Genomic DNA, 70,756 nt, shown 5'->3' on the forward strand with positions numbered 1-70,756 from the left:
CTTGGGGATGCACCTCATCAACAAATGTAACTTCTCATAAAGAATCTGGATGATTGAATGGGAAAATAATCATAGACCACTTAAATCAGTGTCTGCCACAGAATAAGTGCTTGCTCAAGAAATACTGTTATTATCATTAGTCACTCCAACACAGTCCAATGACAACAAAACTGACAAAGACTAAGAATTTGTAATAAATTGAGACACAGCTGAATATAGAGGTATTGATACAAAAAAGTCTACCTAATCCCAGCAGCTCAGGAGGCTGAGACAGGAGGATTGTTGTGAGTTCAAAGTCAACCTCAGCAAAAGTGAGGTGCTAAGCAACTCAGTGAGACCCTGTCTCTAAATAAATTCAAAATAGGGCTGGGGATTAGGCTCAGTGGTCAAGTGCCCCTGAGTTCAATCTCTGGTATCCTCTCCCTCAAAAAAAATCTGTCTGAGACATTGTCTTTCCATGTTATATTTGGTATTTTATGAGTATTTAAAAAATACTTGTAGGAGGACAGAGAAATGGGGAAAGGTTGATCAAGGGGACTAAGTTCGGTAGGAGCAAGCAGTTCTGGTGTGTCATTGCAGAGGAGGGTGACTATAGAGAACAATAATGAACAGTACATTTTTAAAAGGTAGAGGACAGTAAAGTGACAGTTTTCACTATAAAGAAATCATAAATATTTGAGGAGATGAATATGTTTAGCCCAATTTAAAGGTGACACAATGTATATATGTATTAAAACATCAAATGTCACCCCATTAATATGTACATATTTTTATGCATTTGTGTATGCTAAAAATTAAATTTCAGAAGATATTTGAATGTGATTTTTAAGAAATATTTTTCATTTTCACATGACTAAAGGTATTATTCACTTTAAAATACTTTGCTACTATTTTTTCCTTTATAATACATTTATTTCCATGATACAAATATCTGGTTTTCTACCATGATTTAATTTTTGTCCTTACTATTACATCTCATTCTATTTTTTCAAAAAATCTTTGTATGAATCAGATTTGATTAAACATTGCCATTATTCAAATTCTGTTCTCTCTTATTTTAGAAAGTGTGTCCAGATGTACTTTTCATTTTATTAGCAAAGTCCCTGACCTCCCCTCAGAACTTTCCTGTAGTACAAGTAAGAAAGTCATTTGTTATAAAATGTTTTTTAAGAAAAATATAGCTCTTTGAGCATCTCCTTTTCCCACCCTTCATGAGAAGAACCAAGATTATTATTTAAAAGTTTTTAATCAGAGATCATGAAGTGCTTTTCCAGAGATTAAAGAAAAAGTTGGTAGCAGCCCTTGGAAGAAATAGAGTCCCCTGGATTTTGAACAGGAAAATATTTGGGGAATTGGGACCCATTTCCCTTTGCATTGCAGCAAACACTACAGGTAATAAGACTGTAGGAAGCAAGGTGAACCTAGGGAGCCTGGACCCAAGTCAGTGAGCCTACAATCCATAGCAAATACTGCACTCACGCATCAGCAGAAATCCAGAAGGGCAGATTGCCTCCATGGCAACACACAAGTACCTCATTGATCACCCCAGGGAAAAGACCCAGAGGACCCTTGAAAAAATTTATAGACATCATTAGATTCCCAGGACCTTTGCACAACCATGGCATGGGATAAATAGGCCCAGTGAAGATTAGTACTGAGTTTCCTATCATTTGTAACAGGATTGGGGCTCAGAGCAGAGCCTGAGCTCTTAAGAAATATGAAGAACTATTTGTATTTGCAAATTAACATTCACCACACATTACAATTTTTACTGAGTAACAACTAGGAAAAAGGTTTCACATTCAGATTTATAAATAATTTTTGATGCTACTGGCTTTGTGACAAGCAGTTTTGACACATTCAACTTCTGGACAGATCTTCACAGTATTCGTTCAGTTATTCACTTACTCCAAAAGTATACTGAGTTCCTTCTATGTTCTAGGAACTATCTAGGAGCTTTGATGTAGGTCCTGTAGTTTGAAGAATAAAAAAAACCTGCAGTTTTGTTCAAAAGCAGGAAAATATGGGCATTTCCAGTTACAGAAGAAGAGAAAGAGAGAGAGAAAGGGAATTTGTCTTTTCTCTTCATTTTTGGTCCTGAGTCCTCAACTGATTGGACAGTTCCTAGCTATGCTGACTGGGTGAAGATGGATTTTCTTATCAATCCATTGATTTTAATGCCAATTTTCAGTTTCTTCTGGAAACATCCTCACAGATCTACTCAAAAATAATGTTTTGCCAGCTTAGTTGAGTATTTCTTAATCCAGTCAAGTTGGCACTTAAAATGAACTATCACAATTTGTCAAACTCATATAAAGGCCAAGAAACTCAAGAAATTTGAGAATATACATAACATACACTGTGCTATACTCAAAATCATCTCATTAGATTCCCAGGACCTATGCTCAACCTTGGTGTGGGATAAATAGGCCCAACGATCTATGATTAATACTGAGGTTCTTACCATTCTGAGAGATTAGGAGCTCTGAGCAGAAATATAACAAGAGAAATGAAGAGCTATTACTATTTGCAAGTTAACATTGACCACACATTACAACTTGTATAGGATAACAGGTGACTCTGTCTTTGCCATTAGAACCCAGGCATCTGACTCCTCTTGCCCTTTATCTATCAGGAGCCACTTCATTCCTACTATAAGTAGATTTCTGCCATCTCACTTGTCCTCCAGATATGCCTTGTCATGTCTGGGCTCCAATAGTGCACTCAGCTGCAGATCACACTGGCACCTTAACTACACACTAAATCAGTTCAAATCTGAACTACTATTTCTTTGAACAAATTAGCAATAGACTTTTCTTCTTTCCTTGTGATTTTAAGACAAGTGTGTTCAGCATCTTATCACATCTGTAGAAAATTCAATCTTGTAAGTCATGAAGGATCTGATTAATTGGTTCCTTTGGAGGGCCTTTAATTTTAAGAAGTTCTTGATTTGAAAAAGTTCCTCTGAAAAATCTCTGTAACAAGTTTTTCCAATGTGACTGAAATTTTAAATTGTTTCTAGACTTTGCTTTGTCTTCTTTTAATAAGTCATACCCTAATAATATTGAAAGGCCAAAACAAGGAGAAAAGTTTCAAAGTTGGTAGATCCTTTTCTGTTATACCATGCAAAAACTGACTAGCAAAGCTAACAGCATAGAATAGCTTAATGAATAATGTAAAATAGTTGTGGCATACCAGCCTCCTGAATGGCTTAAGCAAACTGCTGAAATCTTCTCTTTTATATTTCCATTATAGGTGCTCCATTTTTGATGTTTACTCAGCTTTTCCAGGTTTATAACAGACTTCTCAAATTCTTTACTAGCAAATAATTTAACTCATCCTAGATTTTGTGTGCCTGCGTATCAAGTTTTATTGTGTTTTGTCTTTGTATTAAATAGATTATTAACAATTATTAGGCATAATTCTAAGGTATCTTCTCTATATTCATAATACCCTGAAAATCAACCATAATTCTTCATAGATAGCAACTGAGTTAACTATGGCTGAAAAATAACTTTACTCAATTGTCTAAGGTCCAACCAGAGATTGTAAATTGAGATTTTAAAAAAGTTTTTGGTAAATATCTTATGGTCCCCCAGGTCGGTAATACTTAACACAATAACATGCAATGCTGTTACAACACAACTGTGGTTAGAAGGAAATTCTGTGGTTTAGTTAATGCTCCAGAAAGATGTTTTGAAAACCAACTCCACCCAGTTTCCTGTGTTTGCCTTGCTGATACCGATATTTCCGTTGGTTCACCTTCTTAGCTTGCAGCAGCAATTATTTCCTGGAACAAATAGCTAAGTCATGTTTGATCACAATATTATTTTGCACTGGGATAGGAAAGCATATTGGCTTCTGTCTTCCAACAGTCTGGGAGATGTCATTCTTTAACTCTGATGCCTGTCCTGCCTCCCTCCTAATGTGCATTTGTGGTAGCACTGTGCGGGGACGTCTTCCCCACCCATGTTCCACCTACTCTGAGAACCAACAGTACAAACGGTCCCAGAGTAACAGTGATGCTGTGTACTCCTGATATGCCCTCTCTTCATTCTCCCATGCTGTCCAACTGAGGAGATACCTGTCCTGAACGACCCTATCTCTGGTCAAAGTCTTTTACTCAAGTGTTTCCAACTGTCATTTAAATCACTCCCATGATCCATTCTCTTTTCTTAATCCAAATACATGTAAATTCTTCAGGAGATAGGCTTTCCCATGTAATTTGTTTATTAGTTTTAATTTAACTGGTATATAAACTGAGTATTTTAAAATAATGTCTTCCAATTTGTCTGTATTGGGTATCCCTTTCTTGCTAGATAGTGACTCCTTTAAATGCATTTTGCTTAGGGTCGTTAATCTTTTAGTTCCCCCTTTTTATTTGTTATTTTTAGGCATACATGATTGTAGAGTGTATTTTGACGTATTACACATAAGTGAAGTGTAACTTACTCTAATTAGGATCCCAGTTTTCTGGCTGTACATGATGTTGACATTCACTGTAGTGTATTCACATATGAACATAGGAGAGTTACGTCCAATTCATTCTACTGGCTTTCCTATTCCTATCCCCACTCCCTTTCTTTCATTCCCCTTTGTCTAATCCAATGAGCTTCTATTCTTACCCCCAACCTTGTTGCATGCTAGCATCTGCATATCAGAGAGGACATTCAACCTTTAGTTTTATGGAATTGGCTTATTTCACTTGGCATGATAGTGTCCAGATCCATCCATTTTCCAGCAAATGTCATAGTCATTCTTTTTTTATGATTGAGTTATATATATATATGAATTTATGTATATATACCACATTTCTTTATCCATTCATCTATTGATGGGCATCTAGGTTGGTTCCATAGGTTAGCGATTGGGAATTGAACTGCTATAAACATTGATGTGCCAGCATCACTGTAGTATGCTGATTTTAAGTCCATTGGGAATAAACCAAGGAGTGGGATAGCTGGGTCAAATGGTGGGTCTGTTAATCTTACTGTCCACATACCTTTCCAAATGTACCCTTTCCAGGAAAGGGTATGTGGAGAATTTGATGATGAAAATGAGGATGTAAACTGAGAAAAAGGGAGAAATGGTGTATTCACCAGAGTCATAACTTAAAGAGGTATTACACTGAAACTGGGCTGTTCAGTTGAGTTTGATAGAGGATGGCAGGGTTTGTAGCCAATGGCTAGCAACAGTAGAGAGCTGTCACTACCCTTATTTCCAAAAAATGCAAGATGGAGTAATTATTAGACACTATCACTCCAGGAAAGTCCACCTGAAAGGAAGTTTGACCTATGACTGACAACACAGCCACCTCTCAGGACACAGAGTGGAAGAATAAGTGCCTTAAACTTCCTTTTCTCCAGACTGCCATCTCCAGTCACTGCCCTCATTGACAGAACCCAAGCAGAAACCAGAAAACATTAGTGTCCTGGGCAGAGAGGACAAGCTTGAAAATGGATCTAGAGGGACAAATGGAAAATTTCACATATCTAATATGTGTATTAGCTTCACAACCATAATGAAATACCTGAGACAATTAACTTGTAAAGAGAAAAAATTCATTTTGGCTCATGGTTCTGGAGGCCCTTGTCCAAGACCAAGTGACCCCATCACTTTGGGCTTCTGTTGAGGGGGAGTGCATGGTGGAGCAAACTGTCATCTGATAAATAATGAAACAAAGAGAAATAGAAATGCCAAGGCCCCCCAATCCCTTCAATGGCAACAATCACAGGCCTTCCCATCAGCCACTCCCCTCCAAGGTTTCACCACCTCTTGTGCCATACTGGGACAAGTCCTTAACACATGGGTCTTTTGAGAACACTTACTCAAACCACAGCAACATGGTACCAAGAAAGTGACTCAAACAATAACCAAGAAATGGTTAAGGAAAGGCCCAGGCAGGTCCACTCTAATGTATGCGTGATCTAGGATGAGGTATGTATAAAACCTCCTATCTAAACCTAACTTAATGTCCAGTCTTCATCCAGTGCCGGATATTCTCCTTCACCTTCCTCCAAAACAGTTGTTACCCCTTGATTGTCATTAAGTCTAAACAGTCTGCCCTCACAAAGAGGGACTTGGAAACAAATTACCAGGCCACACACACAAACCTGGGACCCCTGACCAATGAATTTTAAGATACTGCATACATGGAGCATGACCTATAGAGGGACACACAGGATCTGCATAGAATTCTTTCTTTGGGGAGAACCATATAGAAAAGTCAGAGTCTGCAAAGTAGAAGGCAGGGTCCTGGCTTCCCTGGTCTGCTCCTAAAGGAGCACCTGTGCAGGAAGCCTGAAGCACCAGAGCTTATTGAATAGGGAGGCAATGATTGCTGGGAGAGGGGGTTCTCACCATGAAAAAAGAACACAACCATTAGTTTGAGTGACTGAATGTACTGAAAGAAACATATGGTATAGTAAGAAATTTCACCAATGAACTTGGTAATAGGTTTACAGGAAGACAAAGCAAACCAAAAGGGAGAGGCAATTACTAACTCCAAGGGAAACCAAATGATTATAAGAAAAGATAAAACTGCAGTATCCTTTGTGGCTAGGGTAAAAGTTCAAAATATTTTAACCAATATTTATTAGATAATAAAAATGATTTTGTAGTGTTTTGAGAATGGGAGGGAAAGCCTAGTGGTACAAAAAAAATGAAATGTCCCCTAAGTAGGAAGACTGTAGATAATATCTGTTTATTTTTTAAATTAAGATAAAAGAGTGTTAGCATAGAAACATATAACAGCTAAAAGAGTTGAATGTAATCATCTCTGGAGGAATTGTGGATGGGAATAAAATACATGGGCTATAAATTTTTGTCAAAGCCCTATGGATTCTTCCTCCCCCTTTCCCTTTTCTTCTCTTTAAAAATACTTATTAATTATTTAAATTTCCTTTTTCTTGGAGAATCTTGGGCTAGCAAGTCCTATGGAAACTATGTTCAAATATGGAAAGAACAAAACTTAAAATGAATAAATGATGAAATTTAATTGGATGAATTGGTATAAAGTCATTTTTTTAATGCAGAAATAGATGTAGATGCAGGTGTATGCAAGTGTTTATGCCTACACCACACATCTCTCCTTCCTCTGTCTTCTGAGAAGACTAAAAACAATGACACCTCAGGAACAATGAGAACATCTAGTACTTCACTCTTCATTTCTAAATAACTTTATTAATAAAATGATCCAAGTCTCCTTGGGGAAGTGGTTGGTTGAAGGACTGAAGAAGAGAAAGCACAAAATAAGCCTCATACATCTTTTTGTGCCAGAAGGTACTCAAAAATGATTGAAGAAGTCATCACAAGGCACAAGAGCTAGCATGAAGAGACTCCTGCAAGTGAAAGAGAAAAGAATCTATGATTCTACACCCAGATCTTAAAAAATGAGTGAACGAATGATTGCGTAAAGTGAAGATGGGAAATTTGTATGTTAAAATAGGAGAACAATCAATATAAATAGAAAGAATCATAGTGAAAAGAATCAACATTTAGAAACTGACATAGTAATAATTGATTTAGAAATAAATCATCAATGAACATCACATCAAGTGGGTGAAATTTTGTTAAATATCAGTATAAATATATATATATGTATACATACATATATATATACATATACCTCATTCTCCTCATTCTCAAAACTACATATATATATATATATATATACATATACCTACACTCCACACATGAGTGCACACACACACATATCTGTTTATAAATTTTAAAGTAGAGAAACTGAGTCTCATCCTACAAAAGATCAGAATTAACAAGATCAGTAATGGCATAAAATAAATGAGGATACAGGCCTTTTTTATGAAATTTCAACCAAAAGTCATAAGCTGAACATAAATCATGATAAACACCAGACAAGCACACATTGAAAGACATTCTATCAAACAATGAGACTATATACTTTAAAAATATCAATATCATAAAAAAAGACAAAAATTACCAAATTAAATTTGACTAAAGAATCATTTTTAAAAATGTAGTACATACTTTTGAATTAAATCTTGGGCCAGAAGAAAAAAATATTTGCTTAAAAATTAAAAGCATTGTTGGAAGGTAGATCAACTGGTCAATTAGTTCAGGTCAATTAGCCATTTTCAGATGAAAAGTAAGGTGTAAAACTATTTCTATATCAAAAAGACAAAACAATATTTATTTATTTATTTATTTATTTATTTATTTATTTATGCTAGGAGATTGAACCCAGAGCCTCATGTGTGCTAGGCAAGTGCTCTATGACTGAGTTACATCCCCAGTCCCAAAATTATCTTTTATCTACAAAATCCTAAAGAATCCAGCAAGAAAGTATGACTTTCAGTAAGGTTACAGTATACCAGATAAATATAAAAAAAAATCATTTGTAATTCTGTGTAGTCTCAATGAACAATCTGAAAATGAAATTAAGAAAAAAATTCCAATTACAGTAGCACTGAAAGGAATAAAATACTTAGGGGAAAAAGTAACAAAAGATGTGCAAGGTTTGTACACTGAAAACTATAAAACATTTTTGAAAGCAATTAAAGATCACCTAATAAATGGAAAGTGTTGCCGTGTTTATAAGACTTAAGATGGTAATACTCTCCAAATTGATCCACAGATTCAATAACTATCAAGATCACAGTTGGTTACTCATTTTGCAACAATCAACAAACTAATCTTAAAATTCATATGGAAATAAAAGAGACTCACAATGGTCAAAACAATCTTGGAAAAGAACAAAGAAGTTTCACACGTCCCAATTTCAAAACTCACTGTAAAACTGCAGTAATCGAGATGTGTGGTTCTACCATAAAGATAAACATAATGTGTAGATCAATAGAATAAAATTTAGAGTTAAGAAAAAAAAAACCCTTGCATTTATAGTCAATTGATTTTCAACAAAGGTGCAGAGCAAATTAATGAGGGAAAGAATAATCTTTTCAGCACATGGTTCTTGGACAACTAAATATCAACATACCATAGAAGTTAGATTTTTACATCACATAATTAAAAATTAACTCACAGTAGATCAGAGACCTCACTGTAGTAGCTAAACTATAATACTCTTTGAAGGTATCAATCTTATGACTTTAGATAATGTTTCCGGATGCATGACACCTAAAACAAACAAACCAAGGGAAAAAAAAGAGAAATTGAACTTTATCACAATTTTAAAATGTGCTTCAAAGAACACTATTGATACATAAGGAACAGTTGCATATATTAAGACACTATAACTCAAGTACAAAATAACTCAATTTTAAAATGTGCTAAGGCTGTGAGTGCATGTTTCTCCAAAGAAGATATTCAAATTGTCAATAAGAGCATGAACAGAGGCTCGACACCACTACTCATTGGGGACATGCAAATCAAAGCATTCCCCAATGGGATACCACTTTACACACACTAGGAAGGCTACATCAAAAAGAGAGACAATAGTAAGTGTTGGTAAGAATGTGAAAAACCAGGAATCCTCATACATAGCTTGGTGAGGGTGAAAACAATACATCTGCTTTGGAAAACCAATTCACTTCCTTAAACTTTTAAATATAGAATTATCACATGACCTAGAAATTCTACTTCTCTATGTTTACCTTCCCCCAAACAAAATATATATTCACACAAACATGTATAGAATAATAGTCAAAAGGTAGAATAACCCCAAATATCCATTGGTGGACAAATAGGTAAAAAAAAAAAAAATCTAGTGTATCTACACAATGGGTTATGATTTGGACTTAAAAAAAGGACTGAAGTATGGATAGTTGTTACAGAGGGATGAATCTCAAAACATCATATTCAATGAAGGAAACCAGTCACAAAGGGCTACCTAGTGTATGATTCAATATATGTAAAATGCCCAGAATTAATAAACCTATACAGACTGAAAGTTGATGAGTAGATGACTAGGTATACATGGTGAAAAAAGAAAAATAACTGTTGATGGGTATTAAGTTCCTTTCAGGCATAATGGAAGTGATTTAAAATTGGATTAGAGTAATGGTTGTGTAACTCTACAGATACACTAAGGCACATTGAACAGTACATTTTTAATAGGCAAATTTTATAGCATGTGAGTTATATTGCAATAAAGCTGTTAATAAATAATATGTGCACATAGGGAGAACATGATAAGGTAAGGGTAGTACAATGTTAATTGAGGAACCTGGATGAGTATATGGGATGTGTAAGTTCTGCAACTTTTCTGTAAGCTAAATCTATTTCAAAATAAAAAGTAAAAATAAGCTTCATGATGTCCTTTCATTTTTTAAACTACATATATGCATCAGCAATAAAATTGAAAATTTGAAACATTTGTGGGTTTAGAATGAGAAAAGAAATTATACAGTCTAACAAGGACATTTCCAGAACACTTGGGGAATCATTCAATAATAACCTAGTGATCAGGTGTTTTCTACTTATTCTGTACTTTTAAATTAATAAGCAGGGCCTATAATCAAAATGGTCAAAGCTCTAGATTCAGCTGAGTGTTCAAATCCTCATGCAACCTAGCCACATGCCACCAAATCCACACAAAACGAAAATGTGTTACCTAGGAAAGCTATTTATGCTATTAGAAGTAGTAGGCAGAATTCTAAGATCACCTTCAATGAACTAATCTTGCATAGTGCTCTGATCCTCAAAGGTGGGTGTGAACTGGAAATATTAGAGGGTATTCATTTCACTTGGCATAGATGTCTTTAAGAGAAGAAGAACCTGACCTATCTACACAAACCTTTTCAATCTGGATTCAAAAATCAGAGATAAAGAAGTTAGAGATGTGAGACAAGTCCCATTATCTTAATAAAAGATGGAGGGGGCTTCATGGGAAAGGATGTGAGCAGTTTCTAGGAACTAAGGGTGACTCCCCAGATGAAAACTAACAAGGAAACTAATTCTATAGTCTCAAGGAACTAGATTCTACCAATATCCTGAATGAAATAGAAAGTGGATTCTTCCCCAGAGACTCACCTGAAAAGTCAGTCTAGCTGATACCACCCCTTGATTCTAGCACTGTGAGACCTAAGGAGAGAACCAAACCACAGAATTATGCATGGGCTTCTGGTCTACAGAACTGTGGGCTAATAAATGGGGCTAGTTTAATCTGCAAAGTTTGTGGTGCTTTGTTATGAATAAATAGAAAACTCATATATAAAATAAAACTAACTGGCCCTTTAAGACACAAGTCATGCTGCTTTGATCTTACTGGTAGACTCTTGAGCAGAGAGATCTTGACTGCATGGGACACCTATAAGTATAAGCCTGTCCAAGAGAAAGATGGTTTATTGTAACACAATCTGACCTTTGAATGGTTATTCTGGATTATGATACTATTCTAAAGTTGAAGTTAGTCTGTCAGGGGTACAAGACATGAAAGAGATTCTATATGCACAGGCATTTATGCAGTTGCATGATAAAGGGTCTGAACCATCAGGAACTAATTTGAAGATGCCAAAAGGTACTGCCTCTGGTGTGCAAGGATAGCGGGACACCAAAAGAAAGGGTTAAAAAAGACTTAAATCTTTTAAGCCCAGGGCTGGCATTCCCAGCACTCTTTCTCAGCCTGGTTCTAGCAGCTACAGATCATCTCATTGTGGTCAAGGACTCTACCCTAAATTGGAAAAAAACATTTCATAAAAGTTGTCTGGGCTGTAGAAAACTGGCCAAAGAGAACCTGGCTTCTGCCCTGCCTCCTAGCCCTTTTTGCCCCTGGGGAGTGGAGGCTGCTGGCCACAAAGTATGTGACAGTAGGTTCTAGCACTGTCAGTTTATGACCTGGGGACAGGAATAGTCTTCCCTTTTATGATCTGACAGGGCACCCCTTTTGGTCAGGGGATATTCATCACCGGGGCAAAGCAGTTCTTGCTAAAACAGTAACCCATCAAACTAAATGCCTGGGAAGAATGGCAGAATAAACAACTGCACTCAGAAAAGAAAAAGAAACTTAAGCCAATCCATTTTTGGTTGGCAGGCTCTGCAAAGGGATCTTCAAGGAAGTCTGAAGTAAAGAAGGGAAAAGATCTCCTCTTTTGCATATCAATATGCCTACTATAAGAGAAAGGTTACAAAGTAGCCTCTGGATACAATGGACAGTGGGACAATCGCTTAAAGTTGATGACATTATGATTGCGATAATGATTACTGAGACAAGTCAGGCTCAAAGATATCCTGTGCTCCAACCCCTTGAATGCAACCTGGAAGATAAAAGTCTAGGGCACAGTTTTTGTATGTGGCAGATTGTCCAACTCTCCCCTGGGATGAAATTTTTTGTGTAGATTAAATGCACAGATAACATTCATAAGGATTGTTTCAAAATATGAATTTAAGAAAGAGTCTGAAACTAGAAAAGATAAAAGAAATTTGTAAGTATGGAAATATATTTTAGTACAGAAAATTATAAGGTAAAAGAAATGTTTCTGGATGAAAAAGTATTTTGTCTGGTAAAGTAATATTCTTGTGCTAAATTTCAAGATGAAAGAGGACAAAACTAAGGATGTAAAGAAGTTTTGATGTTTAAGTTAGTCACAGAACTTTAGTGGAAGGTAAATCTCAATAAGTTTGTGTTTGTGATTAAAGTGGCTATAATTAGCATAAAGCTATTTGGAAGTTTAATGTACTGATATGAATCAAAGTCTGAAACATTGATCTGCTCTAATCTATCAAGACAATTTTTTTCTATATGTTGGATTATATTACTTAGGGAAACTAGGTCCTAAAGGAATTGAGGTTTATACTAGTTTTAAAGTCTTTTAAATTATTATTTTGTAACTGGTTAAACAACTATTATTTTAGGTTGTAACAATATAGTTGACACTAAGTATATATGAGTAGATATAAGTATACATCTGAGAACTCAGATAGAGCCTTGTGTGTGTGTTATGTAAAAGTTTATGAAATGAACTAGGTACATTCTAGGTTTACTGGCAAGATAACCAATAAATGTTTACTTTTATATATGGTATTTGACATAGAAGGGTCACATTGTCATCTGAAGAACTGTCTTATATCTGTTTATTTTGACTAAGTCTATTTCTGATCATTAACACTGTTTCCTAAATATATAAGAGATTTAAGGCTATCATCTGATTTTTGCTAGTACTGTGAACCTATACTGTGATTATTGTGACCATCTACTGTGGGTTCTAAATTGTACTTTTTTTTTTTTTTTTTTTTTTTTTTTGTGGTGCTGGGGATTGAACCCAGGACCTTGTGCTTACAAGGCAAGCACTCTACCAACTGAGCTATATCCCCAGCCCCTAAATTGTACTTTAAATTTAAACTTAGCTAAATGTAAAGCTGAGGAGAGCACTTTACCAACTTGGTATTCTCCAAACTAAAATTATATGTAACAATAGTCTCAGATTTGTATAGAAATAACAATTTGGTTGATATTTATTCACGTCATTTGATGTTTTATACCTGAATCAAGTACTATATTGTCAATATGTTACATATATACATTTTTCAAGCTCTGAAAGAAAATGGATGCCAACCATCTTATACCCAGCGAAACTTACCTTCAAATCTGATGATGAAATAAGATCCTTCCATGATAAACAAAAGCTAAAAGAATTTACAAAAAGAAAGCCAGCATTACAGAACATTCTCAGCAAAATATTTCATGAGGAAGAGATAAAAAACAAAGAAGCAAATCAGAAAAGGGAGGAATTATCCTAAAGGAACTGTCAAAAAAAGGAGAAACTAAGTCGTGTCAAAAAAATAAATAATAAATAAAATTTTAAAAATGAACCAAATGACCGGGAATACAAATCATATCTCAATAATAACCCTGAATGTTAATGGCCTGAATTCATTCATCAATCAAAAGACATAGACTGGCAGATTGGATTAAAAAGAAAGATCCAACAATATGTTGCCTGCAAGAGACTCACCTCATAGAAAGAGATACCCTCAGACTAAAGGTGAAAGGATGGGGAAAAACATACCATGCACATGGACTCAGCAAAAAAGCTGGAGTATCCATCCTCATTTCAGATAATGTGGACTTCAAGCCAAAGTTAGTCAGAAGGGATAAAGAAGGACATTTCATACTGCTTAAGGGAAGCATAAATCAGCAAGATATAACAATCATAAACATCTATGCCCCAAACAGTGGCTCATCCATGTATGTCAAACAAATCCTTCTCAATTTTAGAAACCAAATAGACCATAACACAATAATACGAGGTGATTTTAACACGCCTCTCTCACTATTGGACAGATCTTCCAAAAAAAAATTGAACAAAGAAACCATAGATCTCAATAACACAATCAATAATTTAGACTTAACAGACATTTATAGAATATACCATCCAACCAAGAGCGAATACACTTTCTTCTCGGCAGCACATGGATCCTTCTCTAAAATAGACCATATATTATGCCACAAAGCTAATGTCAGCAAATACAAGAAGATAGAGACACTACCTTGTATTCTATCAGATCATAATGGATTGAAGTTAGAAATAAATGAAAGAGTAAAAAACAGAAACTATTCCAACACCAGGAGATTAAACAATATGCTATTATATGATGAATGGATAACAAGATATTAGGAAGGAAATTAAAAAATTCTTAGAGGTAAACGAGAACAAAGAAACATATCAAAATCTCTGGGACACTATGAAAGCAGTACTTAGAGGAAGATTTATTTCATGGAGTGCATTTAATAAAAGAAGTAAAACTCAAAAAATAAACGACCTAACACTACAGCTCAAAGCCCTAGAAAAAGAAGAACAGACCAACACCAAAAGTAGTAGAAGACAGGAAATAGTTAAACTCAGGGCTGAAATCAACGAAATTGAAACAAAAGAAACAATACAAAAAATTGACAAATAAATAGTTGGTTCTTCGAAAAAATAACAAAATTGATAAACCTTTAGCCACACTAACAAAGAGAAGACGAGAGAAAACCCAAATCACTAAAATTCGGAATGAACAAGGAAATATCACAACAGACATGAGTGAAATACAAAACATAATTAGAAGCTATTTTGAAAATCTATACTCCAACAAAATAGAAAATTTCGAAGACATCAACAGGTTTCTAGACACATATGAATTGCCTAAACTGAACGAGGAGGACATACACAATTTAAATAGACCAATTTCAAGTAATGAAATAGAAGAAGTCATCAAAAGCCTACCAACAAAGAAAAGTCCAGGACCAGATGGGTTCTCAGCCGAGTTCTACAAAACCTTTAAAGAAGAGCTCATTCCAATACTTCTCAAAGTATTCCATAAAATAGAAGAGGAGGGAACCCTCCCAAACTCATTCAATGAAGCCAATATTACCCTGATACCGAAACCAGACAGAGACACATCGAGGAAAGAAAATTTCAGACCAATATCCTTAATGAACATCGACACAAAAATTCTCAACAAAATTTTAGCAAATCGCATACAAAAATATATTAAAAAGATAGTGCATCATGATCAAGTGGGTTTCATCCCAGGGATGCAAGGTTGGTTCAACATCAGGAAATCAATAAATGTAATTCACCATATCAATAGACTTAAAGTCAAGAATCACATGATTATTTTGATAGATGCAGAAAAAGCATTTGATAAAATACGGCACCCCTTCATGCTAGAAAAAATAGGGATAGTGGGAACATTCCTTAACATTGTAAAGGCCATCTATGCTAAGCCCATGGCTAATATCATTCTAAATGGTGAAAAACTGAAAGCATTCCCTCTAAAAACTGGAACAAGGCAGGGATGCCCTCTTTCACCACTTCTATTCAATATCATCCTTGAAACTCTAGCCAGAGCAATTAGACAGACCAAAGAAATTAAAGGGATACGAATAGGAAAAAAAGAACTCAAACTATCCCTATTTGCTGATGATATGATTATATACTTAGAGGAACCAGGAAATTCCACCAGAAAACTTTTAGATCTCATAAGTGAATTCGGTAAAGTAGCGGGATATAAGATCCATGCACATAAATCTAAGGGATTTTTATACATAAGCGATGAATCTTCAGAAAGAGAAATCAGGAAAACTACCCCATTCATAACAGCTTCGAAAAAAATAAAATACTTGGGAATCAATCTCACAAAAGAGGTGAAAGACCTCTACAATGAGAACTACAGAACACTAAAGAAAGAAATTAAAGAAAACCTTAGAAGATGGAAAGATCTCCCATGTTCTTGGATAGGAAGAATTAATATTGTCAAAATGGCCATACTACCAAAAGTGCTATACAGATTCAATGCAATTCCAATTAAAATCCCAATGATGTACCTTACAGAAATAGAGCAAGCAATTATGAAATTCATCTGGAAGAATAAAAAACCCAGAATAGCTAAAGCAATCCTTGGCAGAAAGAGTGAAGCAGGGGGTATCGCAATACCAGATCTTCAACTCTACTACAAAGCAATAGTAACAAAAACGGCATGATATTGGTACCAAAATAGAAAGGTAGATCAATGGTACAGAATAAAGGACACAGACACAAACCCAAATAAATACAATTTTCTCATACTAGACAAAGGGGCCAAAAATATGCAATGGAGAAAAGATAGCCTCTTCACCAAATGGTGCTGGGAGAATTGGAAATCCATATGCAACAGAATGAAACTAAACCCATATCTCTCACCATGCACAAAACTAAACTCAAAATGGATTAAGGATCTCGGAATCAGACCAGAGACCTTGCATCTTATAGAAGAAAAAGTAGTTCCAGAGCTTCAACATGTCGGCTTAGGACCAGACTTCCTCAACAGGAGTCCCATAGCACAAGAAATAAAAGCAAGAATTAATAACTGGGATAGATTCAAACTAAAAAGCTTTCTCTCAGCAAAGGAACTATCAGCAATGCGAAGAAAGAGCCTACAGAGTGGGAGAAAATCTTTGCCAATCATACTTTAGATAGAGCACTAATCTTCAGAATCTATAAAGAACTCAAAAAACTCAACACCAAGAATGCAAATAATCCAATTGACAAATGGGCTAAGGAAATGAATAGACACTTCACAGAAGAAGATCTACAAGCAATCAACAAACATGAAAAAATGTTCAACATCTCTAGTAATAAGAGAAATGCAAATCAAAACCACCCTAAGATTCCATCTCACCCCAATTAGAATGGCGATTATCAAGAATACAAGCAACAACAGGTGTTGGCGAGGATGTGGGGAGAAAGGTACACTCTTACATTGCTGGTGGGGCTGCAAATTAGTGCAGCCACTCTGGAAAGCAGTGTGGAGACTCTTTAGAAAACTTGGAATGGAACCACCATTTGACCCAGCTATCCCACTCCTTGGCCTATACCCAAAGGACTTAAAATCAGCATATTACAGAGATACAGCCACATCAATGTTCATGGCTGCTCAGTTCACAATAGCCAGATTGTGGAACCAACCTAGATGTCCTTCAATTGATGAATGAATAAAGAAACTGTGGTATATATATACAATGGAATATTACTCAGCCATAAAGAATGATAAAATTATGGCATTTGCAGGCAAATGGATGAAACTGGAGAATATCATGCTAAGTGAGATAAGCCAATCTCAAAAAACCAATGGACGAATGATATCGCTAATAAGTGGGTGATGACACATAATGGGGGGTGGGAGGGGTTAGTGTTAGGGTGAGAGTTAGGGTTAGGGAGGGGGGCAAGAATGTAGGAAGGAAGGAATGTATAGAGGGAAAACAGGGGTGGCAGGGGTGGGGGGGAAGGGGAAAAAATAACAGAATGAATCAAACAACATTACCCTATGTAAATTTATGATTACACAAATGGTATGCCTTTACGCCATGTACAAACAGAGAAACAACATGTATCCCATTTGTTTACAATAATAAAAAAAAGAAAAAAAAAATGTCAAAAAAAAAAAAAAAGAACCCAAAAAACTCTACACCAAGAATGCAAATTATCCAATCAACAAATGGGCTAAGGAAATGAACAGACACTTCACAGAAGAAGATGTACAAGCAATCAACAGATATATGAAAAAATGTTCAACATCTCTAGTAATAAGAGAAATGCAAATCAAAACCACCCTAAGATTCCATCTCACCTCAATTAGAATGGCGATTATCAAGAACACAAACAACAATAGGTTTTGGGGAGGATGTGGGGAAAAAGGTACACTCATACATTGCTGGTGGGGTTGCAAATTAGTGCAGCCACTCTGGAAAGCATATGGAGATTCTTCAGAAAGCTTGGAATGGAACCACCATTTGACCCAGCTATCCCACTCCTTGGCCTATACCCAAAGGACTTAAAATCAGCATACTACAGAGATACAGCCACATCAATGTTCATAGCTGCTCAGTACACAATAGTCAGATTGTGGAACCAACCTAGATGTCCTTCAATTGATGAATGGATAAAGAAAATGTGGTATATATATACAATGGAATATTACTCAGCCATAACGAATGATAAATTTATGGCATTTGCAGGCAAATGAATGAAACTGGAGAATATCATGCTAAGTGAGATAAGTCAATCTCAAAAAACCCAAAGATAAATGAATTTGCTAATAAGTAGATGATGACACATAATGGGGGGTGGGAGGGGTTAGTGTTAAGGTTAGAGTTAGGGTTGGGGGGGGGCAAGAATGTAGGAAGGAAGGACTGTATAGAGGGAAAAGAGGGGTGGCAGGGTGGCAGGGGTTGGGGGGAAGGGGAAAAACAACAGAATGAATCAAACAACATTACCCTATGTAAATCTATGATTACACAAATGGTATGCCTTGACTCCATGTACAGAGAAACAACATGTATCCCATTTGTTTACAATAAAAAATACAATAAATAAATAAATAAATAAATAAATAAAAATAAAATAAAGTTGTGTTCCAAAGATCCATTTTTGTTGTAACGATTACTGTGATATCAAAATAAACAGGGAATATAATACACAACTAATGGAAGATTTAAGATTATAAAAATTTTTTTGTTTTATACCAATTACAAAATCTAAATATGTTTTTGCTCATTCTGTATTTTTCTTACAAACTTTATAACTATTGCCTATTAGTGTTTTGCAGAGGTACTGCTTCTAATAAAAAAAACTTCAGGTATCTTCAGATAATAAGCTATCATCTATAACATAGATTGCATATAATGCTGACTCCCAGTCTTAATACTAACCCTAATTAAATGAAAGGGGTAACTGCAAAATTATAGATATTGAAGTTTTGACCTGTTATTCTCTCTTTAAGACTGGTGAAACTGGTTGTCTGGGTGTTTAAAACCAAAAACTTGGAGACCAAAGTCAAGGAAGTAAATGGCCAAGGAAAAAAGTCAACATTTTGGCCTTTGCCTGAGAAGGTCTGCCACCCAAAGACCTTCTATGGGCCCTGCAAATCAGTGAGTCACCCAATCTGCCAATCAGGAAGATCAAGAGGACCCTAGAGAATAGGAAGCCAAACAGTGCACATTCTCATTAACAAGAGTCCTTGGAGATGGAATGTCCCTGATGCTTCCAAGGAAAGCCATGTTGGTCAGCCAGGCTCTTGCTGACCAAGCCTGGCACATGACACAACTGATAGAAGAAAATTAAAGGAGTCAAGGGGCTTCACACAAATCCTCAAGAGTGATCTCTTAGGAATCTCAGCTGACTTTTTAAGAATAGATAGGAACATGGTCAGTTTTGACCAACTGGGTTTTAAATACCTTTCAGGAGAGTATAGCCTAAGCACAGTCCTACACCAACATGAAAAAGGAAAAATGTACACTTATGTCGGGTCTATCCAAAATAAGTAAAGCTGGAGGGTATAAAGGAAGGGTTCTTGTGTTAGAGTTTCTAATAATAATAATCACAAAGGACTCCAGAGTTGCAAATATGTCCTGAGTTAATTGAGTGTGATCTCATAGACCTACAAATCTTCCTAACTTCCTACATTGATAAACTTGATCTGCTTTTCACCGATAAGATTATGAGTTACTGTTCACGTGGTTTTCACCAACTGGCTAAAATACTAATTGCCTTTGGGCTAATTGTTTACAAAAAATAATGTTTTGCTGTCTTGTTTATTGTTGTCTTAGTATGATCTTTGCCCTATGTGTGCCTTGTTCAGTCACTGCCATCTGTCACTGTGGACCTCTGGATTGCTTGAGGCTGACTGCCCTTAACAGTCTACACTCCATCTGATAGAGAACAAGGACTTTGGGTTGCTTCCTCCAACATCACCCCCTTTTGGCAAGAAGCAATTTGGAGATGTTTTCACCCATTGTTCCATAGATATGGAGTGTAGAAATTGACAGGGGGAAATGTAACAGTGGTCCACTTTATGCTTTGAATATAGCCCTTGCTGCTCTGCCACTACAAGTGACTTTTTAAATAGATGTTACTTTCTCTTACTCTCTCACTGGTCCTCCCTAATTTCTCCCTTTCCCTTTTCTCAGGGAAAAAAGGATTACCTTTCTTTCCCATTTTAGGCAGATTATTCTGTCCTTGAGGACATACCCACCACAGGAATAAAGTAATCCAGACTCTGGGGATGGTACCAGAAAATCTCAGAAATTACTGTCTCCCAAATTAACAACAAAGTACAACTTCAACAGAGAACACATGGAATGCAGCCTTTTGAATCACCTCTATCAAAGCCCCCTATTCCTGCTGATGGGCAGAATAACAGCCTTTTAGACAGGAGTCCCTGTGTTTCTCCTTTGCTAGCAAGCAATAAACCTTTTTCCTTTTTCTCAAAACTGTGTTCTACTTATTGGATTGCCATCAGAGACAAGGACCAAGCTTTAAGCAACAAGATTTCTCTCTCTCTCTCTCTTTCTCTCTCTCTCCCTCTCCCTCTCTCTCTCTCTCTCTGTTCTATCCATCAAATAAAACTTTATGTTCTTGCCTTGGCATATGAAATGTTTAAACTTCAACACGGAGGGGAATGGGACCCAATTCTGATTTTCAAGGCTGGTTTCAGATGTTCAGATGGGAACTCTGCAGGGATCATCTCCAGGGTAAGCTCCTCCACACCCCACTTCTTTCTTAGGTATGCCTTTCTATCTTTCTTTCTGGAGGACAATAATGTCCTCCTGACTAATTAAATGCAGTTAGCACAAGCTGCCCTCTATAAGACTACAGTGCCAGAATTCATGGCCTAGGTGGCTCCTAATCACCTGTGCTGCAGATCAGGAATGTTGGCTTTTGCCAAAGACATCTCTCACTATCCTATCCAACCTCAGCATGTCCGGCATGAGCACACAGTGTCTCTAATCCCATTCTGCCTTTGGATGTGTGGAGTTGGACAAAATGTTGGAACTACTGCAAGATTCTGGTTGGGACCACTCCCCAGTGAACCTCAAATGTTTTTCCTGACTCCTTTCCTGACCACCTTTAGGGGGTATCCTGTGGTAACTGTCCAATGCAAAGGTGCTCTATGAAAGCCCCAGTGACACATACCTTCAGATGAACTGAACTGCACTCCCCCACACTCATGCCTCCTGAGCATTCCCCTCCTCTTGCTGATTAGATGCCAGCCATTGAAAGAGGGATATTTTACATGGAGTAGTTCCTAAAAAAAAAAAAAAAAAAAAGACTAGGTTCTCTGTGTTTGCATATGAAGTTTTTACAAGCCTGTTGGGCTTCTAGCAATTGTTGTTTCTGTGCTCCAAGAGTTCCTTTGGCTGAAAAAGGGAAGCATTTTCAATTGATGCCCTTCTTAAACTCCTTTGGGAAAGGGGCATTAAGCATATAAAGACGATTAGATGTCCTCCTTCCCCTCCGGAGATTCCCTTTAACCCACAGAGTAGAGAAACACCCCATATAGTTCATTTTTTTACCCATGGGAAAAAGTTTGTATTGGCAGGAGAGGTCAGTCATGCCTCTACTTCTGAACTCTACGGGGTCTTTTGCATGAGGCGAAACAAAAACCCTTGTTCATTCTGCCAATGATGCCAGCAATATATTTAAAAGAACCATGTGTTGAGAGAAGGGTTTGCTGGCCATCAGAAGTTCATAGGAAGACATTCCTAAATAAAAACATGGAGTTTGCTGTGGTGCAGGTACCTGAGTGCTGTTTTCTTGTACTTAGAATGGGAGCTTTGTTCTCAATAGTTATGTCAGATTCACCAATAACCTGTGTACTGAAAAAAAATGGAATTTTCATATTGTCCAGAAGGGAGCCTGGTCCTCAAAAAGGATGGGTGGAAACTGCTGGCTGCTAGAGGTTCTGCGAACTAGATGTTCAAAAAATGCCTCATTTTCTTCTGCTGTCAGACCTGGGAAATGAATCAATCACAGTTGGAAAAAGGAGATGTCTCATCATTTTCTGCATCCAATCTGACCTGATTACCACCTGGGGAAAGGAAACTGATCTCCAGAGGAAACATAAACTATAGGGCCACACCTTAAGAGACTGATTTTACAAAAGGAAAAATGGTTAAAAGTCCTATATATGAGGTTTTTTCTCTCAAGCTCAGAACAGTATCTTCTCTTACTTCTAAGCTTCTGCCAGATCTATGTCTCTCCAAGGCTTATAGAGTGTGCAGAACTTGCAAGATGTAAAAGGATTGCAGTGAACCAGTTTGAGAACAAATAAAATAAAAGTTGCCACATGTAAATTCACTTAACATAATAATATTTTCAAGGTTTATCTATGTGGGATCATGTAATAGAATTCATGTAAGACTTAATAGTAGTCCATTCTATATATATGAATAGAATGAATAATATTCCATTCTATGGCCCATTTTGTTTGTCCATTCTTCTGCCAATGAATATTTCAGTGGCTTCTACATTTCTGCTACTATAAATAATGCTGTTAATGTTGATGTACAAATGTCTGTTCAAATCCTTGCTGTTAATGTTTTTGTATATGTCAGTAGGAGTGAAATTGCTGGGTCATCTGGTAATTACCTGCTTAGTTTTTTGATGACTTGCCATAGTGTTTTCCATAGTAGCTGTTCCATTTTAAATTCCCATCAACTATGCAGGAGTAATCCAATTTCTCCCCATACTCAATAACACTTTTTGTTTCCTGGCATTTTTTGTTTTATATTAGCCATCCTAATGGGTATAAGTGGTTGGTAATCATTGTTGTTTTGATGTGGGGGTTGGGTTTCTCTTTTTATTTGCAGGATACCTTTTTTAAACAGAATGAAAGTATGGCATTTGCCGGTAAATGGCAATGTAGACTATCATGCCAAGTGAAAAAAGTCAAACTCAGAAACTCAAAGGTCAAATGTCTTCTCTCAAATGCAGAAACTACAGTAAAATAAAGGGAAGGGGGAGGGAAAGATAGGATAACAATAAAGAATCAAATATAAATTAATAGACAAATATTTTCAATGTGTTTATTGCAAACATGTTCTCAATTTTGTTTGCCTTTTAATTTTGTGTGAAATTTTGAATGTAAAAATGTTTCTTTTATGTAATCAAATCTAACAATCATTTTATTAGCATCATCTAAGTTTACTTGTGTTTCCCTCTCCTTAAAGCTGATAAGTATTAGGTATATTGTTTCCTTTTTCTTTTAATTCTTTAATCTATCTGAAATCAATATTGGGTAAGATGAGATAATATTCTAATCCATGTGTGTTCCACATAGTTATAATCAATGGTTCCAACATCACTATCAAGTAAGATTTTATTTCCACCACTTACAATACACAATGAGTTTTTCATATACATTAAGAACTGTGGAGTGGACCCTGTGAGGTGCCTCCCAGATTCCCCTCCAGTTGCTGGAGTGTGGGTGGGAGATAGCCCCAAAGTTGGGGACTGCCTCCCCTCCTTCCAGGGACAGATTGCATCCAAGGAGTGGACACTACAGGGCATAATGTCCTAGCCACTTTGCCTGAAAGCAGGGCAATTTTGAAGGGTCATGTGACCTTAGGGTTTGCTGAGCTTTTCTTGGGTCCCTACCTCAGGCAACTGCCTTCTGTTCAGTCTTGCATCTTTCCCTTTCCTTCCCATCCTTCCATGGGTGTTTATCCCCAAATCATTCCCAGTAAATATCCTGTAGGTTGCTCTCTAAAGTCTGTGGACATTTTGTTTCATTAATCTATTGATTTTAGCACCACTTATTTTGTTTTTGTTTGTTTTTGTTTTCTTGAGTTTTCAAATAAAAGGATCTTAATGCATTCTTAGTTGTTATCATCTGAATTCATAGAGTTATTAACAAAACACCATATAAGGACTAGTGATATAGGTCATTTGTAAGTCATGAGGTAAGGCCCTGGGTTGAATTCCAGTACCAATTAACACGCACACAAACACACATACACACACACCATAACACAAAATATTCACTAATGAACTTTCCGAAGAGTCTCCACTCAAACATCTTCTTTCATTTAAAACTGGCATCTTAAACAAGGCACGGTGGCATAAATCTGTACTCTCCGCTACTCAGTGATTAAGGTAGGCAGTTCAGAAGTTCGAGGCCAGCATAGTGAAATTCCATCTCAAAAAACAAAGCCAGGAGCTAGAGTTGTAACTCAGTGGTACAGTGCTTGCATGGCATGTGTGAAGCACAGGGTTTGATCCTTAGCACTATGCAAAACATAAATAAATTAATTAATTAAATAAAGGTATTGTGTCCATCTACAACTAAAAAATATATAAAAATTTTTAAAAAAGCAAAAATGAAATAAGCCAATAACAAAAAATCAAAGGTAAGTGTTCTCTCTGATATGCAAAATTTAACAAACAATAAGTGGGTGAGGAAAGAATAGAAGTGTGTCGGTTTAGACAAATGGGGATGAAGGGAAGGGAGGGGTGATGTGCATAGGAAAGAGAGTAGAATGAATCAGACATAACTTTACTATGTTTATATGTGAACACACCACCAGTGAAACTCCACATCGTGAATGACCACAAGAAAGGGAAGTTATATATGTATTATATGTTATAATACACTCTATTGTCATGTATATATAAAATATTCATAACACAAAACAAAGCAAAATAAGATCCTAGCATCATTCTTTCCCATGAATCTCAGCTGCAAGCTAAAATATTTTTTAAATGACAACTTTCTACAAAAGTGAAATAAAATTCTTGCAAAAGGCACTATTTTATGATGTCAATAGAACTGATACTAGAATTCCACTTAGATTACTCAAAAGAATCTAGTCTAAGACAGCTAAAGATTCAAAAAAGAAAAATCAAAAACTTTGACAGCTTAGCTCTTCTAAAAAAGACTATGGGTTCACTGGTAAATTATACCAAACTTTCAAAGAATAGACACCACTCCTTCTCAAATTCTACCAAAAAGTACAAGAGGAAGGAACAATTCCCGATTCATTTTACAGGACCAATATTATACTGATACCAAAGACAGACAAAGATATCACAGGGAAAAACAAAGACTAATATCCTTCATGTGTACAGATGCAAATGTTCTTTTAAAAAAACAGTGAAATTCAGCAACATATTAAAAAGATTATATATCATTGTCACTGGGAATTATCCCAGGAATGCAAGAATGATTCAACATATAAAAATGGAGTGTAGCTGGGCATGGCAGCATATTCCTAAAATTCTAGAGACTCTGGAGACTAGGATAGGAGGATTGCAAGTTCAAGGCCAGCCTCAGCAACTTAGTCAGGTCCTCAGCAAATTAATGAGAGTGTCACTCAATTAAAAATAAAAAAGAACTAGGGATAAAATTCAGTGGTAAAGAAACCCTGGGTTAAATCTCTGGTACACACCCCTCCAAAAAAAATGTCATATAGGTGATAGTCTCAGACGTTATCACCAAACTGGGAACCGGGGCGATGGCCAAGAATGACTCCATCATGCAGGATCTCACCTTGCTGGACACAGGCTCTGCAATTAATGCAGCATACATGTCAGAGCCCAATTCATCAGATCAATGCAAGAATTGACAATAATGGTAATCACATGTGTGATTGGAGAAAACCAGTCCAGACCTCATTACTCAGGCTGGGGCAGAAGAGTGTGAAAACAGAAATAAGGGATTGTCATACAAAAGAGTTGAATGCTACTAGTTTATACTGAAATCTGGAACACTATTTTCCTAAGCTAAGAATGGTTTCTTGCACCTAACTACTATGTGTAGAAAGGTTTTATATTATAATGCACATTCTTATCACATACTATGTAGTTTATAGTGTGATTTTCCTCCCAGTTTCTTTTTTTAATTTTTATTTAATTATTTATTTATTTTTTGTAATCATACATTTATCTAGGGAAATAGTTTTTGATTAAGTCTGTTATTACTATTTTTTTTTGTAATCATACATTTACCTAGGGTAATAGTTTTTGATTCATTCTGTTATTTTTTTTTTCCTCCCAGTTTCTTGAATGTAGTATCTTTGTGTCTTGGAAATGGTCAGTTATACTATTAATAATTAAACACTAAAACTTGGAATAATGTCAATTATGTGGTATACCACATTAGGAGTGAAGGAAAAAATCCACAAAATAATTTCATGAAGAAAAACATTTGTCAAAATCTATGGCTTTTCCATGTCTAAAAAAGGCATACACACAAACACAAAACCAAGATAAAAGGAAACTTCCTCAACCAGATAATGGGAATATATTAAAAATCTAACATTATATGTATTAAAAGTTAAAGTTACAGAAATTAGGCAAGAGAAACATTTTTAAAGTATGCAATTGAGAGAGAAAGAAGAAAAACTTTCTATTTGCAGTTGGCAAGGATTACATATAGAAAACTCTAAGCCACTTATGGCAGTGAAGTCGTGTAACACCTTCGGAGGCTGTGTGGGAGGCTGAGATAGGAGGACCACAAGTTGGAGTCCAGCTTGGTCAATGTAGTAAGACCATGTCTGAAAATAATAAAGGGTAGGGGATGTAGCTCAGTGGTAGAGTGCTTGACTACCATGCATAAGGACCTAGGTTTGATTTGATCCCCAATCCATACACAATATCTCTCTCTCTATCCCGCCCCCTCTATCTGTGTGTCTCTCTCTCCCTCTCTCTCTCTCTCACACACACACACATACACACACATAAACACACACATAAAATTATGAAGAATACTCATATGCACACACACAAAACTAAACTAATAATATATAAGTTCCCTTTCTATTTTGTGGAATAGTTTGAGGTAAGCTATGTATTAACCTGGTTGGTGGGTTTTCTCTCCTCTCATCATCAGCCCTTGCCAGGAAGGCCACAAGGTCAGTTTCTGTGATTATTACTGACACCACATTTTAAGGATGAGAGATATGCTAAGTGTCTTGCCCAAGGGCAAAGAGCCAGACAGTGTTCCTGAGGTTGGGTACCCAGAGAACAATGCTCTTCACTTCGAGGAGGTACCTGTCCCAGCCCCTCAAAGCTTCCCAGGAAACACATTCTTCTGAATCTAGAACAGACAGGCAGAGCAGCCATAGAATCAGCAAAAAACAAATTTATGGGGGTTCGATAGTCATGGGGTCAGGGTGCTCCCAACAGGGGAGTCGGGGCTCAGGCCTCAGAGGCCTGATGTGGGGCTCACATCCTGGCAGCATGTCCATATCCAGGCATCACTGGGAGGGGGTGAATTGGAGAACAAGTCTCACTGTGGACCTTCCATTGCAGCACTGGGCTGATGGGAAGAGAAACAAGAGTCAGTACATGGGGCTCTCCCTGAACTCCACCCACAGCTCACGGTCAAGTCCCTGAGCCCCTGAGGCAGGACAGAAGGAGGGCTGGCACTACAAGTCACTAAATGGGCCAATTAGGGACACTGTGGGTTACTCACCCCACTGTACTACTAATGCCCCACTCAGTACGTTATACATGGGACCATAAGTAATAATTTCCAAAATAAAAATGATCTCCTTTAAAACATTATAAACTCCTGGATTAGTCTCAAACATCAATAACAGCTGAGGAAACTGAGGTCCAGAAAGGTAAGGACCTGGTCCAGGGCCACCCAGCTAGTTAGCCAAGCAGTCTTTTCTCTCTGTCTATTCAGGGACACCTGGGTGTGCTCTGAAGCCCTGGGACCTGGACCTGCACCCTCACATCCATACTCCCACTCCTCAGCTCCAGGTGCTTCAGCTGCAGGGCCAGCCCCACCTCAGGGGCTCCAACAACACACGTGCAACCCACAGACACCCCTGTCCACTGCACACCCACTACTCCTCACCTAGATGACTGCACTCCCTGGTGCTCCTTCATAAGATGTGTCAAAAGACACAGGTTGAGAGTTGGGCCCAGGGAGGTGTGGGCGATGGTGTTCTGGGGAGAATGTTGGTGGCTGCAGGGCCGCCATCGGCTCCCACTTGGACCCCGAGTCTTGCTGGAGCAACACAACTTCTGACATGTACCTGGGCAATGAGAGGCCCAAAGCAAGGGGTCACCACCCACCTTTCCTGCTCTCCCTGACCACCCTCACCCCTCAGCTTGGACAGCACAGAGCCCAGGGCTCTCATCCAGGGCTCCCATCCAGGCTGGGGTTCCCTCTACCCCATTTCTTGGGGCTAGAACCTACAAAGGCAAGGAAGAGGGGAGTTCCCAGAGGCTCCCAGAGTGCCCTGGAGAAAACCCCAAAGGAAGAGAACAGTGAGGGTCAGGGCCAGGGAGCTGAGGTAAGGGACCAGGGAAGAAGACCCAGCCTTACCCCACCCCACCAGCCCCAGGGTCCACCACTTGAGCCTCTGGTTTACCAACTTACTTGGGCCCCAGTGGTGCGCAGAGGGTGACATGCCAGTTTCTGATACAACCCTGGTCGAATGGGTTGTTGTCCTGAAGGGAGACAGGGATGGGAAGAGCAGCTCAGAAACAGCAGGACTCTGCACAGCCATCTCCCAGTGACCCTCCCTAAGTTGGTCAGCTGAGCCAGGGCTCAACTCAGTCCTGGAGCAAGAATCCAAGGGCAGGGAAGCCCAGAGTGACCCAGGGATCCTGCCTCCCAGGGCTCCTGGGAAGAGCCACCTGCCTCCTCCCACTTGTGAGCAGCTCTCCCTGACAGTGCTGACCCTGCACCACCTCTCCTGCCTTCTCAGGGCTCCCTGCTCACCTTGTTCCTCCCCTGGCAGCATCCTTGCTCTGTCTCCATGGGGTCCACTCGTCCTCCCACCACGTCTTTCCAGATCCCTTATAACATCTTCCCTCTGCTGCTCAACTGCTCCACAGTCAGTGTCACCCCCTGCTCCCACTTCCCTCTCCCACCCCCTCACTGTTCCTAACCATGTGCCTTCAGTGAATTTCACAATCTGGGAGGACAGTGGCAGCAGGGATGCCCAGTTGTATTTTCCTAGTCAGAAATCACACGGCCCAGGAGAGTCTGGGCTGAAGGCCTTCAGTACACAAAGGAGTAAAGGTCAAGCTCAAAGGTCAGCTCCTCACTGACCTGCTTCTCCTCTCCCTTCTTCCTCTCCCTGCCACTCCATCCATCAGCCTCGCCCTGTCCTCCTCCCAGACTAGGATGAGTGTCACCCCAACTTCAAAGGCTTTAACTATAAAATATTCAGTCACAGTGGAACAAGGTTCAATAGCCCTACTATCCACCCCAAGTCTTCCAGGACCCACAAATGGAGATTTTGATTTTCAACCCTATTCATCACTGTAGGAACCAGGATTCCACATCATCAGAACAGCTCTAGAATACCCCAAAATGTCCAAAAGCAACATGAACCATTGTTCTCTATGAGCTTCTGACTAGTTTAAGGGGTTCACAGCACTTAAGAAACTAGTATCCTGCAGTGGAGGACACCAGGAAGCCCAGTGACTTGGGATGCTGAGGCAGGAGAATCACAAGTCCAAAGTCAGCCTCAAAAACTTAGAAAGGCCCTCAGCAACTTAGTGAGACCCTCTCTCAAAACAAAATATAATAAGAATTGGGAGTGTAGCTTCTGTAATATAGCACCCCTCCATTCAATCTCTAGTACCAAAAAATAGATTAATTAATAGAAGAACATTTTTAAAATGTATAAATTTTTTAAATTTAGAAAAATAATTTTGGATTAGGTGTGTATAAGGTATAGAATATGTTGGTTGTATGGAAGGTATAAAATAATCCTTAAAGTAAGATAATTACTATGTTTTTAAGAGAGGATCAATAAACTTGAATCCCTTCCTCCCCAACATGGGACCCTATCACACAGGAATAGAATCCAACAGCTCTGAAGCACCCAGAACAGTTACAGTCACTGGCTCCACTCCTGGGGCTCTGTTCCTGTTCTGTGTCTCAAACACCCTCCCACTCCACAGGACCAAAATCAAGTGGCATGTTCTTCTTGCCCCATCTTCTGCCTAACTTCCTGCTTCCTCTCTTCCTTCCCCTTATGCTGGAGGAATCAGGGCATTAGGCTTATCTCTGTTCCTTTCTCTGTTGTTTCTTCTATCCCCAAAGGTTGATTCTTTTGTCTCTTGGTTCACTCAGTTTTCAGATGCCTTTTCTTTGTGTGCTGGCGATTGAAGAATCAGGGCTTTGCACATGCTAAGCACATGCTCTGCCTCTCAGATACACATCCAACCAGATACATTTAAGGGCATAAAAGATGTCTCAGTCAAGCCAGGCACGGTGGCACACACCTGTAATCCCAGAGCCTGGGCTTACTGTGGCAGGAGGACGGCAAGTTCAAGACTAGCCTCTGCAAATTAGTGAGATCCTGTTTCAAAGTAGAAAATAGAAGGGCTAGGGATGACAACCAGTGCAAAAATGCTACTGGGTTCAATACCCAACACCAAAAAATAAAGTCCAGTCACTACAATGGGGACTGAAAACAGACTGCAAAGAGCATGGCCAGCCTACTTCAAGGTGGAGAGTCCAGCAGCAACATGAGGTCCTGAGCACCATGGGGAGTGGCCAAGGTATCACAGAGGGAAGATATCATAAGCAAAGATTAGGCAACCCAGACCAGAGCACCCAGGTACAGGCAGAGAAGAAGCCCAGAGAGTTAAGCAATAAGACACACAAGAGGGCTTTCTCAGTTACTTGTGGTTTCAGAGGAATTTTTCAGAACAAAATACTGAAGAATGTCTGCTGCTTTGGCCATTGGTGGGAGCATCACCTGACAGCAAGGGCAGGGGCTGGACTGACATGGACCAGGAAGTGAAGGGTGAAGTTAGTGAGAGAGGTCAAGTCTTTCAGGGAATAAGGCACAGAGGGTACACCAGGTGGAGTGGAGTTCTAGGACATTAACAGTGGAGCTTGCTTGGCTTTTAATGTGAGGCATAAACAAGTGTAAGTGACCGTGGGAAGGAATGGTAGTCATTGTAACAGCAAATCATAGGGCACTTTCTGGTACCAGCCACTGTTCTATGTGTCTTCTGCATATTAACCCACGCTTCCCTGGTTAAGATAGGGAAACTGAATGACCAGGTGGCTAGTTAGCATGCCCATGATCTCCCTGATGTTGCACAGGTGTGACGTGGAATTCTGCAATCTGGCTCCAGAGTCCTTGCTACCAACCATCAAGCAATTGACTTCAGGAGGAGCTGCATGAAAGTGGCTGCATGTAATGGTGCCTGCACGGGTGCTGCCAGCAATGCGGGGAGTCCTGTCTGGTGAATCCAGAGTGTAGACCACATTTCCCTTGAGACTGGGATCCTGCACTTGGAGGGCCTCATCTGAGCAGAGGAGGCCTATGGCCTGACCTGGGGCTGGAAGAACCACAGGAGGGAGGAAGGGAAAAGGCTGCCAGGCAAACTAAATGATGGTCTGAAGCTGGAGAGAGAAGAAGACAGGCAGACCACAGGGTGATGAGTAAGGGCTCAGCAGCGGAGCCACAGATGGGAGGGGAGCCAAATGTGGCTGTGGTGGGGTGGTGACCAAAAGGCTGGGAGGTGATGAGCAGAGGGGCTTCTCTGTCTTTTCAGCTGTCTTGGGGTCTGCAGCTCCCACCTCCCCCATAGATGGTTCCAACCAGTTTCAGTGGAAGAGCCTTTAGTCAAGTAATTGTCATACTAAAGGAATCCCATGGCAAAGATGCCCACTCTTGTCATTCCTATTCCACACTAAAAGAAAAAGAAATAAAGACACACAAATGGGAAAGAGAGCAATGAAACTGTGCTTCACAGATGACATGATTTTCCATGTGGAACAAACAATAATGAAAAATACTAGGGGATAATCTCAGCTGTGGAGCACCCCTGATTCCATCCCTAGTCCTGGAAAAACACCACCACTAAGAATCCCTGCTCTTTGGAAGATGCTATGAAGAAAATGAAATGACAAGGCACAGACTACAAGAAAAGATCTGCAAACCATAGATCTGAATCCAGTATAAAGAACTCTATGAAGTCAGTAAGAAAATCATTTTTTTATTTGTTTGTTTTAATTGGCAAATGACTGGAGCAAACATTTTACCAAGATATACTGATAGCCAATAAGTCATGAAAATATGCTCAACATCATCACTCATTAGGAGAGTACAAACTGGAGCACAAATGAGATAGCACTGCTCATTTATTAGGGCACAATGCAAAAGCAAAACAAAATGACAACAAATGACAGTGTCAAAGGTTGATGAGGTTGTGGAGCAAATTCTCATACATTGCTGGTACATATTAGAAATGGTTCAGTTGTTTTGAAAGAAAAATTTGGCAATTTCCTATAAATTTCCACACACAGCTACCTTATGCCTCAGCAATGCCACTCCTAAATATTTACCCAACAGAAATGAAAATGTATACACATGCCTGTACACCAATGTTTGTAGCAGTTTTATTTATAACTGTGGGCACAATGGCCCACACCTGAATCTCAGATGTGGGAAGCTGAGGCTGGATGATTGCAAGTTCAAAGCCAGCTTCAGCAACTTATCGAGGAGCTAAGTATATTAGTGACAGACTCAAAAACAATAAAAATAATTTTAAGAAAAAATAAAGGAGATCATGGGGCTAGGGATGTAGCTCATTGGTTAAGCACCCCTAGCTTCAATACAGACCAAACAAAACAAAACAGAACAAAAAATGTGGAAAACTAGACGCAAAGTTAAAATCCTTCCATTGGTGAATGTGTAGATAATCTGTACAGCATCCATATAATACTTCACAGCAATAAAAGGAAATAAACTACTGATATGAGCTATAACATGGATGAATCTCAAATGCATTGTGCAATGTGAACAAAGCCCGAATGAAAAGGCAAAGACTCCATTAACAAGGTGATTCTGGAAAAAGAAAAACCAGAAGGACCAAGGAGACAATCTGACAAACAAAGATGATGAAAGGAGATTCTGGGTAATGAAAGTGGTGGACAGTGCAGGACAGTATCTAATTGTCAAAATTCCTGACCATAGAATAAAAAGGGGTGAATTGTACTGAATAAATTATTCCTCCATAAAAGACTTTAAAAAAGAAATCCTACCACTGTTCCCAGATTTTCACTTCATCAAAACTAAATCCCACACTTGAAATTTCTGGGCCTTTTTAATCTAGACTCCCACAGGGTCAACTTCATGGCCCGTGCCACCTTGTGCTTGAATTAGAGCCTTATCCTCATCATTCCCTCAACAGAACACCTTCAGGTTCCTTGCCTTTTTGTGATAGTGCACCTCTCACAGGCAATGCCCTCCTGTCCTCTGCCTCTCCAAAATCACACCTGGGATGCATAGAGTGGCCTGTCCTACTCTACACTGCAGCCTGGACAGACTCAGTTTCTTCCAGTCTGCTGCACCACTCAGGACCCACCCCCTCTCAGAGTGTCCCTGGGGTCTGCCTGGTGTCACTGATTGCAGCTTGCCTATCTACACAAGTGCCAGATGCACTGACTCACCTCTATCCCCTCCCTCAATGAACACGCAGCCTAGCACACAGTAGGCTCTGGAAGCAACGCACGCAGGAGGGAGAGTGACCACCGAGCTCCAGGGGAGAAGAGACCTGAGCTGCATCTTAAGAGGTGGGTGTGGAAGGACTAATGAGGCAGCATCAGGGCCCAGGACAGTGGAGAAAGCCCAGAACGTGCCAGGTGGCAGAGGCACAAGATGTCTCAGCCCAGCCGGGTATCCGGGCATAGGCATTCAGCCCTGCTTACCTGTAACTTGTAGGGGCGCCTGGCGGTGCTCATGGCTACAGTCAGAATCAGTAGCCCCAAGATGAGTGGCAGTAGGGCGCCGGTGGCGGGTAAAGCAACTGTGAAGCTGTGCACAGGTTAAGCCAAGACAGGGGAGATTTCCTCACTGGCCCCGCCCCTTGACCCCACGGCTTTGCTGGCCCCGCCCCCATTGGGCTCCGCCCACCTACTCTTCCTTCCTACTGGACAGTTAGTCCAGTACTCCCAACGGAAACCTCACTTCAGCAGACTGTCCTCGGGTCTGTCCCTTTTTTTTTTACCTCTGAATGGCCTCGCTAGATTCTTAATTCAACAGTCTATCCTACCTGCCTATCTCCCTAACTCCACTCACCTTCAACCTGGCCTTGACAGTCCTCCCAAGGGGCTTTTCCCTCTAGATGGACCAACAACAGCCCTGCCCTTGGCCACCCATTCCTTGGCTGTCCATCCCTCCCTCTCCACAACATGTGGAGTTCCCAGTGTGGGCCCTTGGGAATGTGTGGATACGCCATAGTTTTGTCGATGGACAATGGCATGTCTCTAGTGCGCACCAGGAAGAGGACACAGGTCACCAGGACGGCAACCAGGTAGAGACACAGGGACAGCAGCAGGAGCAGGAACCTCTGAATGGTCCGGTGCCCAATGTAGTTGTTTACCCGCCTGCAGTGATGGTCAAAGTCCTAGGGGAGAGGAGGCAGGCTTCCAGGGTCTATCTGACCTGGACTCCATCACCCCCAAATCCTCAGGTCTCCCCGCTACTTCTACACCACCTACTCATGGCAGAACCTGGCATTTCCATTGATAGAGCATTATTAGGACTCAATGGCTCATCAGGTCACCTGTAATGAGTGAGGTCTTTAGAAACAAGACCTCCTGGAGTCACTTGGAGCAGGGTATAGAATAACTCTGGGCCTTTCTTTTCTCAGATACAAGATAAGGATGTAAAGAACTCCCTTGCCGAGCTAGCCTTCTGCACTTGGACGCCCATGCAGGATGTGCACATGAGAGAAGAGCACTCAGAACCCAGGAAACCCTCCAACTTGAACACCCAGAGGAAGACAGGCAAAGATCCCCAGAACAGGGAAACACCTGACCTAGAGTCTGGGTATCCAATATCAGCAATCAGGGGATGGGACAGGGACTGCCTTACCGCCCCCCTGACTCCACCAGACTCAGCACATGTGATACCCTTTTCATGTCAGCACCTGTGCAAAGAAGGACTGCCTCTCAGGACTGGTGCAGATACAGAGGCAATAGCAGATATGAGTGACCAAGTGTGGCAAAGATCCACCCTTAGCAGTCTGAGAGTCTCATACCCACCCCTGGTCCATTTATGCTGTGAGGTCCCAGTACTGGCCAGGTGCCCGAGGATGGGTTGGTGAGTGGACAGCGAGGAGGAGTCCTCACCTCCACACAGATGTTACAAAAGGGACAGTGGAAGGTCCGAGGTGGGCTGTGGAAACTTCATTGTGGAGACCAGTGTATTTGGAAGGCATGCTGATACATCCATGCTGTATACCCGGCCTCCGGGTCCTGCTCCAAGGAGCCTGGCATGGGAAGCGGTTTGGGCAGTGGCAGGAGGACCTACCCTCTATCTGCTTTTTGGAGCAGGTCCATAGCATCACTGGGCAAGAAGAAGGGCAGGGAGGAAGTGACCAGGGGAATCCCGGTCCATGTTGAGCAAGCTGACCACTCAGATGGGCTGGCAGTCAAAGAGAAGGGCTTTCCAGCCAGAAGAGCTCTCTACAGAGCTCCACCCTTGGGAAGAGTGATCAGTGCTGGATGTCGTGTGTGAAATGGGAAGGAGCAAGACTGAACTGTGCTTTGGAAGAGCCTGCTGGCCTCTCTTGCCAGCCTGCCCAGTCCTCCCTTCTAGAGTAACTGGGAAACCTCCAGGATTCTGTTTCTTCACACCTCAGTGGCTTGGGAAATGAAGTGCCAGGGCCTCAGTCATGATGACTTGGAGGCAGGGATCCTGAGCCCACAGGTGGGCTTCACACTTTAGAAATCACCCCTGTAGGCATCAGCCCTTGGGGTACCACTCCTTCTCCCAGGTTGCTGAGGACTTACCTTGATATAAGATGCCAGGCTCTGAGATATTCAGTAAAACCAGGCTCCAGAGGGTCATGAGGAATAGAGGGCCAGTGACCAGGGCAAAGGCCCACTCCCCATTGCCCACCAGCCATCTGCATCTGAAACCAGAGCCAGACTCACTTCTAGTCTGGGCCAACCCAGAGCTCCCCACGAGGCCTGGCTCACCTGAGGTTGGACTCACAGACCTTAAGGACAGGTGTAAATATCCAGGCTAGAGACACACCATGGAGACTCCAGCTAATGTCACCAGCATTCCCAGCCACCTGCAGTTCCCTAGATGCCTCAGGCACTCTAGACCTCTGAGCTGCTAACTGTATATTCTTTCCCCTCCTGACCCTCTCTCCCCACTTCCCTGCCTCTTCACTATAATGGTCTGTTTTCTCTTCTACCTCTTTGTAAGAAACCTGAGAGCTTCCATGGGAGACTCAAGGAAAAGCAAAGAACACTCCACTCACATTGATGAGCAGCCCCACATTGAGTGCTGCCTAGAGGCTTGATCTAAACCAAGCATTTCCGCAGAGGTTGACCAGGGGGCATCATATCCCTAGAGAATGACATGGCTATGCCTGCTTCTCTTGAGAAATGGGAACCAAGGGTTAACTGTGTTAGGTTCCCACCCAGAGTGTCGTGACAACGGTAGGGAAGGAAAGAAGTATCAAGTGTTAAATCACAGAGGTCTGGCATGGGTGCTCTGGCTGCTTCCAGTGACTTCTGAGAGTACCCTTCCCTGACCCCCACAAACACACTTGTTGCACACTGGGACATCCCACTTTGTCCATGTTGGCTTTGCTGGAGCATGTGACGATGTGGATGTGGTTTGTCCTCCAAAAGTTCATCGGTTGGAGGCTTGGTCCTCAGTGTGGCAGTGTTGAGGTGGTAGAAGCTGTACGGGGTGTGGCCTAGTGTGAGGTGTTTCCTTCCCTGGGAATGGTGCCCTCGGAAGGGAGTAATGTGCTTCTCATAGCCCCCAGTAGTTCCTGTGAGAGTGGGTTGTTCTAAGAAGAGCAACTCAACTGGTCCCTCCCCAGGTTTCTGGCCAGGCAATCTCTTCCCCTCACATGTCCTTCCACCATGATGCCATTCACCATGTTGGGATGACCCTCACCACAGCTCGGTCACAGGGGCTGCCAAATCTTGAAAGCTGGGCTAAATAAATATCATCTTTTTACAAAGTACCCATCTTGGGTATTTTTTGAAGAACAAAAATAACAGGAATCAGGCTAATACATAGTTTCTGGGGAGTTGGTATGGGGAGAATTTGATTGATCTCATCACCCTCTCAATCCCAGTGCTAATTGAAGCAGACAGTGCACATTGCTTATTCTATCTCCACTTCTTTTTTGTTGTAACAGAGTTCCAGTTTTTGGAAAGAGTTAGGAATCTACGCAACTAAACTTGCCTATTTCCCTCAATTCCAGGGTGGGCTTTATGATGCAATACTGGTTAATGAGACGTGCGCAAATATCTATTGAGGATTTCTGGGAAAACTTTTGCCTTTTCAATGAAAGGGAAGATGATACATTTGGCAGAGCTCTGTGTCCCTTCTTCCTGTCTTTAAGCTATACCTGCAGGCTGGGGTGTCACCTGGGACCCTTGGGGCCACAAGTCATGCTACCCAGACACAACTTGTGACATTGTGAGTCCCTGTCCTATCCCTCAACTGCTTCCTCCTGAGCTGCATATTATGAGAGAGTAACTGGGTTTCTGTTACACTGACATGTGTCATCGTATTGTCCAATGAGCCCCTGAGAGCCTCTGGGTTTGGTGGATTCTTCCTATCATTAGTCTTGGTGAGGGGATAAAAACATTTTCCCAATACAGTTGGAGCTAAAAATGGCCAAATACTTGTGGCTTCTCTCACAGTGATGACAGAGACCTGTGATCCAGGTGACATCAATTTTACTCTAGAACTGCTACTACCCACTGAGAAGTCTGTGCTGAGATGCTAGCAATTGCACAGATGTCCAAAGACCATATGTAGTACCCAGCACCCTTTTGGACTGGGGATTTAACCCAAGGGCAAGGAGCTATATCCCCAACTCTTTTATTTTGAGACAGAGTCTAAGTTGCTGAAGCTGACTTTGAACTTGTGATCCTCCTGCCTCAGCCTCCCAAACTGCTGGGATTACAGTTATGAGTCACCTTGCCTGACCAAGGAAATTAAATTGATTAAATTAGGTCAAAGCTGGTTGCATTGAGACCAGGGCAAAAGGACAGTCAGAGTAGAAAAGGAATAATTAGTCCAGTAATATGAAGGCTGATTCAAAAGGAAATAAAATCCTAATACCTCCAGAGTACTTCCCCTCCTCCAACCTTTTGCCAGGGTTACCTGCCCCCATGGAATTTTTCTAAGCAAGGAGTCATTATTGTATATCAGCTCCCTTCCTGCATTTCTGGGCAGCTGTGGAAAATAAAGGCACCAGAAAGTCTCCCTTCCCACCTTTTGTCCCGATAGGCAGGATGGGAGGGGGTGGACAAGAGATGAAAGGAAACCTGAAATCTATAACGGGTTCATGACATCCCCACTCCCTGGGGCGCCAGCTCTGGACCCTTGCCTCTCCAGAGGTGTGTGTGTTTTTCTCTCTCTCTTTTCTCTGCTTTAAATAAAACTTCTTGCTCTTGCCTTGGCATTTTTGGTGGTTTAATCTTCAACACCTGGGGTCGGGAGAATGGGACCCGATCCTGATTTTCAAGACTGGTTTCAGATGTGGGCTCTGCACAGATCACCACCAGGGTAAGCTCCTCCACACCCCACTTCTTTCTGAGGTGTGCCTTTCTGTCTTTCTTTCTGGAGGACAAAATGCCCACCTGACTAATTGAATGCAGTTAGTGCCAGCTGCCCTCTTGAAGACTCGGGTGCCAGGATTCTTGGCCTGTGTGGCCTCTAATTACCCATGCTGCAGGTCGGGCACGTGGGGGTCTGCCAAAGCCCTCTCTCACTATCCTGTCCAGGCTGGGAGCGTGTCTGGTGTGAGTTCACAGTGTTCGTGATCCAGGTCTGCTTCTGGATGTGTGGGGATGGACAAAGGGTTGGTGCCACTGTGAGATTCTGGCCGGGGTCACTCCCCAGTGAACCTTAAATATTTCTCCCCGACTCTTCTCCTAACCACCCTTATGGGGCATCCTGTAGTGACTGGTTGATGAAAAAGGTGCTCTCCAAAAGCCCCAGTGACACACACCTTCAGATGAGCCAAACTGCAGTCTTCCTGAGCATTCCCCTCCCCTCACTGATCAGATTTCAGCCCTTGAGAGACATTTCACATGGACAGGTTCCTAAAGAAACGACTAGATTCCCTTTGATCACATTTCAAGACTTTCCAAGCCTGTAGGGCTTCTCCCCATTGTCATTTCTGTGCAAAGGGAGGCATTTTCAATTCACGCCTTCCATAAAGTCCTCCAGGAAAAGGACATTAATTATCTAGTGACCATTAGATGTCCTCTTTACCCTCTAGAGATCCCTTTGGCCCCTGGAGAAAATCAACAACTATGACAACTTAGTAACCTCTTCTAAAAAAGAGAGTTCATTGGTAAATTATACCAAACTCTTAAAGAACAGACACCACTCCTTCTCAAATTCTACCAAAAAGTACAAGAGGAAGGAACAATTCCCAACTCATTTTACAGGGCCAATATTACACTGATACCAAAGTCAGACAAAGATATCACAGGGAAAAACAAAGATTAATACCCTTCATGTGTATAGATGCAAAGGTCCTTTCAAAACAACACTGAAATTCTGCAACATGTTAAAGAGATCATATATCATTGTCACTGGGATTTATCCCAAGAATGCAAGAATCACTCAACATAAAAAAAAATATGGAGTATAACTGGGCATGGCAGCCCAGCAACTCTGGAGACTAGGATGGGAGGATTGCAAGTTCAAGGCCTGCTTCAGCAACTTAGTCAGGTCCTCAACAACTTAACAATTCCCTGATCCAACTAAACATGAGAAGCACTGGGGGTGAAATTCATGGTAAAGCAGTTCCCCAGTTCATCTCCCCACAAATGAAAATGATGGATAAGTGCTATTCTCAGATATTATCACCAAACTAGGAACTGGGGACATGGCCAAGAATGACTCCATCATGCAGGATCTCACCTTGCTAGGCATATGCTCCTGCAATGACTGCAGCATACATGTCAGACTGTCTCACCAGATCAATGCAAGAATTGACAATATTGGTAATCATATCTGAGATTAGAGAAAACCAGGCCAGACCTCATAACTCAGGCTGGGGTAGAAGAGTGTAAAAACAGAAATGAGGACTTGTCATACAAGAGAATGGAAGAGTCCTAGTAGTTTACACTGAAATCTGGAACATATTTTAATATGCTAAGAATGGTTTCATGCACCTAACTACTATGTGTAGAAAGGTTTTATATTATAATGCACTCTCTTATCACGTAGTATGTATTTTATAGTGATTTTCCTCCCAGTTTCTTGAATGTAGTATCTATGTGTCTTGGAAGTGGTCAGTCATGCTATTAATTATTAAACACTAAAATGTGGAATAATGCCAATTGTGTAGTACACACAACATTAAGAATGAAGGAAAAAATTCACAAAATCTTTTCATGAAAAAAAACATTTGTCAAAATCTAATGCCTTTCCATGAATAAAAAATACAAACACACAAACACAAAACCAAGATAAAAGGAAACTTCCTCAACATGATAATGGTCATTTACAAAAATCTAACATTATATGTACTAAAAGTTAAAGCTACACAAATTAGGCAAAAAAAATTTTAAAGTATTCACTTGAGAGAGAAAGAAGAAAAGCTCGTTATTTGCCATTGACAAGAATTGCACATAGAAAATTCTAAGCCACTTATGGCAGGGAAGTCCTATAAACCTTGGGAGGCTATGTTGAAGGCTGAGATAGGTGTCCACAAGTTGGAGGCCAGCTTGGTCAATGAAGTGAGACCATGTCTGAAAATAAAAAAGGGCTGGGGATGGAACTCAATGGTAGAGTGCTTGCCTAACACACATAAGGCCCTGGGTTTGATTTGATACCCATAACACAAAATCTTTCTCCCCCTCCACCCCCATTCCTCTCTGTCACACACACACATACACACACACACAAACATATGTGCACACACACAACTAGAATTATTAATATATAGGTTCCCTTTCTATTTTCTGGAATAGTTTGAGGTACACTATATACTATCCTGGTTGGTGGGTTTTCTCTCCTCTCATCCTCAGCCCTTGCCAGGAAGGCAGGAAGGTCAGTTGCTGTGATTATTACTGATGCCACATTGTAAGGATGAGAAATGCTAAGTGTCTTGCCAAAGGGCAAAAAGCCAGAGAGTGTGGATTCATGAACTTGGGTGTGCAGAGAGCATCTCTCTTCCCTTCTAGCCCCTCAAGGACTCCCCCAGGAAACACATTTCTCTGAATCTAGAACAGACATGCAGAGCAGCCATAGAATCAGCAAAAAACAAATTTATGGGGGTTCAATAGTCATGGGGTCAGGGAAGCTCCCAACAGGGGAGTCGGGGCTCAGGCCTCAGAGGCCTGATGCAGGGCTCACATCCTGGCAGCATGTCCATATCCAGGCATCACTGGGAGGGGGTGAATTGGAGACCAAGACTCACTGTGGGCCTTTCACTGCAGCACTGGGCTGATGGGAAGAGAAACAAAGTCAGTACATGGGGCTCTCCCTGAACTCCACCCCACAGCTCACGGTCAAGTCCCTGAGCCCCTGGAGGCAAGAAAAAAGAGAAAGTTGGCACTACAAGTCACTAAATGGGCCAATTAGGGACACTGTGGGTTACTCACCCCACTGTACTACTAATGCCCCACTCAGTACGTTATACATGGGACCATAAGTAATAATTTCCAAAATAAAAATGATCCCCTTTAAAACATTATAAACTCCTGGATTAGTCTCAATCCTCAATAATAGTTGAGGAAACTGCTCCAGGGCCAGGTAAGGACCTGCTCCAGGGCCACCCAGCTAGTTAGCCAAGCAGTCTTTTCTCTCTGTCTATTCAGGGACACCTGGGTGTGCTCTGAAGCCCTGGGACCTGGACCTGCACCCTCACATCCATACTCCCACTCCTCAGCTCCAGGTGCTTCAGCTGCAGGGCCAGCCCCACCTCAGGGGCTCCAACAACACACGTGCAGCCCACAGACACCCCTGTCCACTGCACACCCACTACTCCTCACCTAGATGACTGCACTCCCTGGTGCTCCTTCATAAGATGTGTCAAAAGACACAGGTTGAGAGTTGGGCCCAGGGAGGTGTGGGCGATGGTGTTCTGGGGAGAATGTTGGTGGCTGCAGGGCCGCCATCGGCTCCCACTTGGATCCCGAGTCTTGCTGGAGCAACACAACTTCTGACATGTACCTGGGCAATGAGAGGCCCAAAGCAAGGGGTCACTACCCACCTTTCCTGCTCTCCCTGACCACCCTCACCACTCAGCTTGGACAGCACAGAGCCCAGGGCTCTCATCCAGGGCTCCCATCCAGGCTGGGGTTCCCTCTACCCCATTTCTTGGGAGTAGAACCTACAGAGAGGCAAGGAAGAGGGGAGTTCCCAGAGGCTCCCAGAGTGCCCTGGAGAAAACCCCCAGGGAAGAGAACAGTGAGGGTCAGGGCCAGGGAGCTGGGGTAAGGGACCCGGGAAGAAGACCCAGCCTCACCCACCCCACCAGCCCCAGGGTCCACCACTTGAGCCTCTCATTTACTGACTTACTTGGGCCCCAGTGGTGCGCAGAGGGTGACATGCCAGTTTCTGATACAACCCTGGTCAAATGGGTTGTTGTGCTGTAGGGAGACGGGGATGGGAAGAGGAGCTCAGAAATAGCAGGACTTGGCACAGCCATCTCCCTTGACCCTCCCTAAGTTGGTCAGTTGAGACAGGGCTCAACTCAGGCCTGGAGCAAGAATCCAAGGGCAGGGAAGCCCAAGAATGACCGAAGGACTCATGAATTCCTGGGCTCCTAAACAACCATGGCCTTACACATGCTAAGCACCTGCTTTAACACTCAGGTACAGACCCAGTCAGAAATATTTCAGGTCATCAAAAACGTCTCTTTGAAACCAGGCACAATGGCACAGGCTTGAAATCCCAGAGCCTGGGCTTACTGAGACAGGAGGATGGCAAGTTCAAGACCAGCCTCAGCATCTTAGTGATATTCTGTTTCAAGGTAAAAAAATAGAAGAACTGGGGATGAAAACCAGTGCTAAAATATAAAGTCCAGTCTGAAAACATGCTGCAAAGATCACAGTCAGCCTACTTCAGCGGGGAGAGTCCAGCATCAACATGAGGCCCTGAGCACCATGGGAAATGGCCAGGGTAGCACAGAGGGAGGTTATCATGGGCAAGTTGTTTGCAATCTGGCCCATAGCATGCAGGCACATGCAGAGAAGCCACCCAGAGAGTTAAGCAATTAGACATGCAAGAGGGCTTGCTCAGCTACTTCTGCTTTCAGAGGCTTTTTTCCAGTTCAGAAAGAATAGCCTGAAGAATGTCTGCTGCCTTTGTTCATTGGTGGGAGCATCATCCTAAAAGCAGGGGCAGGGGCTGATTGACATGGGCCAGGAAGTGAAACTAGTGAGCATAGTCAACTCTTTCAGGGAATAAGTCCCAAAGGATACAACAGGTGGAGTGGAGTTCTGGGACATTAACAGTGGAGCTTGCGTGACTTTTAAGATGAAGCACAAATGGGTAAATGACCACGGGAAGGAATGGTAGTCATTGTAACAGCAAATCATAGGGCACTTTCTGGTACCAGCCACTGTTCTATGTGTCTTCTGCATATTAACCCATGCTTCCCTGGTAACAGATACGGAAATTGAGTGACCAGGTGGTTAGTTAGCATGCCCATGATCTCCCTGATGGTATGTTGTAGAGGTGTGATGTGGAATTCTACGATCTGGCTCCAGAGTCCTTGCTACCAACCACCAAGCAATTGACTCCAGGAGGAGCTGCATGGAAGTGGCTGCATGTAATGATGCCTGCACGGGTGCTGCCAGCAATGGGGTAGCCCTGTCTGGCGAATCCAGAGTGCAGACCACATTTCCCTAGAGTGGGGAATCCTGCACTTGGAGGGCCTCATCTGAGCAGAGGAGGCCTATGGCCTGACCTGGGGGTGGAAGAACCACAGGAGGGAGGAAGGGAAAAGGCTGCTGGGCAAACTAAATGATGGCCTGAAACTGGAGAGAGAAGAAGACAGGCAGACCACAGGGTGATGAGTAAGGGCTCAGCAGCGGAGCCACAGATGGGAGGGGAGCCAAATATGGCTGTGGTGGGGTGGTGACCAAAAGGCTGGGAGGTGATGAGCAGGGCTTCTCTGACATTTCATGTGTTCAGGGTCTGCAACTCCTACCTCCCCCATTGATGCTTCCTGCCAGTCTTTCTGAAGGAGCCTTTAGTCAAGTTATTGTCATACTAAAGGAATTCCATGGCAAAGATGCCCACTCCTATCATTCCTAGTCAACACTAAAAAGAAAAAGAAATAAAGACACACAAATTGGAAAGAAAGTAATGAAACTGTGCTTCGCAGATGACATGATTTTCCATGTAGATTAAACAACAATATAAAATGCTAGGGGAGAATCTCAGCTGTAGAGCACCCCTGCTTCCATCCCTGGTCCTGGAAAAACACCACCACTAAGAAATCCTGCTCTTTGTAAGATGCTATGAAAAAAATAAATGACAAGGCACAGACTACAAGGAAAGATTTAAAACACAGAACTGAATCCAGTATAGAGAAGTGTCAAATCTCAGTAAGGATACTATCATTTTTTTAGTTGCAAAAAATTGGAGCAAACACTTTACCAAAGACATACCAATGGCCAATAAGTCATGAAAATATACTCAACACCATTACTCATTATGACAGTACAAACTGGAGCACTGAGATACCACTATTCATTTATTAGGTGCCAATTAAAAACAAAACAATATAAGAGAAAATGACAGCATCAAATGTTGGTGAGGATGTGGCACAATTGGAAATCTCATATACTGCTGGTAGAAATTAGAAATGGTGCAGCGGTTTAGGAAGAAAAATTTGAAAATTTCCTTTAAAGTTCTACACATAGTTACCTTATACCTCAGCAATGCCATGCCTACGTTTTACCCAACAGAAATGAAAACGTAAGCTAACATGCCTGTACACCTATGTTTGTAGCAGCTTTATTTGTAACTGTGAAAAACTAGCTGAGCACAATGGCCCACACCTGAATCCCAGAAACTCAGGAGGCTGAGGCTGGAGAATTGCAAGTTCAAAGCCAGCTTCAGCAACTCAGCGAGGCCCTAATCAACTTAGTGAGACCCTGACTCAAAAAGAAAAAAAAAAAAATTAAAGAAAAAATATAGGGGGCAGGGGACCTGGGCATGTAGCTCATTGGTTAAGCACCACCAGTTTTAATATAGACCAAACAAAACAAACAAAGTGTGGAAAAACTAGATGCAAAATTAAAATCCTTCCATTGATGAACGTATAGATAATCTGCAGGGCATTCATACAATACTTCACAGCAATAAAAAAAAATACTGATATGAGCAACAAATAGATGAATCTCAAATGCATTGTGCTAAATGAATGAAGCCAGACTAAAAAGGCAAACACTCAATTTATACATAATTTTTAAAAAGGAAAACCCAAAGGACTAGGGAAAGAAATTGACAACCAAAGATGATGAAAGGATTTTCTGGGGTAATGCAACTGGTCTAACCTTGATCATGGGGGACAGTGCAGGATGGTATCTATTTGTCAAAATCCCTGACCATAGACCAAAACGGGTGAAATTTACTGTGTGAATTGTTTCTCAATAAAAGACTATTTTTAAAAATCCTATCACAGCTCCCAGATTTTCAATTCATCCAAACTAAATCCCATGCTTGACTTTCTGGGCCTTTTTAATCTTGACCCCCACAGGGTCAACTTCATTGCACATGCCAACTTGGGCTTGAATTTTAACATTCTACTTTCAGGTTCCTTGCCTTTTTGCAAAGGTGAGTCATTAGAAGCAATGTCCTTCTGTCCTCTGCCTTCCCAAAATCACACCTAGGATAAGTAGAGTGGCCTGTCCTACTCTACACTGCAGGCCTGAGCAAACTCAGTTTCTTCCAGTCTGCTGCACCACTCAGGACCCACCCCTCTCAGAGTGTTCCTAGGTATCTGCCAGGTGTCACTCTGATTGCAGCTTCCTATCTACACAAGTGCAGGATGCACTTACTCACCTCTATCCCCTCCCTCAAAGAACACGCGGCCTAGCACATAGTGGGTGTTGGAAGGACTAATGAGCCACCAAGGGCCCAGGGCAGTGGAGAAAGCACAGAAAGTGCCGGGTGGCAGAGGAGCAAGATGCCTCGGCACAGCTGGGTAACCCAGCACAGGCACTCAGCTCCACTTACCTGACATTCATAGGGGCGCATGGCGTAGCTCACGGCTACAGCCTGGAGAGGCAGCCCCAAGATGAGTGGCAGCAGGACACCGAGGGCAGGTACAGCAACGATGAAGCTGTGCATAGGTTAAGAAGCCAAGCCAGGGTACTGTTCCTCTCTGGCCCCGCCCCTTGACCTGACTCCACCCTCGCTGGCTCCGCCCCCATATAGCTACAGCACCACTCTTCCTTCCTGGACTGGACTGTTGGGCCAGTACACCCAACGGAAATCTCACTCCACCAGGCCGTCCTCCTGCCTGTCTTTATCTACCTGCATTACCCCTCTGCGAAGCCCTGCTAGACTCTTAAATCCACAGCCCGTCCTATCCACCTATCTCATGGACTCCACTCACCTTCAACATGGCCTTCACAGGTCCTCCCAAAGGGCTTTTCCCTCTATACCCGCCCACATCAGCCCTGCCTCTGTGACCCGCCCCTTGGTTCTCCGCCCCTCCCACTCCACAGCATGTGGAGTTCCCAGTGTGGGCCCTTGGGACTGTGTGGATACGCCATGGTTTTGTCGATGGAAAATGGCATGTCTCTTGTGCGCACCAGGAAGATGACACAGGTCACCAGCAGGGCAACCAGGTAGAGACACAGGGACAGCAGCAGGAGCAGGAACAGCCGGAAGTTCCGGTGCCCAATGCAGTTGTTTACCCACCTGCAGTGATGGTCAAAGTCCTAGGGGAGAGGAGGCAGGCGTCCAGGATCTATTTGGCCTGGCCTCCATCACTCCCAAATGCTCAGGTTCCCCCAAATTCTGGGCTACCTGCTCTGGGTCCTACACACGGGATCCCAGCTCCAGGGAGAGCCTGGCATTTCCATTGTTAGAGCATAATTAGGACTCCATGGCTCATGAGATCACCTGTCATGAGTGAGGTCTTTCAAGACAAGATCTGACAGGTGTTACACTGAGCCTCTATCTTCTCAGATACTGGACAAGGATGTAAAGAACTCCCTTACCCAGCCAACCTTCTGCACTTGGAAGCCCATGCAGGATGTGCACATTAGAGAAGAGCACTCAGAACCCAGGAAACCCTCCAACGTGGACACCCAGAGGAAGACAGGCAAAGATCCCCAGAACAGGGAAACACCTGGTCCAGAGTGTGGGTATCTAGTGTCAGCAAGCAGGGAATGGGACAAGTGCTGTCTTTCCTCCCCTGACTCCACCAGGCTCAGCACAGATGTGATGCACTTTGCATGTCACACCCATGCATAGAAGGCCTGTCTCTCAGGACAGGTGCAGACACAGAGGCGATAACAGATATGAGTGATCAAGTGTGGCAGAGAGCCACCCTTAGCAGTCTGAGAAGACTGTCTAACCCACACCTGGCCCATTATGCTATGAGGTTCCCAGTCCTGGCCAGTTGGTGGGTGGACAGGGAGGAGGAGTACTCACCTCCACGCAGATATTACAGGTCGCACAGTGGAGGGTGCGAGGTGGGCGGTGGAAATTGCATTTTGGGCACCAGCGCATGGGAAATGCTGTCCGAAACATCCAGGTGGTACAAGCTGCCTCTGGGTCCTGCTCCAAGGAACCTGGCATGGGAAGAGGTTGGGCCAGTGTCAGGAGGCCCTTCTCTCACTGCTGCTTGGAGCAGCCCCATAGTATCATCACTGGGCAAGAAGAAGGGCAGGGAGGAGGTGTCCAGGGGAATCCCGGTCCATTTTGAGCAAGCTGACCACTCAGATGGGCTGGCAGTGAAAGAGAAGGGCTTTCCAGCCAGAAGAACTCTCTGCAGAGCTCCACCCTTGGGAAGAGAGATCAGTGCTGGATGTCGTGTGTGAAATGGGAAGGAGCAAGAGTGAACTGTGCTTTGGAAGAGCCTGCTGGCCTCTCCTGCCAGCCTGCCCAGTCCTCCCTTCTAAAGTAACTGGGAAACCTCCAGGATTCTGTTTCTTCACACCTCAGTGGCTTGGGAAATGAAGTACCAGGGCCTGTCATGATGACGTGGAGTCAGGGATCCTGAGCCCACAGGTGGGCTTCACACTTTAGAAATCACCCCTGTGTTGAGAGCAGGGTGGTATCTGTGCTGCTAACTGTCTCAAGGACAAACAGGACTGCTGGGCCCCTGTGCTTACCAAGGTTGTTAAGAGATATTTGTCCGAGGAATGTGCAGTTGCCTGGAGACCTTATCCGTCAAGGACGAGAGCAGGGCCTAGCCCCGACTCAGTTCACCCCTTCCCTCCTCCCTTCTTCCTCTAGGACCGTCCAGTTCTGGCCGGACCCAATGAAAATCAAATAGATTGACCGGACCCAACCAGGGGAGGTTTAGCTGTTCGAATGTTAGCCAATTAGAAGAACACTGTAAAACTGCTTGCTTTTCCTTATAAAAACCCTGCTGACGAGGGCTCGGGGCCTCTGCTAGCGTCGTTGATTAAGGACACAGAGGACCGGGTTCGAACTCGCTAATAAATGACTCTTTGCTGCTTGCATTGATCGTGGTCTCTGGTGGTCCTTGTGGGGTCTCAAGCCTTTGGGCACAACACCTGTAGGCATCAGCCCTTGGGGTACCACTCCTTCTCCCAGGTTGCTGAGGACTTACCTCGATGTATGATGCCTGGATCTCCCACATTCAAGGACACCAGGCTCCAGAGGCTCATTAGGAAGAGTGGGCCGGTGACGAGGGCAAAGGCCCACTCCCCACGGCCCACCAGCCATCTGCATCTGAAACCAGAGCCAGACTCACTTCTAGTCTGGGCCAACCCAGAGCTCCCCACGAGGCCTGGCTCACCTGAGGTTGGACTCACAGACCTGAAGAACAGGTGTAAATATCCAGGCTAGAGACACACCATGGAGACTCCAGCTAATGTCACCAGCACTCCCAGCCACCTGCAGTTCCCTAGATGCCTCAGGCACTCTAGACCTCTGAGCTGCTAACTATATATCCTTCTTTCCCTCCTGACCCTCTGTCCCCACTCCCCTGCCTCTTCCCTATCATTGCCTAAACCTCAGAGCTTCCATGGGAGACTCACGGGTAGGCGAAGAAAGCGCTGCTCGTGATCACGAGCATCATGATGACAAAGGAGGCAAATAGACTTGGTCGGAACCAAGAACAGTCAACTCGAGGTCGACCACCGGGCGCCATTTCCTGAGAGTGTGGCATGGGTATGCCGATTCTCCTGGGAAATGAGAGCCAAGAGTTATGTGTGTTAGGTTCCCACCCAGAGTGTCATGACAACGGTAGGGAAGGAAAGAAGCATCAAGTGTGACATCACAGAGGTTCTGGCAGGGCGTTCAGGCCGTTGCCAGTGACTTCTGAGAGCACCCTTCCCCCGCCCCCACAAACACACTTGTTGCACACTGGACATCCTGCTCTGTCCATGTTGGCTGTGCTGGAGCATGTGATGATGTGGATGTGGTTTGTCCTCCACAGTTTCCCAGGCTGGGCGCTTGGTCCTCAGTGTGGCAGTGTTGAGGTGGTAGAAGCTGTACAGGGTGTGGCCTAGTGTGAGGTGTTTCCTTCCCTGGGAATGGTGCCCTCGGAAGGGAGTAATGTGCTTCTCATGGCCCCCAGTGGTTCCTGTGAGAGTGGGTTGTTCTGAGAAGAGCAAGTCATCTGGTCCCTCTCCAGGTTTCTAGCCAGACAATCTCTTCCCCTCACATGTCCTTCCACCATGATGCCATTCATCATGTTGGGATGACCCTCATCAAAGCTGGATCACAGGGGCTGCCAAATCTTGGACTCTGGAATAAATAAATATCATCTCTTTACAAGTACCCAATCTTGGGTATTTGTTTAAGAACAAAAATAAGAGGAAGTTAGCTAATACATAGTTTCTGGGGAGTTGGTATGGGGAGAATTTGATTGATCTCATCACCCTCTCAATCCCAGTGCTAATTGAAGCAGACAGTGCACATTGCTTATTCTATCTCCACCTCTTCCTTTTTGTTTTAACAGAGTTCCAGTTTTTGGAAGGAGGTAGAAATCTACCCAACTAAATAACTTGACATTTCCCTCATTTCTAGGGTGGGCTTTATGACACAATTTTGGTTAAAGAGATGTGTGCCAAATATCAATTGAGGATTTCTGGAAAAGCTTTTGCCTTTTCAATGAAAAGGAAGATGATGCAGGTGGCAGAGCTCTGTGTCCTTTCTTCCTGCTTGAAGAAGATAGACCTGCTGGCTGGGGTGCCACCTGGGACCCTTGGGGCCACAAATCATGCTACCCAGACACAACTTGTGACATTGTGAGTCCCTGTGTCCTATCCCTTAACTGCCCCCCCCCCCAACTGCATATTATGAGAAGGTAACTGGGTTTCTATTACACTGACATGGGACATCGTATTGGCCAATGAGCCCCTGAGAACCTCTGGATTTGGTGGATTCTTCCTATCATTAGTCTTGGTGAGGTGATAAAAACATTTTCCCAATACAGTTGGAGCTAAAAATGGCCAAATACTTGTGGCTTCTCTCACAGTGATGACAGAGACCTTTGATCCAGGTGACATCAATTTCACTCTAGAACTGCTACCACCAACTGACTGAGTAGTCAGTGATGAGAGCTAACAATTGCTCAGAGGTCCAAAGACCATATGTAGTGCCCGGCACTTTATTGGACTGGGGATTTAACCCAGGGACATGGAGCTACATCCCCAACCCTTTTATTTTGAGACAGGGTCTTTCTAAGTTGCTGTGCTTTTAATTCAGCTTATGATCTTCCTGCCTCAGCCTCCCAAACTGCGGGGATTACAGGTATGAGCCACCATGCCCGACCAAGGAAATTAAATTGATTAAAAATAGATCAAGGCTGGTTGCATTGAGACCAGCGCAAAAGGACAGTCAGTGTTGATATCAAAAGATTAGGTCAGGAAGATGGGAGCTTGTTTAAATGAAAATAATATGCTAATACCTCCAGAGCACTTCCCCCTCCTCTAACCTTTTGCTAAGTTTACCTGCCTCCAGGGAATTGCTCTTCCTACAAGGTGTTGTTCCTGAGTACCCCCTTACTGGCTCCCTTTCTACCTTCTGAGCAGATATTTAAAATAGGGAGAGGTTCCAAGACAGCTCCCATAGGCAGGATGGGAGAAAGGGGACATGAGAAGAAAGGAAACCTGAAATCTATAAAAGGTGCCTGACTGTCCCCCTCCCTCGGGAACCAGCTCTGGACACCTTCCTCTCCAGAGTGTTACAGTGGTCCACTCTCTGCTCTGAATATCGCCCTTGCTGCTCTGCCATTGCAACTGATTTTTAAAATGAACATGTTTCTTCCTCTGCCTCTCTCCCTGCTCCTCCCTAATCTCTCCTCATCCCTAATCTCAGGGGAAACAGGATTACCTTTCTTCCCCATTTTAGGCAGATATAACTGTCCTTGAGTACACATCCACCATCTGAGTGAAATAATCCAGATTTTGTGGATAGTACCACAAACTATCTCCCAAATTAACAACTGAATCACAACTCCAACAGAGAACACGTGGAATATAACCTTTGAATCACCTCTTTTAAACCCCCTGTTCCTGCTGATGAGCAAAATCACAGCCTCTGGGACAGGAGTCCCCTTGTGTTTCTCCTTTGCTAGCAAAGCAATAAAACTTTTTCCTTTTTCTCAAAAAAATAAAATGAATAAATAAAATAAAAATAATAGGTTTATCTACTTCAAAAGATAGTGTATTTATCAAAGAAAACAACCCTATTTGATTGTCTTTTGTGTAATACATACTTAATTTAGGTTAGCTCTCATTATCACTGTTATTGAGATCAGATCAAAATACATAAAAAGAAATTAGAATATTCTTCAGTAAAAGCATAGTAACAAATTATTCATTAATAATGCTAACCAGAATATTTTGTCATACCTGGTATAAAAATAAGATTTTTTCATTGTTAAAACTTTGACTTTTGGTCAAAATCTGATTCATCTTGATGGTAGCATTTCTCTGAAAGATAACCTTCTCAATCCTTTAAAGTATTCATCACAAGCCTACCTGTTAAGTTTTGATGATGGATGGGAAATGATGTTGACATCACAGAACTTTCTTATAAATGTCCCCTGAATGTGGCATTTAAATTTTTATATATTAACTGTAAAACTGAAATACTTCTGCCAACTAACAGAGCCAACATAATATTCATGAAGTAGATAAATGAAGCCAATCAGAATAAAGTCACCCATCTAAAATGGACCGAACAGTTTTATGTCAGCTCATCTGAGCTACAGGCTACCACTCAGCATAGCTAATGACCATATTCTGAAGTTGGCACTTTGTAAATGTGCACCTGTGTCTATGTGAAGCAAAGTAGCTCTTATTCCACATGGTATTCATCTTTTTCAATAGAGTAGAGGAATTGTTAAGTCTTGTAATACCAAACCAGGCTAGCCTTACCTCCCTCTAAAACTTCTGTTTATGTCTCATATTACCCAAATTACCATCAATTAATCTTCCTTATTCAAGTAAGGACCCTTAGTCCTCATTGCTTATTGTATTTAAAACAACTTCTAAATTATTTTAAACAACCTTTAAATGATTAGTATTTTTAAATCTTTTTAAATCTCTGGAATTAACAGGAATATGTCATCAAATAAATCAATAGGGAATGGCATAGCTTCAAAAGTAGATTCAATGTCTTCAATTAAACTACAAAAGTCGAAATTCTAGAGACTGGAATTAACATTCTTTTTGTTAAGTTGTCATTAAGCCATGTGTCTACTTTTGAGGAAGACAAAATTTTAAGAAAAACATCAATCAAGAGGTATAAGACACTTTTTTTTTTTTTTTTTTTTTTTGTGGTGCTAAGGATTGAACCCAGGGCCCTGTGTTTGCAAGGCAAGCACTCTACCAACTGAGCTAAATCCCCAGCCCCTCTGATAACTTTTAATACTGGCATTTCTAAAGAAATTAATTTTGAAATTTACTTAAAGTCTTATTTGAGCCTCCTCATCTTAGATGTAAGTCCATTCTTACTTACTGCAGTCATTTCATTTTGCCTTTTATACTTTGAATACTAAGAAAATTCTTCCATCATCCTTGAAATACTACTAATTTTTGGAAGGAAGGTTTATGCATTATCTATACAAAGCACTTTAGCTTATCATCAAAAAGAATGATGATATACAAGGTTATTTTATTAATATATTGCTTATTTCTTAATTATTTATATGCACATCACATTTGAAATGCATTATTAGCTGAGCAAAATGGCATATCAGTAAATCAAACCAAAACCAAATCCTGATATTAGAATGCTACTATAGAGTACATCTCCAAATACCAAGAGAGAGCTAGAGACTGATTTACCACATTTAAAGACTTAAAATGATAACTATTTCAATGTATATTTCAGAGAAATGCATAGCCTATATTTACTTAATGTGGGAGGATAGATAACAGCTCAACTCAGCCAAAATTCAACCTGCAGTAGTTCCCAAGCAGGAAGATACCCACCTCTGTGCATATCAGCAAATCAGAAGAAATAGGCCTGTTTTACTCAAGAGTCTAAAGAATAACTCGACAAAATATAACATGACAAAAATATAAAACATAAAATATAATAACAACAAAAATAACAAATAAAGGCAGGGAGGGAGGCAGTCCTCAACTATACTTTTCTATAGAGCATCGTTCTGGTCTTGTATATCACAAGCCAGGAGTCATATAATATCAGAGCTTATCCTGAAGAACTGCCCAAACTCAGAGCCCAAATAGTGGAACTGCAGACAGGGAATACATCCTGTGACCAGCCCACTCGAGGTCATTGCAGTAACTAGCCAGTACTCCACCTGACTTCAAAGCAAAGGCAATGGTGTAATCAACTGGAGAACCCACAACAATCTCTACTTGCTTGCGGTCATTACTAGCTGGCCCTTCCAGAATCACAGGCTAGACTACATAGTGATATTGTCTTGTCAGTAGCACAGACAATATATAAGGTACAGGGATTATAGAGAATCAGGCAATCATGACACCTCCAAAGTAAATTAGTAAAGCTCCAACAAAGGACCCTAGAGAAATGGAGATCTCTGAAATAACTCACAAAGAATTCAGAAAAATCTTCTTAAAGAAGTTCAGTGAACTACAAGAAAATACAAAAAGAAAGTTGAATGAAATTTGGAAAATAATACATTAACAGGATAAGAAGATTGATAATAAAATAAAAAAAAATTTTAAAAACCCCAAATAGAAATTCTAGAGATGAACAAAACCACTGAAAAATTCAATAGGAGGTTTCAATAGCAGACTCAAATAAGCAGAAGAAAGCCTCAGTAAGCTCCATGACAGAACACCTGAAATTATCCAGTAAGAAGAGTGAAAAAACAACAGAATGAAAAAAAAAAAAAAAAGAGTGAGGAAGGTCTATGAGAAGTATGGGACGTGATCAAGAAACCTAACATTCAATTAAAAGGAATTACAGAAGAAAAGAGTAGACAGGAAATACTTTTGAAGAAATAATGACTTGCAAAATCTGAAGAAGCCAATATCCAGGTATATAAACTCCAGAAATCTCCAATAAAATTCAATCCAAAGAGAAGTTCACCAAAACACATAAAAATCAAAGAATCAAAATCAAAGACAAAGAATAAAGTTGAAGAGCAGCAAAAAGATAAGGGATATACCATAGACAGTTGGGTCATAATACAATTTTCAGCAGATTTCTTTGTAGGAAGGAAAGAGTGAGATGACATATTAAAAATGCTGACGGAAGAAATTTAAAAGGGAAACAAGAATGTTTTACCCAAAAAATCTACTTTTAAGAAGTATGAGAAATTAAATTAAAACTTTTCCAGAAATCAAAAGCTAAGGGAGTTCATAACCACTAAATCTGCTCTCCTAGGATTAATAAAGCTGAAACAACAGGCCACTAAATGATAATATAAAGCATACTAAAGCACAAAAATCAATGGTATAAGTAATACAAAGCCATATTCAGAATACCCTAACACTATAATGGTAGTATGTAAAGCAATTTTATCTCTAGAATGAGGATAAAAGAAAAAAAAAACATAAAACATAACCATAGCTAAAATAAGTCATCAAGCAATACGTATTACAAAATGATGTCCATTTTGACATAAAAAAAAATAAAAGAAGAGGCAGTAAAAGTTTAGAGTTTTGTATGTAGACAAAGCTGTTTTTCTCATCTTGAAAAAACTTGTTATAAGAATGAAATACTTTATGTAAGTTTTGTGTTAACCACAAATTAAACATCTATAGTGGGCACATGAAATATAAATAGAAAGTATTAAAAGTGCACCACCATGGGAAACCAACAACCACAAAGGAAGAAAATTCCAAAAAGCAACTGTTCACAAAGAGATCAGAAGGTCAGAAAACAATGAAGAAAATGGAAGTGATGAGTACTCATCTACCAATAATTATCTTGAATGGAAATGAATTGTATTTTCCAATAAAAAGAAGATGGAGTAACAGAGTGGGAAAGAAAGCAAGATTCTTGCTGACAAGAGACTCACTCCACTTTTTAGGACCCATGGACTGAAAATGAAGGGATGGAAAAAATATTCCATGCAAATGGAAACCAAAAGAGAAAGGTTAACTATATTTATGCCAGACAATATGTACTTGAGGCAAAAACTGTAAAAAGCTACGAAGAATGGTAGTACATAATGACAAAGGAATCAATTCACCAAGAGCTATAATAATTGTAAATCTTTATGTGCACACATATTGGAGATTTGAAATATATAAAATGAATGTGAAAGAATCAGGAGGGACAGATAGATTATAATACAATAATAGAATGATACTTCAATCCCCAAATTTCAAAACTAGACAGATCATCCAAACAGAAAATTAGTATGGAAATTTTGGACTAGAAGAATACTTTAGACCATATGACCCTAAAAATATTTAGAACATTCTCTCAAATAACAGAACACATATCTTTCATGAACAAGAAAAAGATATAAAGGGGATCCCAATAGGAGAAAAAGAAGTAAAATTATTCTTGTTTGCAGATGACATGATCCTAAATGTAAAATCCTGAAGAATTCATTAAAAAACTGTTAAAATAATAAATGAATTTGGCAAAGTAGTAGAATAATCAACATGCAAAAATCACTTGCATTTCTTTACACTAATAACAATATATCAAAAAATGAAATCAAGACAACTATTCTATCTATAATAGTTACAGAAAAAAATGAAACACTTAGAAAAACAAAATACTTAGAAGCTAATTTACTGAGGAGCTGGAATATCAAAGCAATTTGCACCAAATTGGATGGAAATGGAGGACATTGTTAAATAAAATAAATCAGGCTCTTAAAGACAAATGTTACATGCACTCTTCTGTATGTGGAAACTAACAGAAGTTGATCTGATTGTAGAATAATGACTACCAGAGGCTAGGAAGGGTGGTGGGCCGGCAGGAGAAAGGGAGGTTGATTAATAGATACCCAAAGCCAGTTAGATACAAGAAGTTGTAATATTCTACCAGACAGTGGGAGGACTATAGTTCAATTTCCTACTGTATATTTTATGAATAACTAAAAGTGGGGCTTGACCACTCCAAATATAAAATAATGATAAGAAGATGGAAATGTTAATTATATTGATTTGATCAACATACATCATATACATATTGAAATGTTACATTACAGTGTAATCATTACGTTTCTATAATCCATCAAATTACTACACAGCACCCCATAAATAAACACAATTATAATGACAATGATTGTTTTTTAAAAATGGGAAGAAATTGAAAAGACACAAGTAAAAAGAAAAATAACAAGTGTTCATAAATTAGAAGGATTAATATTGTTAAAACACTCATTATTCAAAGTGATCTATAGATTTAATATAAAAATCACAAACAAAATTCCAGTGTCATTTTTCACAGAAATAGATAAAAACAATCTTAAAAATCATATGGTACCACAAAAAATTCTGAATATCTCAGCCAACAAAACAAAGATGGATGCATAAGACTACTTGATTTCAAACTATATCACATAGATACAGCAATTAAAAATTAAAACAACATGATACTGGCATAAAAATAGACATAGCAATCAATGGAATAGACTCTATATCTCAGCAGTTACAAAAAAGAATCAACTCAAAATGTATTAAAGATTAAATGTAAGACAAGAAACCATTAGAAGAAAACAGGGGCAGTGTTTTAAGACTTTGGAATGATCAAAAATTTTTTGGAGAAGACTTCAAAAACAAAAAGACAAATGATATTATAGTCATTTAAGAATCTTCCACACAGCAGAGGAAATAACAGCACAGAGAAAACTTCTGTAACAGAAGACATCTTCAAACTAGGCTCTGACAAGTTATTTACAACTATATATCTGACAAGGTGTTGATATCCAGAATACACACAGAACTCAAAAAACTAAAGAGCAAAATAACAATAAACCTGTACGACTCAATTTAAAAATAAACTTATAAATCTAAATAGACATTTCTTAAAGGAAGATCTACAAATGGCCAACAGGTATATGAAAAAAAAAACATGTTAACTATCACCATCATCAGGGAAATGCAAATGAAATCCCAATGAGATATCACCTCTCCTCAGTAAGAATGGCTATCATCAGAAAGAGTAACAATAACAAGAGCTGGTGAGGGTGTGTTGAAAATAGAATATTTGCACACTGTTGGTAAGAATGGAAATTAGTACAGCCATTTGGAAAATAGTATGGAGGTTCCTCATAAAATTAAAAATAGAACTACCCCACAATCCAGCTGTCCCACTCCTGGATATATATCCAAAGGAAATGAAATTAGTATGCTGAGGAAACATCTGCACTCTCGGGTTTTGCAGCACTCTTCTCGACATCTAACATATGCCTGATGATCAACTGATGAGTGGATAAAGAAAATGTGATCCATATACATGATGGAATGCTACTCAGCCATAAAAAGAAAGAACTTCTGTCATTTACAACAACATGATGGAACTGGAAATCACTGTTTTAAGTGAAATAAGCCAGTTACAGAAAGACAAGTACCATTTACATATAGAATCTAAAGTTGCTCTCATTGAAGTAGAGCATGGTGGTCATTAGAAGTGGGGAGAGGTGGGGGAAGGGGCTGGGTTGATAAGAGTTGATCAATGGGTACTGAGTTATAATTAGGAGAAATAAATCCTCCTGTGGTATTTCACATTCAGGTGACTGTGGATAATAACAATGTACTATGCATTTCAAAAAAAAAATAATAATTTTGAATGTTTTTATAAAAAGATGATAAATGTTTGAGGAAATGTTTAAACTTATTTAGCCATTACTCAAAGTATGTACATATGTCTAAACATCATGTTGCCCCATTAATATGTATAATTTTTATGTTTTTACATATAAGCTTAAAGTAAATTTAATTTGAAAAATAAAAATAATAAAGGCAGTAATTTGAGAAGGCATTGTGTCTGGAGTTGAATTTTATGATGCTTCATCTCAGCATTATACAAGAAATATAATGGCCCAGTAGCTTTGTTCAATGAGCAAACACAATAGGATAGTTGAGAGAGCTGTCAGATCTCAACTGGATCATCCAGATGAACTGAATCCCTTTGCAGAGCTGATTCTGATGCTGAATCCAAGACCTGGACCATCTTTCTGAATTCTGATTTTTAACTTTCTCCCAAAATTAACATATCTAGATCTATTTAGATTCCTTCATCCATTCTCCTCCTCCATCTTTCTGTCATTAAGAAAGGTTACCTTTCTAACTTCCTAATGAAGGAAGACCTGAGAGGGCCCACTTAAAGTTTTTTTCATTAATAGACTTCAAAAGTTCCATTTCTTTTGTGGGAGACAATTCTTTGAATTTAAGGTATGGTTTTAATTTTAACAAGAATAGGGCAGAAGTCAAGTCTTTAGTTGGCTAAAAAAAAAATCAACATCTTCCATGTAATATTTAAAAATGCTGAAAACTTCAAAGATATTAAATTATTGTGAAATTATTAAATGATATTCTTATACTTATCCATTCTCTCCATCCATTAATGTCTTGTCATTTTTTTACATTAATCTTTTTCCAGGCAATTTCTATTTCTTATTCCTTTGTTGGAAAGGCACCACCATATTTTTGAAACCTATAGGTAGTCAACTAAAGATATGCTTAATGACTTTACTCTGAAGACATTGACTGAACACCTTCTGTGTGCAGAGCAAAATGGTGGCTGTTGGGCTAAATACAAAGATGAGTTATCACAGACTCAATTCTCCTGAAGTTCACAATCCGGTAGAAGATTTGGTGACAAGACATACAATGCAAAGTCAAGTAAGATGTTGAGAAAAAACAGAAGGAAAAAGAAATATTTATAATAGAGAAACTTTCTAATTTACCATTGTGCCAGATTTGCATAATTTCATGTGTTCCACTACAAAAAAACTGTAACTTTTCTTATTTAGGCATTTATTATATCTCTTATTAATTCATTTATTACACATAATTATTTATTGAGCACCTCCTGTATGTATGCTCCTGCTAAAGGATGTCAGAATACAGAACCGATGTCATATATAAATAAAATATTAGTGACTTAATTTTTCATAGGGAAGCTTTTGTAACTTCACTTGTTTTCTAGAGAATTTTAGCTTACTTTAAAGAAATACCTCTTAAGTTTCACCTAACACTTTTTATGTCATTTTTTCCCCATCCTAACATTTAAAACTGAATTTTCATGCTTCTGGACTTTTTATTTCAAAAGGTCTTTGGATTAATGGATAAATCCAGGATTTCTGTCAGTGAACAAAAGCATAAAAGAAGTCATTACAACAACTGTGAATCTTGGTATTTATCTGGCAGAATTATTAGAAATAATAATATCCAAAACTGTTTTAATCCTTCCAACTGGCAATGGATATCAGGTTAGGAGTCCATCTGTTCCTATAGCTCTCTAAATTTTTTTGGTCCTTGAAGGATATAACCAAAAGCCTATTAATTAACAATAGTCATTGTTTGGAATGGTATACAGGATATTTCACAAATTTGACATTGTGAAATATTTAGCTTCTTTAGTGATGCCAAAATATATTTATATATGCAAACGCTTACCTAAAAATACAGATAACAGTTATTCTCACTGTGTGGATGGCGATGAGTTAATAAAGTGAAAATTTTTTTAATTACTGAGAAATTTGATTTTTCTCATGAAAAAGATAATTACTTGTGTTAAAAAGGTGCTGTGCGAAAAAATATTCTTAATTTTATACCCAAAGGATCAAATATGGGGATTGAACAGGGAATTTGCAAAAGAGTAGGAACTCAAAACTTAGTATGTACATTTTCAGGAAGCTACTGTAAGATGTGTTCCACCAAAATGTGCTAAAACAAGAAAGAGATGAATGGTTGCCCAGACCATAGAGGAGCAAACACAAGAAAGTTACCAAGGTGAGAATACAGACTGCAGCAGGAAGAACAGGGCTCCAGGGTGTCTTAGTCCATGTGAGTTGCAAAAATACCAGAGTCCGGGTTGCTTATAAACAACAGAAATCTATTTCTCACTGTTCTGGACACTGGGGAGCTCAAAGCTAAAGCACTGACAGATTCGGTGTCTGTGAGGGCCCACTTCCACACTCACCGACTAACCCCTCATGGTGGAAAGGATGAGGAAATTCTCTGGAATCTTTTATATGAGCATTAACCCCATGCAGGACGACTTCCTCTGTCCTCCTGATTCAATCCTCTTTCAAAGCTCACACCTCCAAACTACCCCACATTGGAATTAAGTTTCAACATATGTATTTTGGGAAGATACAAACATTACATTCAGTCTACTGCAAGAAGTAAATATTCTAAATCATTACATTTTTTTGGAACATTTGAAAAATATTAGCAGTGGGTATTTGAGTGATCTGAGAGAGAATTTGAAAAGGAATAGTGAAAATCTAAAAAAACAAGACTGGGAACAAGGCAATTATTAACTCAGGAAAAAATCAAACACTAAATGAAAGTAAAATGTAATAATATATATTATTTGGGTTATTAATAAACAATTTCTATGTAGTAAATACTGACCAATATTAAATAAATATTTTATAAAGCTATTGGGAAGATAGAGGAAGGGAGAAGTGAGTTTGCTAAAGAGAAATGCATATCTTCAAGAAATATCTAAATGTGACAAATCAAGAAAAAGCAATATACTCATATACTTTAGATATGGAGAGAAGAATCAACTAAAGCAGTTGAAAATGAATGTCACTGGAAATGAACTAGAAATGAAGAAAGATAGGGAAGTTTCTGATGTTTATCACAACTCTTATTTTAAAAAACTGCACATATTATTTTGACAAAACATCTGAATATTTTTTATTAATTTTCAAACAGCAAGATACAGTCTCCCTAATCTAAGTAGGGAGAAGTTTGTTAAAGGATATTGAAGAACTCACAGTTTCATTAGGAGGGCTAATGAATAGGGTAGAGGCTGAACATCAAAGAGAAGACAAAAATTTGATCCAATAAAGAAATTTCTGTGGCAGAAAGTTGCACATCATGGTTACCACCTATTTGAGAAAAAAAAATGAATGCTACATATTCAGGTTGCTCACTTCTGAATCAATCTTCCACAGTATGAATGACAGAAGCTATATTACATGCCCTTAGCCTAGGAGCAAAGGGGTCTAGAAAAGTGAGTTGTCCTAATTCAATGAAGTTCATTAGATTAGACAAAAGGGAATTAAGGGAAGGGTAGGGTGATAGGAATAGGAAAGACAGTAGAATGACTCAGACATAACTTTTCTATGTTCATATATGAATACATGACCAGTGTAACTCCACATCATGTACAACCACAAGAATTGGATCCTACTTAGAATAAGGTAAATGCACTGCATGTATAATATGTAAAAATACATTCTACTGTCATGTATATATATATATATATATATATATATATAAATATAAAGAACAAATAAAAATATTTTTAAAATAATAGAAAAAAAGAAAAGTGAGATTTCCAGATTATCCTGTGGGGAGCCACAGTGATAAACCCTCAGAACATATCAACACAACAGTTCTTTTCCTAGAATACATGCTTTCCTTCTCAATATATGAGTGATAAATATGAGTATCAATGATAATTCTTTTAAAAGAGAGACAATGTTATAATTCTGAATCGGCAACTTCTGAAAACCTATTATATGTCCTGGTGAACTAGAAATATCTAAGCAAGATCTATTCAAAGGAATATGAGCATAGACTTGGAGCTGAAATAGAAGTAAACAAATCTGAATAACAGCTGAGAAGGTATGGAAAACATTTTGTTGGACTGAAATGTCAGAAGATCAGATTTTTTTTTAAACTAAACATCTTTGGAAAATAGTTAAAGAATCTGGCATAAGAATGGCTTCCTACTGTTATGTTAACTTTATTTCTTCTTCATGCTATGGACTAAGGATTATTTTAATTTTAGTTGGAAATTGAGGATCTGAAATACAAATCTCAATGGTTATATTTTTTGTTAGCTAGAATTACCAAAAACTGTTACTTATTAGCAGTGTTATTATGACAGTCAACTAAATTAAGAGGTAAGCTTATCAATTTGCCTCCAGGGTAATCATCTATGCATAATTAGAAATAGGCGAAGACATAAAGAACATAAGAAAAGCAAGTCCAAATCCATTCTATATTATAGAACAAAAATTGGAACAGTTATGAGATGGTAGAAGGGTACTGGTTTTATCTGCTAATCTGAATCAACCTAACACCAGTAAATAAGTCTAGCCCAACAATCCAAATATTTATTTATATATCTGCATAAAGACTTCCAGGAATATTTTCACTCCAAAATTCTTCAGACCCATCAATCTTTCAAGACAGAGCCATAGATCTTAGATATCTCAAGATAGCATCTCATCAATTATGTCCTGCCTGAAAAAGACTGTAACAGTCATTGATTCCAAAAATGTACATGGTGGTAATAAATTTAGATTTGATTTGAGATATAACACCTTCATTTTACAGCTAATAATACCAAAAATCTTAAAATTTAAAATTCATATGTTCATTTTATATGTGAAAAAAGAAAAATTTGGGAAGTAAAAACAATCAGAAAAGATTTTAAAACAGATTTCTTGATAACAAATAACTGATGAACGAGATCATGTCTCTTGACAAAGAAGAAATATGTATGGTTAATAAATATGAAAAGTCCTATCTCAGTGATAACTAAATATCTGTAACTTAATAAGAGGAGATCACCATACAGTTGATTCTTGTTATTCAAGGTGGCAATGTTCCTGCAAAGTCCCTGGAAGATGGAATTAGCAAATACCGAACCACTACTTAAAGGAATATAGGATAAGTTTCCTGTGAACTTGTTACTTGCATCTTTATCAAATGATTCATATATAACTTTAATTATATGCATTATCTTTTTAAATATTTTTAGTTGTAGACAGACACAATACTTTTATTTATTTATTTATTTATTTATTTATTTATTTTTATGTGGTGCTGAGGATAGAACCCAGTGCCTCACACATACTAAGCAAGCACTCTACCAATGAGCTACAAACCCAGCCCTTTTATAATAAAACACTAGGCAGAAAGGGTTTGTCATTTTCTTGACCCTGGGTATTGTGACCATAAATTTCATTGGCTTTCAGCCTCACAACAAAGGTTGTCCACTTTTCATTATTTATTGGTCATCATCTCATGAATCCACAATTTTTCTGCTTTTCATCTTTTCCAATAGCATCATCATGGACTATATAGAGATGTTACTTCAGTATTTTCCCAGATCAGATCAGTGAATTTCCTCTTCCTTTTCTGGAGTCACCATATTGTTAATTTATAACATTGAATCCATGGCCAGCGCTGTATAACTCCTGCCTGAATGAAGCTCATCTGACTAATGCATTTTCTCCAGAAAGCACATCACAGCTTTCTTACTCATGGGAACACTGAATGTCACTTCACTGCTGCTCTTGGAGGCCATCACGAGCAGCCAAACTACCCACAAAAGTACAACAGTACAAAGATTGTGGCACCAACTTGACCATGAAAAAGATACTAGTTTGTAGAATGAGATTTGAAACACAAAGGCAGGGTGCTGCCTTGGTTGACCTTGTTTGACCTTAACTGGGAATGGGCAACTCAAATTTTTTGCCACTCCACTCACGTTCATGAATGACTGACTAGAAAATGTCTGGAATATTGATTTTGGAGTTAAAAGTACAATTTAATGAGGAGGCTAATTCATGAATAATGAATATTGATTCTATATTGATAAAAATTTCAAAAGAATGATAAGACTAGAATCAACAAGGATGGGGGACAGTAGACACCTCTCACTGCTAGTGTGCTTTTCTTTTAAGTACAGAATTTTAAGAGGCCAACTAGGAAATATGAATCACTTGCTGTGATAGTTCATTTTATTATGATAGTTAATTTTATTGTCATGGGGTTGGAGAGAGATTTAGATAAACATTGCTCTAGTTGTTTCAATGAGGCTGTTTTGGGGTGAGATCAACATTTAAATTGGTAGACTGAGGAGATTACCATCCCTGGTGTGGATGGGCCTCTTCCAATGAGTTGAGGCCTAAAGAGAATCAAAATGCTGACCCTCCCCTGAGGGAGCATTCCTTCTGCCCAAGTGCCTGCAAATTGAGACACCAGTTCTTTCCTTCCTTTGGATTTGAACTGAAACATTCACCCTTCTTGAGTCTCAAGTCTGCAACCTTTAGACTAGAACTTCACAGGCCCTCCTGGTTCTCAGGCCTTTGGACATGGAAAGGAAGCTACAGCATTATCTCCCCTGAGTTTCCAGCTTGCTGACTCACCTGCCAATCTTCCTCTCTCCTTCTCTTAAAACACCCCCGACACATACATACACATACATTACACATGTATGTCCATCATACACATTATTATTATAAATATCTTTATATATCCACATAACACATCGTACATATCATGCATTTACATCATGTGCATACATACGTCATGCATATACATATACTATGTGTATGTATCCTATTGATTCTATTTCTCTAGAGAACCATAATATATATACTTTCCCCTAGTTGTACTTCCAGGAATATATTTTGAGAAATTAATCAAACTGTATACAAAAAAAGATTAGATAGATATAATTACAAAATATAATGAGGGATTTGTGGAAATATTATTTATAATAGTACTGAATTAGGAATAATAAAAATATCCACAACAAAGCATTTTGTACATCACACTATACTATTACATCAATAATTATAATATAGATATATTTATTTACATGAAAAGGGACTTAAAATATTAACTAAAATTATGAATACTAATGAAACATAATTGAATCGTATAAAAATTGTGAGAAAAGATGAACATATGCTATATATATATATATATATATATATATTTTTTTTTTTTTTTTTTTTTTAAGGTATATAATGGTCAAAAGCTTTGTGACATGGTGGAAGGAGTTCTAGACTGGTGTCAGAGACCAGGGTTCTAAAACCTAGCTCTAATTTGAAATGGTGGCTTATGTTTCTTTGGAATCTTTGGTGAAGTTCTAAGTATCTTCCTGAGCTCAACACAAGAATCTAAGAAAGCACAACACCAATGAGTTCTCTGTACAATGCATGTTGGCACACTATGTCCTTACCCATGGCCATGAACCTGACCCTCACTTAGCTTACTTCTGGGACCATCATCTGAGAATGGAGAGATGGAGATCAGACGAGGTTTTGCACTGTCTGATTGCCTTGTTCAAATGTGCTAGAGAGAAAGACATGGTATTCAGTGGAGAGAACATGGATGGGAATGTGTGCATACTAATTTTTAGGAACATTTTACTCACCTGTAAAAGAGACCACTTTAACTGATGGAGTTCTTGTAAGTTCATTCTTTAAAGTAGGTAAAATGCACTATACAGAATAATGTGAAAAAAAATAAGTAATTGTTTTCTTCTTTCTTTCACAAATGATGTAGTCTCAAATCAGGTTGATGCTGGGTAAAATGGCAAAAGGAAGATCAGTTTTCTTCATAATTGTCCCAGTAGCTAGAAATAGTCATGTCCTACCTAATGATTATATAGGATGGCTGATAAATTATAACTTACAATGAATATGTTGTCATAGCAGTAAAAGATATAAAGCAAGTTAAGCAATAAGAGGCAGGAAACAAGGACTTAATTTTGGGATCCAATTTGGAACTCAATTAAGGTGATATAGGAGCCTAACATTTCATTCATCTAATAAAATATCTCTAGGCTTGCTAGTGATTAGATGCAGACTCATTTCCTGTCCCCTCTAATAGATAATAGTTCTGACACTGTGTCCTTTAACCAAGTGCCAAAGACATAGCTCAATATACTCCATGAGGAAAACAAATCACATCTTGTCAGAACTACATGATTCCTGAATTCTGCCCACTGAAGTAGTGACATAGTCTGACCTTTATTTTTTTTTTTAACTGAAGAATTCTAACAGGATCTTAGAATAAAAGGTTATTGCTTTATCTTGAAAACTTATTATATTCCTTAGAAAGGAAGTTATGTGAATTCGAACTGATGCATAACTGGGAACAAATTATAAGGTCTTCTATGAATTCTTAGTTTACAGAGGAAACCAATTGATCATCCAAAGAGAGAATCTCCTAAATGTTTTTTCTGTTCCCTGATCATAGTTTGATTTCTGATTACCCTCAAATTCTCTAAAATTCCATTCTACAACTATGTGCCAAGGTACCTTAAGATGATGTAGAACATTCATGGGGGACATGAGCTATTTTATGTTTTTAAGGGGAATATAGTGATACTTATCTGTCAGAGGTCCTTGAATTAATTTTAATCTCAAGGTAATTCACAGCTTGTGTAACATTTCTTTTGATGCCATCACATCTCTTAGGAGCCGAGTTTTTTTACAACTGTCATGACAAAAAGCAAGAAATATGCAAAAAATGAATGTGGAACAGGAAGTAAGGGTAATGGTGTCCCATTTGATTGTGAGGTTTGAGAAGTGCAGAACCCAATGAGGGCACACATCCCATTAGGACATAACTATGATTATTCAAGATTGATGTAAAATAGTTTTCAATGTATGGGTATTATTTTTTCAAATGGCTACTAAGTTGCTAGGACATGAATACTTGTTCTGACTTAACTACTTAATATAGTGAGTTGTTAGATATTTCTACTGACCTAAGGATGCTGTGAAAAAAAAAAACCACCAAAACACTGAGGGCCCTGTAATGGAAAAAGTTTGGTAATCACTGTCCTGCAGCCTTCTTCCACCTTGTCAATAAATCTCTGATGGATGTTTTTACTTCGAAGGCATAGCCATCACAATCAATTGCCTGAGGGTGCTGGGGAGCTTGGTGCTCCCTTTCACTGAAGCAGAGAAAGTTAAAATAGATTTTAGGTCATTAAGATATTTTCAGCCTACTGAGAAATTCTTGCTATGGCTCATGTTAAATATTTGTCACCTGAGGACAGCCATCTGTTCTTTACAATTCTCATTTGGCTGCAAATGCCTCTCTGCCTGCCAAAAGTATTAGATGGTTGATGACTTGATTTACAAAATCAGGATGCTTTTGGATTGCCTATTGTATGTACTTATTTATAGCAAATAATTTATTCTATCTGATTTACTTTCTACATGTTTTCAGAATAAGAGATCCACATCTCATAAGTGTAATATTTAATTTCTAGTTAAGTTGCAAACTGCAAGCTCCTCAAAATAATTATTTATCCTTTCTGCTTGAATTGGAAAGCTGGAAAATAAATATTCAGACATTCTCAGTTCCTTATATTAGAAATAAGTCACAGAAATTATAATTGCTTGTGAAAGAGCTACAAGAATCTGTTTGAAGACTTATCTCTCTTTTCTCTATTCTCACCCTCTGGGATCCCACCCCGTTGCTACTAAAAGGGTAAGGCCAATGTAGATGGTTCCCAAATTTTTATATTTTCTTTTATCCTCTCTTAATTATAACTATCCTCTCCAGACTGCCTGCGTATTCTACAGATGCCACAAACATCATGTGCCCCAAAATGTACTCACCAACTTTCCTCTGATACTGCATCTCCTCCCACCTTCTTTTTTCCAACCAAGTTAGGCTCAATATCTCAGTTATTCCTTATTCCTTCTACCTCATTCCCATTAACCAGTTATTGCCAAGTCTTGGCAAGTTGTCTCTTCCACTCATTCTCTATTCCCACTGCAACTTCCCCAGTTTGGTCCTTTATTTCTTTTTTTCTCCATTTCATCCTTTACAAAGCAGTAAAAGTGATATTTACAAGATTCACATAGGCTCATGTCACCTCTAAAGCTCAGTTCTACTTAGTTTGGGCTTGTACAGTTTGATCCATGTTGGATTTCCAGGCTTCATCTCAAGCCTCTCAACATCTTAGTTCACAAAAGCTCTGACCTTCTCTTGGCTTCCCAAATATTCACAGCTTTCCCTGTACTTAAAATCTGTATAATACTGTTCCCTCTACCTGAGAGAATTCCTACTTGGTAGTCTCTCCCCTTTTATATTTGGGATAGTTTTAGGCTTCTGTTGCTTAACCCAGGGGTGCTTAACCACCGAGCCACATCCGCAGCCCTTTTTACTTTGAGGCAGGGTCTTTCTAAGTTGCTGAGGCTGGCTTTGAATTTATGATCCTCCTGCCTCAACCTCCCAAACCACTGAGATTACAGGCATGCATCACCACACCCAGCACTGTAGGAAGTTTTAATCCAAGACTACATGTATCTGCTGCCACCCGCAACTATAACTATCCCACTTCACCTCCCAGGGTAGGGGGAGTATACTCACCTCTACTACCTCTACTTAAGTTTTCCTAAAGCTAGCTTCCAATATGGAGGAGAGAATAGCTTAACTATAAACACGTGGTGGTACAGTGACCTGTGTGATCCATAGCAGTGAAAAACTCAATTCTTAACTGATTGTTAGAAATCTTAATAGCAGTTGAAGAAGACATGAGCTAAGTCCTTTATAAGGTGGGAAGATCTCTGTTACCATTATTTGCAACTTAGAAACCAAAGAAGAAAATATTGACAAATTGTCTTCATAAAACATTGACTTTCTATACACAGCACCATATATCCAAGTATCTATCTATCTATTCATTTGTTTAACACATATTTACTGAACTTCTTCTATGTTCTAGGCCTTGTACTAGTCCAACTTTAGATGAACTGGCAAGGTAAAGGGACTTGCAATTTCTTTTTCTTTTTTTAGTTGTAGATGGACATAGTACATTTATTTTACTTTATTTATTTATGGTGCTGAGGATCAGAACCCAGTGCCTCACATGTGCCAGTCTAGTGCTCTACCACGGAGCCACAACCCCAGCCCTGGGACTGGCAATCTTTATCCCAGTCAATCAGTAATTTGCTGTGGGTTGCTCCAGGGTTGGTGGGTATAAGTGTAACCTCCAGAACAAGAGGCACCTGTTTTTCCAGGGTCACTATTTAGACAAGGCTGCCATTGTGACCTCTTAACCAACATTTACAACAGCTGTGGTATGGGTTCACTGACTTTGTAAAGGTTATCTGGGACATTGTGGGTATAGATTAATCTTGGAAGTGCAAAACTGACAACTCTAGGGTAAGCAAGGGTCTGACTAGCATAATTACTGTTGTGGGAGCAAAGATACACACTATATTGTACAAAACTAATGTCAACACCAGTTAAGGTGTGGCAACAATGAAAGCTACAGCCCCAACTAGAGACAAATGTGTTGGTCACTTTCAACTGTTGTCTCTGTTGAGGCCTTCAGGAGCAAGACTGGCTTCCTTGGATTGAGTGAGCTCTTGGGGTTCTTGATTGGGGAAAAGAAAGGAATATTGAATCTCTTGGAAATCTATTTGAGCATGCAGAGGATTACACTAAAAAAAAATAGACAGAGTCATCACCTTGCTTATGCCATTAAGCTAGCAAAGAGCCTCACCAACTATAGGGTGAAGAGGAGGACATTATGACTGGAAAGACCCCTTGGTATGCTTCTCCCCCATCTATGTGGGGCTGAAAATCAACAATTTTGGAAAGGGGAGTTAGCAATCAAGTTTGAGATAAGGCCAATCTCCAGGCCTGAAAAAGGAAAGGCAAAGCAGGTGAAAGGATTCCTGATTGACCTACTAAGACAATTTTCTGTATTTGGACAGTGATTGTTTAAAATGTCAAACCAACATCGGTGAAACCAGAAGCCTCACAAGCTTTCCAAAAGCATGATTTATTTATTTATTTATTTTTGTTTCTTTAATTATTTATTTATTTATTTTTGTAGCACTAGTGATAATACTCAATGATTAGCAAAAAGATACTTGTTTTTCCTTACGTCTGTTGTTTTATTACTGCTACAGTGCCTTGGTTTTAAACTTTAAATGATCTGTTATTAAATTACAAATAGTTGTGCTCACTTCAGCAGCACATATACTAAAATTGGAACGATACAGAGAAGATTAGCATGGCCCCTGTGCAAGGATGATACGCA

General features: G+C 39.8%; 1 protein-coding gene, 1 non-coding gene and 1 pseudogene across 2 annotated transcripts in view; 1 reads left to right on the forward strand and 2 right to left on the reverse strand.

Annotated features, from left to right (window-relative positions):
* Positions 1-27,372: 27,372 nt before the first annotated feature.
* LOC124993586 (palmitoyltransferase ZDHHC19-like) lies at positions 27,373-49,724 on the reverse strand. The gene is made up of 9 exons (XM_047565457.1): positions 49,618-49,724; positions 49,375-49,521; positions 48,945-49,066; positions 47,798-47,937; positions 46,907-47,079; positions 46,370-46,475; positions 28,570-28,640; positions 28,042-28,222; positions 27,373-27,495 (listed from the first exon to the last, which is right to left on the reverse strand). Exons 1-8 carry the CDS (start codon positions 49,722-49,724, stop codon positions 28,042-28,044), a joined length of 1,047 nt encoding a protein of 348 aa, XP_047421413.1. The 3' UTR covers positions 27,373-27,495.
* Positions 31,177-36,628, reverse strand: LOC124992761 (palmitoyltransferase ZDHHC19-like; annotated as a pseudogene).
* Positions 49,725-70,674: 20,950 nt separating the features above from the next.
* The window catches only part of LOC124993875 (U6 spliceosomal RNA), a 107-nt gene continuing 25 nt past the window's right edge, over positions 70,675-70,756 (forward strand). Inside the window, exon 1 of the small nuclear RNA XR_007110389.1 lies at positions 70,675-70,756. This exon is cut by the window's right edge and continues 25 nt beyond it. This is a non-coding gene — a small nuclear RNA (U6 spliceosomal RNA).

Source organism: Sciurus carolinensis, chromosome 9 (genome assembly GCF_902686445.1).
Source record: "Sciurus carolinensis chromosome 9, mSciCar1.2, whole genome shotgun sequence".
Lineage (NCBI taxonomy): Eukaryota > Metazoa > Chordata > Mammalia > Rodentia > Sciuridae > Sciurus > Sciurus carolinensis.

Coding starts and splice junctions, on each gene's coding strand:
- LOC124993586 (XM_047565457.1), bottom strand. CDS start 49,724: ATGGACAGAGCAGGATGTCCAGTGTGCAACAAGTGTGTTTGTGGGGGC. Junction 47,080..47,797: donor CCTGTAATATCTGCGTGGAG/GTGAGTACTCCT, acceptor CCTCTCCCCTAG/GACTTTGACCATCACTGCAG. Junction 46,476..46,906: donor TCCATCGACAAAACCATGGC/GTATCCACACAG, acceptor ACCTATGCACAG/CTTCATCGTTGCTGTACCTG.